Here is a 71,689-nt window from a genome sequence, read left to right as displayed (position 1 = left end):
CAACTTCTTCTTGTTCATCTTCCTCCCAGTGCTCTTCTGAGCAATAAAGAGCGTCCAATAAAAGAGTTGGGTTTTCCTCTATCTGTGCATTTGATTCTTCATATTGCTGTTGTTGATGAAGATGAAAATGAGCCATCTTCTTCTGAGAAGAAGAGGTTTGGGTCTGTGTTCATTATAGGCCAAAGAAAATAGAAGAGCCTGAAGACACAGTCTCAGGCATCTCTCTCTCTCTCTCTCTCTCTCTGTGCGAAAGACTGAAAGTCTTTAGCTTGAAACACTGAGAAAACACAAAGGCTATACAAATTTTTTATTTGTGGGGTTTTTCTCAGTGTGGTGGTTTTTTGAGTTTATTTATTGGGAGAGTCTCGTCGCTAATACAACCAGACTTGAATTATGGGCCACACTACAAAATTACTCGAAACGTGACATTTTTGTACCTATGCAGTACCAAGGCCCACCAAACTAGTGGGCCCCATAAGGATTGGAATTTCATAATTACATTTTGTGGAATTGTGGGAAACATCAACTGTTAAAATTGAAGACCAATTTCAGAGTGTGTAAAAAGTTATACTATCATTTACGATTACGAGGTCTTATCTCTTACGAGAGAATGTTTAGAGCCATTGTTGATTGGTACGAGTGGGTCAGATTTGAATTTGTCTTTTTTTTTTTTTGGTAAAAGAGTTGAATTTGGTACCAATGATTTTAATTTGCATTGCATCAAATTGTTGGGTTTGGTTTTTTTTTTATTAGCCCTTTAATTCCAGATTTGAATTTGTTTGGTAAAAGATTTGAATTTGATACTATTGATTTTAATTTGCATTGCATCAAATTGTTGGGTTTGGTTTTTTTCTTTTTTTTGCCCTTTAATTCCATATTTGAATTTGATACTATTGATTTTAATTTGCATTGCACCAAATTGTTGGTTTTGGGTTTTTTTTTTTTTAATTTGCCCTTTAATTCTGTCCTTCTTCTTTTTTTTCTTTCTTTTTGGTTTTTAATTTTAACTTCTTTTTTTTTTTTTTTTCTGAACTTTGACATTAGGTTCATAAAAGGGAGAGGGAAGGTGAAATGGGAAGGGCGGGAGCAGATACACAGAGCCCAATACATGAAAATAACCTGTGATGACAGAGCTGAAAGACAGAAAGCAAAAGAATTCATTTTTCCAAAATTTTTAGTATTTTTTTTTAAATCTATAAATATCAATGAGCTGTCAAGGCTCTGTTTGGGCTTCCTGCTACCCTGGTCCACAGTAGCCTGTTAGGGAGCTTTTTTTTTTTTTTTTTTTTTGAGGAACACCTGTTAGGGAGCTTAATAGTTTAGATTTTTCTTTTTTTAGCTGAATAATAGTTTAGGTCTTTAGGAATTAGAAGCATGGGTCAACTTGAAAAAACGAAATAGGAAATATATATATATATATATATATATGTGTGTGTGTGTTTATATTTATAAAGTAAAACTTTTTTTTGAATAATTTAATTACCAAAATAAAATATAAGTGATCATAATTGCATTATACATATAACTTAAATAAAATATAAATTATATAATGTTAGTGAAAGAAAGTCCTTTTGATTTGGTTTATGAGTAATGCTAGACAATTAGAGATACAAATTTTTTTACAAAAAAATTACAAACTACTAATGTAGTGAATAGTTATTGGTCAATAATAAAATGATATTGATAGTGGTTCTAGATGAAAACTAATAAAAAGTTGACCACATCAATTGACCAACAGTTTGTATGTAAAATAGTTTATAATTATAGTATTACTTTTGATTTATATCTTATGCTAGACACAAACGCTACACATGTCCACGTGTCAATCATGAGGCTTGTCCAGTGCAACAGAAACTAGGGGTCCGTTTGGATTGAACTTATTGTTGTTGAAACTGAAAATTGAAAACACTGTAGCAAAATAATTTTTAAATGTGTGAATAATGTCGTGGGATCCATGAATAGTGCGTGAACAGTGCATGAATAGTGTTTTTTGTCCCCTGAACAGTGATTTTACTGTTCACGTGCAGAGGAAAAGAAAAAAAAAAGGCATGAAAACACAGGAGTGAAATGCAACTTTCAGCTCTCCCCAAACGCTCACCAGATAGTAGCATTTCCCAAGTCTCATTAGATGGTATATTATGTGATCATAATAGTGAAAGGAGTTGATTTATTAAAACCAAATTTTGTTATAATTGTAAATTTCAACTAATAAAATCTTTATTTTTGAATAAGAAATTGAGAGTTTAAACATTGTCTACACACCATAAACTAGTTAGTATCTTAACCTAATGATAAAAAGTAATCACTATAAAATAAATGTCATACATTGAAATTCTATAATATGTATAAAAAAAAAGTTTGGATAGAGAGAAAACATAATTAAGTGTTGCTATACTTATTAAAAAAAATGCAATTGATATTACAAATCGTAATACATAAACATTACACATTGGTTTGTTACTAATTACAAAAAGTTATTTGAGCATTTATTTATATTGTATTAGTTATACTTTAATTCTTTTATTTGAGAGAGTGAGAAAGGAATTGGATAAGTTTTCACTTGACCATTAACATGCAATTTCAATAAATAAATCATTTTATCAGATTTTTAGAATTAAACACTTTAGTAAGTGTGAAAACTGAAAATGAACAGAATTATACTGTTAAAAACTAATTATTAAGAGCCTGTTTGGTTTAAGTGTTTCCGTAACTCAATTCTCAGTTTCCATAACTCGTAACTCAAAAATGGTGGGACCCATAGCAAAAAGGTTGTTTGGCCAAACGATAACTCTGTTTCCATAACTCTGTTTCCATCACTCAATTCTCTGATTTTTAAGTTATGAGTTATGGAAACTGAAAACAACAAAAGGCTGTTTTCAGTTTCCATAACTCATAATTCAATGGCATTTCTGTAAATAAACACACATGAGGGACCCACAGCCGCAACTTTTGACCACCTTTTGACTTTTTTTTTTTTTTTTTCTGGGTTGGCGTTGGCTGTTATTTTTTTTTTTTTTCCTTTTTCTTTTCTTTTCTGGTTGGCGTTGGCTGTTATTTTTTTTTTTATTTTTTTTTTTCTGGGTTGGCGTTGGCTTTTTTTTTTGGTTGGCGTTGGCTGTCTTTTTTTTTTTTTTCTTTTTCTTTTCTGGGTTGGCGTTGGCCTCTTTTTTTTTTTTTTTTTTCTGGGTTGGCGTTGGCTTTTTTTTTTTTTTTTTTTTTTTAAGTACCTAGACTCACCAAACTTAGTGAAAAAAAAAAAAAAAAAAAAAAAACCCAGACCGAACAGCCAACCCAGGAGGGAAAAAAAAAAAAAAAAAGAAGAAGCTGCTAGTGAAAAAAAAAAAAAACACTGTACTGTGACAGGTGTGGGCCCTTCAAATAGTGTGAAAAATAGTGAGTGATGAAAACTGAGTGATGAAGGCAAACGGATGTGAAAAATTGAGTGATGAGTGATGAGTGATGAGTGATGAGTTATGAGTGATGAGTGATGAGTGATGGAAATTGAGTGACGGAAATTGAGTGACGAAAATTCCTCACCCAAACAGGCCCTAAGGTTTGAATGAAAAAGGTTATGATGGGATTGAAAAAACTAATTATTACGGTTACATTAAACTGGTTGTGCACTGCGCAAGATCACTGACAGGCCCACAAAATCTACCATAAATCTTTATTTTTAAAAATAATTGTTGATCCGCAAAATTTGGGTACTTCAAATCTCAACTTACCGACCAAAAATGAAACATCTTAGTGTGCATTAGATTAGGGTAGGGATAATTTATTTTATTTAACTTAAAAAAATATAATAAGTCTATTATCATAGGAGATTTAAACGAACACTTCTTAAGTTTTTAATTTTTTTACAATAAAATCAAAGTAAAACGTTTTCCATGGAAAGAATTGAATGACATTTTTTTTTTTTTTTTAAATTTTAACTGCCCAAGGAAGAAGGCCTTTGAAACGTAAAAGGAAAAGCAAAGCTTTTTATTTATGCATATACGGATCATTTCAATGTCACAGAGCTCACAGGCAACACAGCATAAAAAAAGGTGCGCCGTAGCTCTCGTAGTAGCTGAGAAATATGCAGAAATGTAGTACTACTTCTTTTTCTAGGAGTGATGATAATAATACCTCATACTCCACTCTCCCTTTCACACGCGTGGACTAGTCCACTCACAAAAAGAAAAAGCTTCTTAGTTAAAAATCTACTATAAATCTCTCTCTCTCTTGAATATTTTAATAAATTTAGATATATAAAGGGTTCATTTGTAATATTATTCTATTAACGTTATTTGTATTTTTTTAAAAATATATATAGATAAAAAAATATGTAAAAATATATGAAATATTGTTTAAATGTTACAAATTATTGTTCAAAACATCCTACCAAACCGCCCCAAAATATTTCCACACGTAAAATATTGTCATTAGAATAGGATTACTTTTATATGAATTTTTCATTCATATCATTTCACTCAGCAATTTGTTTTATTCAGATTCTTTTTGTAAATGAGATAGGTTTATAAATACTAACTATTTATGTAGTTTTTTTTTTTTTATTCAAGTTGTGATTAAAGTAATATCACTTTTACATGTGTCCAAATAATCAAATTTTCTTTGAAGGATGTAGCTGACCATGTTTTATAAATGTACAATTCTGTATAGACATAAGATATTGTATTTAAACATATGTTCCTCCAATATTTTTTTATTTAGATATATATTTCTACGTAAAAGAAAATTATATTAGTGAATATATTTTCCGCCAATTACATATAATGTGCTCAATCATTTATAGCCAATGTCTTCAACAATTTGTTCACAACATATTACCCGAATGTTGTATTTAAATAAACTCTAAATCATAGAGACAAAAATTTAGAGATGCATCATCATAGTTTACATGAAAGCTCTCCATACTAAACTTATAATCTATTACATGGATAGCCCCAAACAGTTTTGGTGGTTTCACACCATAAAATTTGGGTTTAAGTGAGTTAGGACAATGTTTAAGTGAGTTAGGACAATGAAAAAAAAAAAAAAAAAAAAACTATTACTATATTTATATTTTTCTCTCTCTCTCTCTCTCTCTCTCTCTCTCACACACACACACATATATATATATATATATATTATCACTTGCCATATATTTTTGAGAGGATTGTAACGTAATTTGCGTGGGTACTGTCTATAGATATAATGTTATTATCAAACTAGCACTAGTAGAGTACAAGAGTAGTTGTTTTTTATTTAGCCAAAAAAAAAAAAGAGTAGTTTTTTAAATTGGTATTTCACTAACAAAGTCCAAAGAAGATTTGAGCGAGGCTGCAACGTATATACCATATATATGGTGTTACCTTTCGGGTACATTCCTTTTATGAGCAAATTTGGAAGTAAAGTACTGTAAGATCGAAATTAATCTTTAGTACGAAAAGCTGTCACTCTCTCTGCGCACTCACCGATAAATTATAATGCTACAACTATTTCTTCAACTAAAGTTTTTTCCTTTGCCATGCAAGAATTTAAAGAGGGTATAAAGCTACATGCAATAGAATTATAGAATATTGATTGCTGTACGTATTAGTCTACCAACAATGTCGCGTGTGAATGGATTCTGCTCTGATAAGTTGCTTTCTCTCTTTCTTTCTTTTTTTCTTTCTTTTATATATATTTTTCTTCATGCTCTTTATTGGGCTCGAGCTTCAAGAAATGAGATAGAAAGAAAGTAGTGAGTGAGTGGACAAACAATGGCTAGTGCAAGCAGGTGAGACAGAATCAATGGAGGGAGGTTAAAGAATTGTAGTGGTAGATATTGTGGTGGTTGTGGTAATCGTGCATTCCAACTCACCCACAACACACACGAAGTACATTTCACCTCTGAACTCAACCAGAACCCAGCATTGTTGCCACAGTGTTTATATAGTTAACCATTGGGTTAAACTCAGAGTCATGATTACTTTATGGGAAATATTAATTGGTTTAGTAACTATTTTTTTTAAAAATTATGAAAAATAAATAATTAATTAATTTAAGTTTTTTTTTTAAAAGAGTCACGTCCTTAGAAAATTATTAATAAATTATAATAGGAAAATTTTGATATTACTTTAATAAAAAATATAAAAAATTGTTAACAACACTTAATATTTTACCTTTAAGGCATTAGTTAACATTTTTCTTCCTGAAATGGATTATTAACAATGAGTACTTTTTTTTTTTTTTTTTACATCACTCATTGTTATTTATAAAAAAAAAAAAAAAAAAGTACTTCTTAAATATTTCAAGAGCACAAAAAATGATGTTTATTCTTCTCACATTTATAGTGGAATCAACTTATTAAAAAATATGATAGAGTTCATCATGAATGTAAGAGGAGGGAGCACAATTTCTTCGTATTCTAGGAGTACTTCAGAATTTCTCATTAATAATTATTTTAAGGACACCCGTTGACGAAACCCTTACTTAATTAGTTTGAACAATTTTTAAAAAATTACAAATTTGATTACTTTATATGAATTAATATATCACAAACCATAAAAGTATATTCGAATATTTATTTTTTGATAGGCCAAAAACGAACTGACCCCTTATGATAAATTAATTGATTAATTAGTCAAGTTTATTAATTAATCAAATTAACATGCAAACGCATGGTGGCACAAACAAATCACCAATTAAACTAAGTATACAGCGGAAAATAAATTGACACGGTGATTTGTTTACGAATTGGGAAAACCAACACGGCAAAAACCCCACCGGGTGATTTTAAAGTCACTACTCCCGAAATTCAATTATTATCAAAACAAACGGTTTCAAGTAAATGAATCTCAGTACCTTATACCAACCTACAATTGAACCCTTATCTCAATACCCAATTGGACTTATTCTGTAATATCAATTTCTCCTTTTAATGCACGGCTCCTAGTACGTGACTAACTAATTATGCGAATCTCAGTACACGACTTCAATCACCAATTAGAGAAGATTATTGGTTACAAAGTTCTTCAGTTCATCCATGATGAAAATTAAGAAGATACTTAATCACAAAACCCTACTGTGCACAAACACAGCAACTTCTTCACAAGAATGATGAACTATGACAAATTCTGTCTCCAGTCACAATTTGCTTAAACAAACTTTACTCAATACTTGTGCAACTTGTGAACCTTTTGACGGCCCTTAAAATAATCATTTTATATGTCTAGGGTTATGAGAAAAGAAAGTTCAAACACATAATCACTGATTGAAGTCAAAACGGAACTGAAATTCTATTTTTCATAAACCTCAACAGATATCTTATCTGTCGAGCTGTTGTCGAGCCACGGGTTTCAACAGCTCTACAGGTCTCAATAGATAGTTAGCTGTCGTGTTTTAATGAACAACACTTCTTCAACTTGTTTCTTGGACAGACTTGCATGACTTTAACACTTGATCTTAAAACACAGTTTCTTGAAGTATTAAACACATCCTAGATCTACCAAATTACAAGTAAAGTGCGTTTTGTCAAAAGATTAGTCAATTACATAAAATAGTGACATATGTTTATAACAAGTGAATCACATATATCCTAACAATTTTGATGAATTATGGGTGGTTCCAAAAATAGGTGTGAAACATAGGATCACTTATATGATAAATTATAAGTTGGGAAAATTTCAAAAAGCTTTTTTTTTTACCAGAAAGCTTAAATTATCAAGAAAATATGAATTTAATATTTAACCACATTTATTATTATGTTAGTTTGTAAATTTATTGTAAAATAAATTCATAATTTTCCTAACTAGTTATAAGTTGTTCAAAAAGCTTAAATTATCAAGAAAATGTGAATTTAATATTTAACTGCATTTATTATTATGTTAGTTTGTAAATTTGAATTTTCCCAATTAGTTAGTTGTTGTGCCTAAAAATTTCTCATATGATGTAGTTTGTAAATTTATTGTAAGATAAATTCGGAATTTAATTGATTAGTTAGTTATGGTGCCTTAAATTTTCTCATATATTGTAGCCTATAAATTTATTGTAAGATAAATTCAGACATTTTCTAATTTGTTAGTTATGGTGCCTTAAATTTATTCATATATTGTAGTTTGTAAATTTATTGTAAGAAAAATTCAGAATTTTCTTGATTAGTTGGTTATGGAGCCTTAAATTTTCTCATGTATTGTAGTTTGTAAATTTATTGTAAGATAAATTCAGAATTTTCTTGATTAGTTGGTTATGGTGCCTTAAATTTTCTCATGTATTGTAGTTTGTAAATTTATTGTAAGATAAATTCAGAATTTTCCTGATTAGTTAGTTATTGTGCCTTAAATTTTCTTATATGTTTTAATTGCATGGACAAAGTAATCCTTCGAATTGACTTAGAAAAATTGCAGTCAACCACGTTATTCTTAAAATCATTCTAAACAGACTGTGTGACTATTATGTAGTCTAGAAACACACATAATTGGAGGGATTCTCCTACTAAGAGTGTGCATAAATTGTGTTGAATTATGTTAGATGGTCTTTTCAATCTAACTCAGACTTTGTCAAATTGAGAAATTTTCAAATAATTATATGCTTAGAATTCACATAATATGTCTAAATTATATTTCAAAACTGATTCTCAAAATACCCAAAAAAGTAAAAGTAATAAAATGAACTTATATAAATAAGATAGATTAGATTTTTTTTTTTTTTAAAGAGATTTTCAACCTATAGCATCCGTTCCTAACAATAGATTAGATTGTGTTAGATCATATAAATGAAAAATCTATCAACTCAAGTTAGACCAAACTCAAGTCTCAAAATAAAATTACAACCCAACATAGCCCCCAACTCGTTAAAAACTAACTTGGACATCATGCTGGTTGATTTTTTCAGATTAAGAGGGTAAAAAAAAAAAAATTCTATTGTAAACTAATTTGAAGAAAAATTTAGTGCACACTATGGTATAAAGCCTATGATCAATAAACTATGCAATTAAAATTTTATTTTCTTTATATTGTTTTCCTTTGTCTTTTACATCAACATTTTATAAATATTTTTATCCCTAGTTCCAAAATGACAGCTGTTTCATCATTCTGGTCAAAGTCAGACAAGCCCACTCTCTGAAGAATCAGAAAGTGGATCATTTTCTTGCTTGCATTTCAAAAATCAGACCAGCAGAAAGCAAAAACTCTCTTTATTGGGACTCATCAACCATCCCAATGGACCGTACAGTGTAGCTGATGGGACCAAAACACAATAATCACAGCCCTTCATTTCATTGTGTTAAAAAAATAAAAGATCTTTGATCAGCTTCTGCCATTCACAAAACAAATTGTTTTGCCATGCATGTTGTATGAGTATGACTCATCATTAAAAATGTGGGTTGTGGTGTGAGGGCCCACATGGATCTTCTTCCCAGCTGGGTTAGTGGGACCCTCTCAGTTGTGTGGTGGGTCCCACTTACAAATAGTCTGAGCTTAATGATAATCGTTTTCCCGTAATTATAGCATAACGTAGGAGGAGAAAAAAAAAATTCTCATTATTGATTGTATGTTGTAACTACAAGAGTCTTGGGAGGCTGTAAAATAAAACATGATAATGAGGAAGGAGTTGACCTTTCCTTATTATTCATGACTTGCAGCTTTTTTTCCCCTCTTATTTTACTTTTTGATTCTAAAAAATTAATATTAGGTTTTTTTTTTGGTAATTGTTTATTACTAGGATAGAATCCTGTGCCAACGGTTTCTAGAGGAATCGGATATCATTAGGCTACAAGATCCGATGGTAAGAATAATATTAGGTTTTGAAAGTTATTCATTTTACAAAATCAATAAAATTAAGAGATATATGTTACGGATACTAGAGGAACCAGGTACCACTAGGCTATAAAGCCTGATTGTAAGAATAATATTAGGTTTTGAAAGTTATTCATTTTACAAAATCAATAAAATTAAGAAATGTATGTTTATTAACATAGTTGACTTGATTTGTGAATTAGTGTATCATGACTATCATCATTCATAACTTTTATATAGAATTATCATTAATTATAAATTTTGAGATTTTTTTTTTAAGATATTGAATTTATATCTGTGGGGCCAGAGAACTTGTAACTCCAGCCCACTTTACGTTAGGGCCCAAGGCCCGAGCCGAGGAGGGACATTGCCGAGGATATACAACGAAAGTCCAAATAGCCTAAAGATATAGCCGAAGACAATTTTGCCATCGGCATCCCAAAGCGCTCTTGGAAGAAATGGCAAGTACGGTATAGGAACAGTTCATGGAAAAACTAAACACCTCTGCATTGATGGAGAAAGGACCCCTGAACAATGTGGCAACAAAGGACAAGGGAAGGGCTACCATTACTGCGATTAAGTACTCTGCGCCTAACAGGGCAATACTTTTCAACTTTTACAACCATCCCCAACCACTTTGGGTATGAGCTGATAGGACAAGTATCAACCCTAGAAAGCTAAACCTACACGTGGACATTGGAGGGAGGCTAAAGGCTAGTATAAAAGGAGAAGGAAGCAAGCCAAAAGGAGGGGGGCGGACGATGGTCAAGAACCAGAGCCACCCAGGTCGTGCCGAGGAGAAAATCTTCTTGGGCAAGTACAGCTCATCTCTGTGCGATTATCATGAACACTATGACCAACCATTGTCCGGTAACCAAGGTCTAGCCTTTTAGCCCACTCTCTACAAATTTTATTGTTTAGGCCTTTAACGTACGAACCCAATACCAATTTGGGATCGTTACAAATTGACCCCTTACAATATCATTTAACATATTATCCTGAAATAGTATAATTTTTTTGATTAATTTTCTTTATTTAACTTTACAAATATTTAATCTATGGATTTGACCTTTAGAATGAAATAAATAATAAATTTAAAAAGTTCTCACGGCTGTGTATATTGACATTTTTAAATTAACAAATTCTAAAATAAAATAGATAACTACAAATTTTAGGTAATGGAACAAATATTGACATTTATCATGGGTAACTTTCATGGATGGATTTTTATGTATGCACTCTTTATCTGAAGTGCTTCACGAGGTACATGACCTTTTGTTATAATTATTTAGTATGTGTGAAATGAAAAGATTACATACGTTTAAAAGATAAGTTTAATGATAAAAAAGCTAAGGCATCGTTTGAGAGGAGGGAATTGAATTAAATGGAAATAAATGAAAAAAATCATTTTAGAATATTCTTCCCGTCCCTTATTTGAGAGTTTTAATAGAGGGAATGAAAAACTCATTCCCTTGTTTGAGAGTTTAAGTAGGAGGGAATGGAATGGATAGGAGAGAACACTCATTCCTCTCTATTCCCTTAAAACCTCAAATTTTCATTCTTTTCGAAATTGGGAGAAATTGGGGGAATGAAATTAGATTTAATAATTTTTTTACTAAAACTCCCAAAACACTCCTGTATATTCAATTCTTTATTTTAAAATGGGGGTCTAATAGTAATATTGTCATAAAATGATTCTATTTCATTCCCTCCATGTTGTTCCCAAACAAGATTACTTACATTCCATTCATTTTCATTCTTTTTTATTCCTTTATTTTAAAACATCTAATCAAGGTTACTTAATTCTATTTCATCCCATTCTTTTCCATTCCTTTCCCTTACTTAAATACATTCTATTCCATTCCATTCCCTTATGATCATTTCATTCACCTCCCTTATGAACTCCCAAACGGAGCCTTAGGAATACATTGTTGGGGGAAAAAAAATTCCATTTGTCTGTATTTTGTGAATATTTAATATATTATTTTTCAAATAAAAATATTTAACTTTCCAAAACAACCCTACCTAAAATGTAAATTCAAAGAGAAGAATGATCTTGGACTGTAATTGCACTGGTAGACTGAATAATATGTTAGAGGGAGTATCATTTTGCATTTTAAATTTACTGGAGCATGCTTATTAAAACGAAAGGGGGTGTTAAAAAGTCTTGTTTCATTTTCTCTCCTTTATGTGTGTTTATTTCGTTAAAAATAAAAAGGTCTTTATATGTTTTGAATATTTGCTTCCTTTCTGTCAAACTATCACACTTGAAATAGGGAGGGAATTAAAGATTTAGCCAAAAAGAAAAAAGACAGGAAAAAAATTTTGAGCTGTAAATATTATCTCAAATATCATTTAGAAAAAAAAAAAAAAAAAAAAGATTCTCAAAATACTCAATGACCTTATCAATTAGCCTCTGGATAAATGCCCTATCAATTGTTGCTTGTATAAGCTTCAAGAAGTACAATATGTACTCCCAATTAAAGTTCCATATTCTGAATCATTGACCCCTTAAACCCATCATGATTCATGCATGGGGTCACTGTGTACATGAACATAGGTATTGAGTGTTTCATTTCCCATGTAACTCGGTAAGGTTTTCCCATAAGAATTAAAAAACTAATGGATCCAACCTGTTTTTCGGTGCTTTCATATAGTAGGTTAAAGAACTAAAGACACAAGGACACAAACAAAAACCAAGCTTGACCAACAAGACTCGAATAGGTTTAAAACTCCAGTTTCGATGCTGCTTTGTCCACAACTTAAAAGAAAAATCACAAAAATGAAGTACATAAACCATAGGATATGAATACCAAGGTCAATTATTTTTTCTTTCTTTAATGGTGGAAGTATTCGAAGAGATGAGATGATATGATGGTTGCTACTTGCTACTCTAAAAAGTGGCTCCTATAAGAAGATTACAATTTTTATTTCCTTCTATGCTGACCAATTTGTATTTTTCTTCTTTTTTTTTTTCTTTTTTTTTAAATCTTACTTTGTTCCAATGTCAAGTAAGGGTTAGGGTCGATGAACTTTGTAGTTGAGACTTGAGAATGTTCTGGCAGTTGACTAAAATAGCATAATGTTAAAAAGCCTAATGTGGTTGGGATGTCACTGTTTTAGATCTTCCTAATCTAGTAATGCTTCTCCTTTTTCACTGTTTGATAATCTTGCATGGTTATTATATTCATTTTAAAGGATATGATTCCACAAAATGACAATGATTATAGTAATATTATTGGCCAGTTATTTTTTTGTTGGTTTTTGTAGACACTCTGGTTAAATAGTCCACGGTCGGGCACTAACTTTTCTTCCGTGTGCATCTATTGCCAACTAATTCACAGACAGCAATGCACCAAGATTGAAAATTCAAACTTTTGAGAATTCACAATTTGAACAACATGAAAATACTAGCGGCCCTTTACATAAAAGCCACCATTGATTGTAGTCCAAACTGTCGTATAAGTTACGACGCTCGACGGACAACAGAGCATGCAATTAGTTGAGTAGAATTACTAGCTACATAAAAGTCACCTACGTTTGTAGTCAAAAAGCTGTCATATTCGAAAATATCTTAGGGATCTACATAGAACAAGCAATTACTAGACTAGACTTTCTAGCCACAAATGGGCATATTGCAACTCATCAATGAGAGAAAGAGAGCATGAAACTACGACTGGAGTGAAGTATTTAGGCTCTTCTCTAGCAAAGCCCCCATCTATAAACAATAGAGTAATTAATGTATTATACCAAGTTAGATTGACAAGGTGAGCGCCATTAATTACAGCTATAATGCTTATCAAAAGATCAATGAATTACTATTATTTGATTTACAAATCAAACACCCAACAAACTCAAAATTAAACAATAGTAAGTCGCGTCAGTCATCAAGGCTTCTTGAGTTGAAATTGCAAGCCCTTTCTTAAACAAATTTGGCACGGACATTTTGTGTTTCGTATCCAATGCCCTGGCTTCTTGGGTTGAAAATACAAGCCCTTTTTTAAACAGATTTGGCACGGACATTTTGTATTTCGTATCCAATGCACTAGTTTCTTGGGTTGAAAATACAAGCCCTTTTTTTAAACAGATTTGGCATGGACATTTTGTATTTCGTATCCAATGCACTAGCTTCTTGGGTTGAAAATGCAAACCCACACTTAAACGGATTTGGCACGGACATTTTGTGTTTCGTATCTAATGCATTGGAATAATGGATTGAAACTTAACACTGGATGGAAGCTTAACCCTAACATTAGATATTTCTGAATTTTTGTTTTCCTTTTTCCGGATTAGTTACTTTTGGACAGTATTTTCTACTCACAGAAAATACATTGACCACTACAAACCAACATTCAGAAAGGAAAGATGTTTTAATGTCTTGAAAACTAAGCACATATATTCGGACATTTCAGATTCAACTAAAGATACTTTTCACTCTTTCAGACTTTCCCACCGCATTTGACTTATCAATGCCTACTATAGGAATCCCTACTGGACAGCACAACCAGCTGCGCTTTACTCTTTTGACCACACCAGCCCACACACACAACCACTCTCAGAATTTTTGCTTTTCTAGGACCACTCTGTAGCTCGAAAAAATTAACTAATCAGTATAGCTAACCTTGTCCAAATCATGAATTTCAATTCCTTTTCAATTCAATTTGAAGACTCATTGGCCAAGACCATTTCCCTAGTGGTCCAAGCAATTCTTTAGCTATTAAACAAGATAAAGTGGTTTGCTATCGTTTCCATGCGTCCCATCTTTAAAGAGAAAATTTTCAACTAACACCGATTGTCAAAATTTGATGTGGCCCATATTAATAAGTCAGTTAAGAGGCTTAAGACACAAGATCACATGAGCACAGGGAAATGAGAAGCCAAGACTTAGATTATAGACTGTCACATGAAAATCTAAAAAAATCTACCTGATTTACCCGGAAATTTCTTTAGTGTGAGGGCCCATAATCCTTGTTAACTGCAAAAATAACTTATAAATGGTACCCATATCACTAAATCACCACTATCAGTATCCTCTGATTAAGCTCCAAACAATGAAAAATCATTTACCTGTGAGAGAGCCATAATGTTATGAAACATGCTCCAAAGTCTTAGCCAAAAAGAGAGAAAAGCAACAAAATATTTATAAAAAAAAAAAAACAAGCTTTAAGGACATAATTTGGTTCTGACAATAAAAAAATTAAACAATACTTGCTACAACTTAACACGCGGGGTCCTAGGACTCTTACAGAAAGCTTATTCCTACAATAAATCAAACTGCAAAAGCCAAAAAGAGATGCAAGTCAAAAAAGTGAACTTCACCTCAATCATTTTTTCTGTCTTCATTTGAAAACAAACTTTAAGTGCCAATCAAGGATTATCTACCGCATTGACAATTAGCAACTCTAGGCTATATATATATATAGGTAAACTGAAACCAATGTGAAAGTTCTTATGCCCCATAAGAAGAAGAAGAAAATTAAATAAACATATCAAGATCATCTCTAGTGATACCAAAATTGTAAAAAAAGCCTCAAGACTAATACAAATTAACCACTACCACGCTTGAAATGTTCCTTAATGAACCTCTCCGAATGGGATGGGTACTTATCTCGAATGTATGCTCGAAGACACTTTTGATATGAGAAGTCTATCCATCCACCATCAGTTCTTACGACAAAGAGGCATCTTGACCGTTTAAATTGGGGATGCCGGTCAACCTTCAACAACATTAGCCAATACCCAGTTAGTTTGATCTCATAGTATAACATAAAAGCTACATTAAAGATAATAATATGATAATTATAAGCTACAGAATCAGCTCATGCACATATTAAACAGTAATAAATTCTGTTAATATCAAATCAAAAATCAAATGTTAGAAAAAGTTTGGATGGAAAATAAAGAAAAATGATAAGAGGTTTCCATGTGACAAAGAAATGGGAGGTAAAAAAGTGGCGCCAGTCAAAGGTAATATACATTTATCTACACGCCAACTATGTGCGGGCCAAACATCCTATCCCCAAGGCAAAACGTAAATATGAAGATAAAACCCAACAAGAGCCCATTAGACAGGACGTAACATCAATTGCTTTCTTTTGGTTATTCATTTCAAATGAAAGGGACAAAGAATAAAAGTTTTTTTTTCAAGGATTCAAAGTAAACCCCCAAAAGTCAAGGATGAAGAACCATGCTGAGATATAAACAAAACAACCTACCTGTTCCTCAATTGCTTGAGAAATGTGAACTTGAGAAAATTATACAGCCCATTCAACTTTCTCAATCATTTTCAGTCTCATTGATGTGTTGATAACGCTAAACACACCATGAATTGTGTTTTCAAAGTTTTGGGACCCCAAATGAAGAAATGACAGGCAAGAATCAAAACATAGACTGCTTGAAATATCATTGCAAAAATCATACTTCACCATTTAACTAGACTAGGAAAAACCCCAAATTTTTTGATGTTTCAACAATAATGCTTTGGCAGCCTTTGAGGCATCAGATATTAAACAAATGCAATCATAAGCACCTACTTCTTAGCTTCCAGCCTCTAATCACTTTTTGTTGCAACTTCTGGCATGCATATCCTAAAAATGTTATATGAACTTGTTGACAAGGAACATCACTTGTTACTCAAGCCTTGATGAGTCACTCCACAACTCAAGGGGCAAAAAGACAGGAAATTTACTAACAAAATAAGTACTAAAAAAATCCAAAAACATAGGTGAATCACTCCAATTTTTTCCAGGAGCCTTGTAGCTCAGTGATATTGTTTAGTATTCTTTATAAGGAGAACTAAGGCTCAAATCCCCATTCCCCACTTGTAAAAGTTGAATTATTATTATTATTATTTATTTAAAAATTTCCTTGTTGGGAAAAGTACAAAAAAGGCGTATCTTTCCTACAAGAACCAATTAAGTTTATTATAGTTTTATGTGAAAACTTGGTCTGCCAATGAGTTTTAGCCCAAATGGCACCTGGCACTTATAAAAATCAAATTCTATAAAAAATAAAAAGTTCCTCATTGGGAAAAGTACCAAAAAGGCCTATTTTTCCTATAAGAACCAAATAAAATTTGTTATAATTTTATGTGAAATTAGTCTGCCAATGAGTTTTAGCCCATATAGCACCTCCTCTCCTTGTAAGGACAAGTAGAGAGTGAAGCATTGGTTTCAAAAGATCCATCAAGTGCATGTGTATCTTACCAATAATTAGCCCAAGAGCTTTTATAGCTTAGTGGCATTGCCCAATTCTCCTAATGAGGAGAATCTGAGTTCAAACTCCCCTCCACACTTATTGTAAGGGGAAAAAGTGAAAAACATTACTCTTTGCTTTAAAAATTCTTTTTCTTAAGAAGTTAAAACATTAGGGAAATCACATAAAAACTCCAGAGTTTGAGTTTACAACATGTTTCATATTAGGTCCCAGGTTTTTAATTTTGTCAATCAAAAATCCAAATTTAAGAAATTGTTTCAATTTGAAGCTTCCATCCATTCCATATTTGTCTCCGTAGTTCTAACTTCTAAGTAATAAAAGAGCAAAGAAAAGTGGGAAACCATTAATAAAACACTACATTTCACCGAGGGCCTGTTCATAAACCATTTCAGCAACCACTGAACAGAGGATAGAGAAAGAAAGCTTCCCCTAGAGTGAGAAAGCGAAAATGAATCCTTTATGCAAGAAAATAAAAGCTGGTTATCTGGGCAAAACATAAAGTTTTATCAACGATTTCATGTTTTTCTCTGATTCATTACAGTCCAGAAGAATGGAAATGAATAACTGAGATAGAAAGAGGCTTCAAATTGAAACTCCATAAGTTGGGGACTTCAGTTGAAAAAATTAAAACCCTGGGACCTAATTGAAATAGGATACAAACTTTGTTCCATTCTAAGTGATTTCCCCTAAAAACTGTGTGCTTCCCAGTTCCCATATTACCCTCTAGAGTATTTTGTTTTAATTGTAGAAATCTGACCAATTCTGCTTCCTCCTTTTTTTAGAAATTTAAATGCATTAAAACAATAAAGCTGTGAAGTAAATATATGGATGGAACTCCAAATATCAAATCCATTACGGAAAGTTTTGCTTTCATAATTGTATTAGGTTTAAGGGATCTTATGTTGTCATTAGTTCCAGTTATTAAAAATACTAACTAATTATATTGGTAATGAATAAAAATTAATTAACGTACAATACATTCAATGGAAAAGGCATTTTCAAATTAATGCTATACATTTGAGACAAAAAACTGTATCGTAAATAAATTTCCCATCAATATCCTAAAAATACACCCATGGAGGATGGTGTTATTAGAGGCTACTATATTACCAAATATGCATGTGCAAAGAGACAATAATGCATATATTGTTCCTCTGTTGCAAGTTATTCATCAAAACATTCTGAAACTCTGTATCAATATGGGGTGGATTTCACAATATTAATGATGCTAAAAAGTTGAAAGCCTATTTCGTCAAAGAAATGTGTACATCATAGGATGGTTACAACGCAAATGCCTACAATCCCATGCAATTTGGGCACAGCCTCAACTCAAGTAAGCCTTAATCCCAATTAATTGGGGAAGGCTCTTAGATCCTCATCAACCAATTAGGGTTGGCCACATGTATTCTTTTGTGCCATTCTATCCAACCAGTTTGTGCACAGTATTGTACAGGTAATATTTAGATTTACAACATGTGAAATTAAAGCAAGTTGTGGAGCTTGGGAGAATCAATATAGTCTATCTGAGAGTGATACTACCACTGAATCAAACAGCGTTATCAGCACAATTATAGATTGATATATTGTTACACAAATGTTTTATCACTTGGACCACTTCACAACAAGAAGAGAGAAACAACTAAGATGGATAGATCAAAAATGACAAAAACCAACATTAGCAGTAGCTCAAGTGAAAGTTGCTATAAGGATTAAGGAAAATTGAGTCCAAAATGTGGGATGAAATTCAGCAAATAGCCATGTAGCACTTGGCATATGATATAAAAAAAAGAATATAGTCCAATGAGAAAACTAAGAGAGATACACATTTTAGTGCTCTCTTGATGGATTTTGTTCCTTTTTTTTAAAAGATAAGTTTCTTTCTGCAATTCAGTTTGTAAGTTGGTCAAGAAGAAGTTAAAAATAATGATGTGAGTGACTAGGTAAAGTTGCAAATTTCGATAGCAAATCAACTAAGCGAATAACAGAAGTTAGACCAAAACAATTAGAATTGGTTAGCTACATAAACCTAAAAATTCTATGAAAAACTACGCACAAAAAAACTTACCATAATAGAATCAAGTCCACATCCAATTTTATCTTCAGAATGTGGATGATAAGCAAGAAGCTTCTCCACCACAGCTTTCTCGTCTTCAGCTGTTAGACGTTCCCCATCCAAATACCTAGCAAAAACTAAATCAGTCAGATAGAGAAGAGTTTTATGATCCACGGAAATTGCATAAACAGACTTAGAATTGGAAAAAGTTTCAATAGTATATAAGAAGTAATATTTTCTATTGTTATATAAAAAGTTTCAAAAAGAATTGTCATTTCAAAAAAATAAATTTTTCAATAGTATATAAGAAGTAATATTTTCTATTGTTACATAAGAAAAAAATTATCAATTAAATTAATCGTAAATATGACATTTAATAAAAGTAAACACATCACTCTTACTTTATGATTTTATTTTTATCCATGCATTTATATAAAAATGAATAATTATTGATTTTAAATAATTTCTCTATATATTTTATTTTATATATCACAAAAAAAGAGATTAAATAAATTAGTTAAAATGGCACCTTATTAAAGTGAACACATCACAATTATTATTTTATTGTCTTTCTACATCAATCCATTTTATATAGAAAAACAATAACATTATTTATTGAGCTATTTAAAATGACACCTTATAAAAATGAAGGCATTACAATTATTATATTATTCATTTTACTTTTTGTCCCAGATAAAAGAAAACCATCATCTAGAACTTATTCTAAGTTGATATCAACTTGAATTTGTAAAGTGTGCATTGTCACCCTCACAATTCAGGATAGCTGACTGCAAGAGATGTTTCACCACACCAACAATAATCTAATAATATGAAGTGTGTGCAAGGTTGCAAGTGTCAAGCCATGAAAGCATCAGTCCTACTGGTTCAAAGGGTGTAGCTATAGGCAGGGAGCAGAACTTGTGACCGTTGATTCTCCCTAGGTTTTGAATAAACCCTTCCATGCTCTTACTTAGAAGAAGGTCCCTTTTCAAAAATAATATCATGTCCCCCCAACCCAAGGTTTTGAGGACAACTTGCAAAGTCTCTAAATATATAAACATTGTTAACTACTTAGTCAACTGTTTGTGACAGAAGTATCACCCTTTATTCAATGAAATTAGAAAAATATAGATCAACACAACTGTGTCAAAAAAGGATCAAAGGCTCAATTTTATGTTCCTACTTTCTAAAGAAAGGGTAGCTAGGATTTTAAACTTGGGGGGGTCCAAATGGGGAACAACTGAACAGTAGACAACAAACTCCAAGATGAGACTTCTTTAAGGGAGTCTCTTCTTGCAAGCACAATCTTTTCCAGTGATAGGAATGTGATTACAATTTGACAGTATATAGAACCATAACCTCATCTCATTGGCCCACATGACTCCATAGGGTTGGTCCTCTATTTCCCATGTGCTTATAGGAATTTAGCATGCGTTTAATAGAAATTCAAAATGTGTTTAATGTGATTAACATGCTAGGCCTAACTAACCAACTCAATCTTATTCACATCCAACTGCCGAAGTTCGACCAATCAATGTTGATTCATGTGCATAGGATTAAAAGGGAGCTACCATGCAAATTTCAGCTAAATCTGACAAAGGAGTGCCAATTGGCACTTGACGAAGGAATCAAACGCCAAGATACAAGCTTTTACTGTTGTTCGGCAGTCTAGGTTCTGATCTAAAGTGCTGTTCGGCAGTCTAGGCCCTCCGATCTCATGGGCCATGGCTGGATGATGTAGACCCGCTGCCAGTTTGGCCTCAATTGATTTATTGGAACTTACTTAATTTCTATGATTTAATTTTTATTTGATTTTATGTAGTAGGTTAAAAGTTATTTCCTTTCCTAGTTGGTTTACAAATTTATTTCCATGAAAGTTACCATTCTTCCCTATTTAAAGGCCCTTAAATTCATTAGTGTTATGGTTTGCTTGAATAATAAAATTAATTATTTGAATTTATCAAAAGGTTTGGTGTTTACTAAGCAATCATAGGTGTTGAATCCTAGGATTTCTATCTAGGAAGCACTGACATGGACATGGATACGGGTACAGACACGGGTACAACATGGTGACACAAGCAATTTTTGAAAAATTACAACATGAAATGGCTGATACGACACCAATATGACACAGATATAACACTAATAAAACACGGGTGCAACACCCTAAATGAAGTGTCCATGCTTCCTAACTTTCTATCTTTTCCCATGCTTGGTGTTATCTCCACACAATCTTAGGTGCCTTACCTTGAGGAGCCACTATGTGGTTCCACCCCTTTGCAATAGCTTATTAGTTATTTGGCAATAAATCCAAGAGGCAAACAATCTTTTCATCATCCTGATCCATGAGGCAAACTCTGCACAGACAAGAAGGGCAGTACCAAAAGGGACCATATGATTTTAATTGCTTATTTGCCAAGCACCTTGCATGGTAGTATTCATTTGGGTGTACAGAGTGGCTAAAAATCTTCAACTTTTCACCATCTACTATATTGCTTCCACAAATTTTACAGGGATAGTTTTTGCCACTTTTTGATAATTGAAGTCCATCATCAATACTACAATTTGAATTCTCTTCCAATTCAATAGGTGTTTCTTCATTTCTAGGTGAAATTCCATCATCATTTCCATTACTTGGGGTATTGGGGGCATTCAACCTCTCAACCACCACACAATTTATATTGGGTGATCTAAAACCCCAAGCAGTGCAACTGGCACAATAGCAGCTTCTGGGGGGGAATCTCTATCACAGCAGGCTCACTGCAGGACACGTGGTACATCTCCTCACATGAATCACTTACTAAACAATCCCTTCCATCTGCCTTACCTCCAGAATGCCTGCAAGTGCATTCTTGTGTTTATGGTACTTAAGTAAAAAAGGTCAGCTTTGATGCCTTGGAAATTCTCAAATACTAGCTTGCAGAGTGAGCTGAACTTGTCTGAAATTAAAACATTCAGAAAAACATGCTGACACTAACCGGTTATAGTATAATGATTTGATTCGTTTAAATATCCACTAGATATAATGCCAGCATGGCCATTAGCTGCTTTCTGAGATCCATCAGACATCCACCCAGTTTGTGAATATTTGCACCTATCTTCACTATAATGGTCAGGTTCTGTCATCATACAATCAATTTCAGGATTAATAACAAGCGCCTCCCGAATGCACCCCTGTATACCACCTTCATCATCACTTAATGACCGATATATCTGCTCTGATACAGCATTTCTCCAGTGCCTCAGTGAACAATCATCTGAGCCATTCATCGAATTGCTCGCTAGAATTAATTGGTGACCTTATTCTTAGAGAAGTGTATTTCTAGCCTCAAACCAAATTTGCTCATTTCTCACGGCACATTTATTACTATTTATTAGCAATCCCAATAATATTGTATCTATAATTCTAGTAGACAGCCTCTATAAAGTAAATTCCTCAACTCTCTATCAAGGTCTCCGGCTAGTCCTCAGTACCCAGTGATACCACAAAAACCCTCCGCTTAACTTTCCTTCATTAGTAGGAAAGCGAGAAAGCAAATGCCACCCCATGAACTAGTAAACATACATATTGAAAACTAGAGGCGTTTCTCGCTAACTTGGGACTATTCTACTAATTTCTCAATTCTTGATGATAGGACTGCAAAAGGAAACATAAATGAATGTATCTGTATCTATGAAGGCACTAAGAATAGTCCCTCTCTCTTTACTTGAAAGTTACAAACTCATGCCTTATGTTCCGGCAACTAAGTTAGATAAACACTCACTCTCTCCCACTACCAAGGCAATCACAAATTCACAATTCACGAGTCCAAGTTCTACCCCTAGCTAAATACAAGGGAAACTAGTGAAACCTGTTGATAAACTATAACTTGTCCCAAAAGCAAAACGGTAAATTCACCATTTAACCATTATTTTAACACTTCTCTAATACCATGATAAACTACGGCTCGTCTCAAAAGCTTAAACCATTAGAAAATTAAAAATTTATTCAATTGATTTATTTCAACAACTATAATTTTTTTTTCTCAATTATATCAATTATCATATGGCAGTATCATTTTCACTTGAAGCAAGTCTCACTTTCTTTTCCTACATTTTCTCGGCAGCCAAACGCAGTAATAACAAAAAATTAGGGCATAGACTGAGAGTGACTAAGACTAACCTGTTAGAGTGAAGAATCTCTTTGGTAAGAGAAGAGATGGGCTCGATATCACTGAGAATCTCGTTCTCTTTATCTTTCCACTTGCGATACTCAGCGTCGTCCCACCGATGGTGGTACATGGAACTTTGTGAATCCCTGGCTTTCCGCGCGGCGGTGGTGTTGTCCGCAGAGGATAAATTCTCTTCGCTCCGACTCGGCTCGGCGGCGCTGCACCATGGCCGCCGCGTCGGCGCGAAAATAGAAGCGGCTAGGCGGTGGTGGTGCAGCCGGAGGCTGAGAAGTGGAATGGCTCTGAAAAGCAAAGGTGCGGCCATTTAGGTATAGGGGAGTGTTTTATTGTTATTGATCATGGTAGTGAAGTGAGTGAGCGTGTCTGTGTGTTAGTGTAAGCGTGAGTTTGAGAGTGAGGTCAGAGGTGGGAATTTTTTTTGCCGGATAGGGTATATGGGGCAAAATTTGTAGAACAGCGCCCTTTTGGAAAAATATTAGCAAAAAAACACATGGAGGAAACATTTTAGTAAATTAGACTGTTTTATTTCTATTTTTAATAAAGTGGAACTCGAGTTCCAAGGAACTCGACTTTTCTACAAATGGAATTTGAGTTTCCTAAACTCGAGTTCCATGTTTTTTTTTTTTTGGTCCATGTCAGACTTCATCTAAGAGGGAATGGGTTGGAACTCGAGTTTATTAATCTTGAGTTCAAAAATAATCCAATTTACTAAAATATTTCATCTAGATGCTATGTACCAAAAGTTTTTCTAAAAAGCTACTATTTGGCAAATTTTGCTGGTATATGGAGAAGCCACCGTTGTTTTGGTTTTCCAAAATTACCATGGCCTACTTTTGAGTTTTGACTTGTTTTTATTTTCCTTCTCATAACTATGTCTATTTTCCTTTCTTCTTTTTTCTTTTTCATTTTTTTTTTTAGAAAATTTCATCTTGGTGTCCACTCCTGATAATAATTGGAATTCACTAAGGGGCTGTTTGGTTTTTTTTTATCACTTCTCACTCAATTTTCGCTACTCATTACTCGTCACTTAAAATACCCCAATTTCTTATACCCACCTGTTTGGCACACTTCACTCAGCTTCTTATTACTCAAATTTTTCTACTTTTTTGTGGGACCCATACCTATAAATTGGTCAGACCCTTCTGTTAAGCCTACCCACAGAACTCATTCCCCATCATTTTCTCTTTTCCCATTTCCCCTTCACCCCTTTACTCCCCCAAAACACAAACCCAAACCCATAAAAATTTCAAAAGCTTGAAACCCATTCATGTTTGTATCCTGAAGCTTGAAAAGTTTGTTTCTTGATTTTTTTTTTTAAAGGGTCTGAGACATCCTTACTCGGTCATGGAGTGTAGCGAAGACCAAAAATATTCTATGATGAAGACCCCAAAAAAAAAAAAAAAGAAGAAGAAGAAGAAGAAAGAAAGAACTGAATGGAATGCAGCGAAGGCCAGAGAAAGAAGAGAGAAAAAAGAAAGAAAATGGAGAAGAAATTCGTTGAAGAGACCATCAAAAGCAACGCCTCACGTGTGTTGCTCTGATCGTGGGTCCCAGGTATGTGGGTTTAATTATAGAAATGCCATTGAAACTAAGTTTTGAAAAATTAAAAACACCATGCGTTTTCAATTTTCATAACTCATCACTCAAAAATCAGAGAATTAAGTGATGGAAACAAAAACTAGAAACAATGCCAAACAGACTTCTCAATCGTGGAACCCACATATTTTGAGTTATAAGTGACCATGCGTTTTCAATTTTCATAACTCATCACTCAAAAATCAGAGAATTGAGTGATGGAAACAAAAACTAGAAACAATGCCAAACAGACTTCTCAATCGTGGAACCCACATATTTTGAGTTATAAGTGATGGAAACAGAGTTATGGGCGATGGAAACACAAAAACCAAACAGCCCCTAACTATGTCTATTTTCTTTTTCTTTTTTCAAGTATCTATGTTTATTATTATTATTATTATTTCTCTCTCTCTCTCTCTCTCTCTCTCTCTCTATGTTTATTTTCAATGTAGTCTTTCTATCCATTTTCGTTTATATTATGTTAAACTCCATTAGCTTCCAATGGCAAAGCTACGTCGTTTTATAAATCTAACTACATAACAACATATTGTATAGATCTAATGACACAACAGAGACGAAATTAAAACAAATATATGTTAAATGATTGAATTGATGAAACTATAGGGATGGAAATGAAAATAACTATAAATAAAAAATAAAAATAAAAATAAAAAACTTTTATTCAACTATTTAAACTCATTACTTAAAAATGATTAGTGATTACAATTAACAAAATGTGATCGGATTTTCCAACTTAATCGAAATAAATTTCTTTTATCAAGTTTTAAAATCCAAAAAACTTGTACTTATCTTCAAATCATAAATAGTATAGATTTCATTCTCAAAAAAAAAAATAGTATAGATTTGGGTTAACTGGGTTGGAAGTTTTGCCAACACAAACACAAACACAAACAGAGCCCAATTTAATGGGCTAAAACATTGGACATAATACAAAACTTACACAGTCAATTTTGAATACATGTGATACTTGAGTTACATCCAATGCACAAAAGCTAAACCCATCAACCTACCATGGCACGTTGCATGGGTTGGATTGATTTTACTATAGGTCGGTGGGCAAAATGCACAGCCTAAAAGCTCATATTTCTTATTTCTTATAAATGGTCTATTTAAAACTCTTTGACTAAGGTTATACAATATAAGGTAGTCTTCTCCCTTCTTCTAACCCATTTTTTGTAAAATAAGTGAGGTTCAATCTCAAGTTTATTTCTGTTAACAATAGAATTTAGTAATAGATTGATGACTTGGAACCCAACATAATTGAATCAAACCTGCTAGTTGCCATAGTGTTTGTGGAAGCAACCAAAATATCTTCCCAACGTCTCCCTCAAAATAATTGAGAACTCGTTTGGGGGGGAAATTGGTAATTTGCTCAAATAACAGAGCTGCACATAAAGTTTTGGGCAAATTACGATATTTGCAGCATAAAGGAACAGGGTACTAAGTAAACAGTCACCTTCAAATTCCTTGAAGGTGCATTACAGTCTACTGATGCTCTTCTTTGGAAGGCTTCCCATGGCCTTAGCCTTTTCCCTTAAAACAAATTTCTGTGTCTTCCCAGTTGAAGTCTTTGGCAGATCATCCTCGAAAACAACAGTTTGAGGAGCCATGTAATGGGGCAATCTATCCCGACAGAACTTAATGATCTCCTCTGCACTGGTATTAGACCCATTCTTCAACTTCACAAATGCACAAGGAGTCTCCCCCCAGTGATCATCAGGTCTTCCCACAACAGCTGCCTCAAGAACTGCTGGATGACTAGAAAGTGCAGCTTCCACCTCAATTGTGCTAATATTTTCTCCCCCAGAAATGATAATGTCCTTTGAACGATCCTTTAGTTCTATGTAGCCATCAGAGTGTTTCACTCCCAAGTCCCCACTCCGAAACCATCCACCATTAAATGCATCCTGTGTTGCTTTCAAATTTTTCAAGTATCCATTCATCACAATGTTGCCTCTAAACATAACTTCACCCATGGTTTTTGCATCAGGGGGTACACTCTTCATGGTAACAGGATCTTTAATGTCAATTTCCTCAAGGCCGAGATGGTGAACCCCTTGACGAGCCTTAAGCTTTGCCTGAGTATCTCGAGGAAGAGAATTCCATTCAGGTTTCCAAGTGCAAACTGTTGCAGGACCATAAGTTTCTGTCAGACCATATGAGTGGGTAACAATAAATCCTAGTTCCTCCATCTTAAATAGCACATGTGGAGGTGGAGGTGCAGCACCTGTCATGACTGCCACCTTCCCTGGAAGTGTCCTCCGCTCACTAGCTGCCGCATTTATTATCATGTTCAGAACTGTGGGTGCACCACCCAAGTGGGTCACTTTGTGCTGAGAAATATTCTCAAAAATTCCTCTTGCAGTCACATTCCTTTGGCAGACATTTGTGCCACCCTGAGCAGCCACAGCCCATGTGAGACACCACCCATTACAGTGAAACATAGGAACACACCATAAATATACAGGCATTGAGCTCATCTCATTGAAAAGTGCCACTGCAAGTGAATTGAGATAGGCACCTCTATGGCTATAAATAACACCTTTTGGGCTTGATGTGGTACCTGAAGTGTAATTTAGCGAGATTGGATCACATTCATCATTTGGCCACCTGACCTCAAAATCAAGTCTTCCGGTTAGTAAAAGACTCTCATATTCCAGATTCTTTGATGTGGAAATGGTGTTGCTAATGTTGGAGGATGATTGATCAGACTCTGGAATTAAGATTAGCAGGGGCAGCTTGGTCCTCGTCTTGGATAGAATATCAATCGCTCCTTGAGCAATATGAAGAAATTGGTAGTCTACAAAAATTATTTTGGCTTCTGAATGTCTCAATAATACTGATACCATTGCCGAATCATGACGTGTATTTAGTGTACAAAGAACTGCACCTACCATTGGAACACCAAAGTGTAGCTCATACATTGCTGGAATATTTGGGGCCAATGCAGCAACCTGCTCAAGTGAGTAAAAAGTTTATCAAAAACACAAATAAAGATTAAGGATGTTGTGATCTTAGCTAATTGTAGTAGAGTTCTTTCATGCTTCTGAGAGGGTAAAAAAGAAATAAATAAATTTTAGGAAATAAAGTAATATAGTTAATACTTAAAAATAATTGATGCCTCAAGCACTTTAGATAACTAAAGAAATTGTGATGGAAAAGGTATAGAAAATTGGAAAAAGAAAACTAACTGAGTAGGATTTAGAGAGACAGACAGAAGCAAGCTTTAAAAGCCAATATATCTTGAAGCAAGCAATGCTGGTTAAAAGAAAACATATTCTAGGTGCCTTTTGGCCACTTAAACATCAGGTATCGAGTTGCAAACTATATAGATTCATGACCAGCTATGAGCTACTCACTTTATTCATTTTCAACTTAAGAGTCTCTTATTCATTTTAAGATATCAATTTTGAAAAGTTAGATATAAAAACTTTAATTTTTGTAATCTATCTTTCAGATGAAAAAGTTGAACTACTATTATAAACTTTGAGGAAATATGAATTAAAGGTCAGGTTCTTTCAAATGAGTACTGTCACTTTTAGAGGGATGGAGTGCATGGAAATCTTTATACACAACAAAGCTTACGTTTTCCGACAAGAGCATTATGGTTCAGTGGCATTGTCCGATCTCCCTATGGGAAGAATCAAGTTTTGATTCATCCTCCCCCACTTGTTACAAGCATAGAAAACACATATTTGATACCTTTTAAAGTGAAACGCAAGGTCTCAAAAGCCTAAATACGTTTTTAAGCTTCCATCAAGATGTTGTTCAAAATGTACTGAAATCTGATGATAATCATCCAATCATTTCGTCATAAATTAATATCAGTGGTGAAGTCGGCAATTTTTTTCCAAGGAGGGCCAAGCTTTAGATAATAAACCCTTAATTTTTTCAATTTATACATAATTGAGGGAGGGAGTGCAAAAGTCAATGCCCCCCTCACTAAAACTACCTCTTTTGTAATGGCATTGAATGAAAAGAAGCAACATTTTTAATTATATCCCCAAAAATCCTCAATAAATGAAAGACATTGTTGAATTAGTTAAAAAAAGAGCTTAGAGGGGCCCCTAATTTTCAATTAATTGAAGATTCATGCATTATAGATGTTAGTCATTTCAGTGTTTTTTTTAGGTCTATGCAACCAAATTATAGTACTTTTATAATAATATATTAATTAGTATTTATTTTAAAATCTTTTTTCCTGATAAATTTTTTTTTTTATGGGTTTCTACCTGATAATTAAGTTTTCTACAACCTATAAAAGTTGAACTCTAAATTGTAACAAAGAAAAATTAAAGCCCAAAAACATACTAATAGAACTTCTCTTCAAATTTCTTTCATGCAATGATAAATTAAACAAAAGACACCAAGCCCAGAAATAAACAAAGTAAAAGGTGACAACAACATAGAATCAAGTGCTGCGAAAATTAAGAATAAAACTGAGAAAGCCAGTACTTAGTACTTACCACATCTCCACGAGAAATTCCGAGCTGGGCAAGAGCAGAAGCGAGTTTAGTACAGCGTTCAAGGGTGTCTTTCCAGGTGTACCGAACATCACCGTACACAACAGAGGTTCTGTCCCTGTAGACCAAAGCTGATCTCTTCAAGAAACTGATGGGAGAGAGAGGGACGTAATTTGCAGAGCTCCGGATTAGACCCTCCATTGGAATTTGACTTCGGAGTTCAGAGACCCAAAAAAATAAAAATTATTGCTGCTGGTGGAAGAGAAAGCCAAGAAGAGCTACTCTTTGGACTATTTTTTTTTTTTTTTTTTTTTGTCTTACGTACATGTACTGTCAACCTCCAACTAATGTGGCAGATAAGAGCTGGGGTGGCTTAGGTCCCGTTGATGTAACCACGTGGCAATTGATACACATGGCAGGATCCTATCAAATTGGGTTTAATACTTGTCTCCTTCGCGCGCGCGCGTATATATTATATATATATATATATATTTTAATGAGTCATGTTAAGGAATTTCCTTCCTGTAATTATTAATAAATTATTTTAAATTATTTTTGAAAAATTTTAATATTACTTTTATAGAGAAAAAAAAAATTAAAACATTAATTAATTTTTTCTTTTTTTATAAAAATTTCTTAAAATAGTTTACTAAAAAAAATCTTTAGGGTATTTGTTATCTTTTTCCTTTCTTTATTACTCATAGGGCTCCAATCACTCATATTTTGTTTTCATTTTCATTTTTGTGTTTATCTTTTAATCCATTTTTTAATTTATTTTTGTTTCTGTTTTTTTTTTTTTTTTTTTATCACTTTCCGGAACCTGAGAACCAAAAATAGTGGATATTCTATTTGGCACTTGACTCTTACCTATGGAAAAAAAAAAAAAAATATATATATATATATATATATATGTATATATACTTTTCTCATTTATATGCTCACAATATTTTCCCATAATTTTTGCCCATAGGGCGTGCTAGAACTCTCAGACAAGATCACACTTGCGTGTATAGAAGTTGTCTAGTTCGAGTTGTACAATTTGCAAAAATGCTTTGTTACAACATGGATAGCCCTAATACACCTAGGGTGTCCCATGCCATGAGTACTATGGGTTCAAGTAGGTCAGGTCAATTATCACATGCATGAGACCCTCCTTTTTTTTATCATCAAAAAAAATATTTTTTTCCACAATTTTCAAAATTTTTTTTTATGAAAATGCCAATAAACTCTTCTTTAAAAAAAAAAAAAAAAAATTTCAAAATTTTGTTTTCATTCTCACATTTTTTTTTGGGTATAAAAAAAATTAGAACAAAAAATAAACCCAAATTTTTTTTTTCCCTAGTTAGTCTTACAAAAACAATAAATAAAAGGCAAATAGCATTTTGGTCCCTACATTTTTGGGCCACAGTCAATTTAGTCCCTATGTTTTGTTAGCAATCAATTTGGTCTATATTATTTTCAACTTGAGGTCAATAAAAATGCCTACATGACAAACGGTTTGCACACGTGACTAATAAAACAATAAAAAAAATGTTTAATTACTTTTTTAAAAAGCCATGTCAATGATTTAAAAAAATAACAAAATCCACATAAGGTTTTAAAAAATGAAATGGCGAATTCAAACTATTTCTCCAGCTTTTCTTAGACATTCTTGGCAACCAAACGCAACCCAAATATAATACCAAAACACACCCCAAAAATCGACCCAAATATAATGCCAAACACAACTAGAAATCATCTAAAATACCTAAAATGGCTGAAACCCTCTTGTTTAATTTCTTTTTTTAATTTTTCTCTCTTGTTTTTCTCATCTATGACCGGTACCCATTTTGTATTTCAAATTTTCAATTTTCTTTTTTGATCTAACATGCCTCTTTTTGTTTGATTCAATGATTGGGTTTTGTTTTAGTAGGGAGAAATCGCTAATTTTTGCTTGGGTTTATGAAGTGGAGTTTTGGTCATGAAAGTTTGTGGATCTATAGGTTTGGTTTAGAGAGAATTGAGGATGAAGCAATTATGGAGGCTGTGATGAATGACTGGAATTAAATGAGCATAGAGGAGCAGATTTATGTGGAGCATGCTGTGCCAAAGGAGTTGGAAAATGAGTGGCTCAGGAACTTTGACTTTGAGACAGAGTTGGAGTTTATGATCAAGTGTTATAGTTCTGGTGCAAGTGGCAATGGTAGGTAGTGTAACAGTCCGCCCAACTATGTAGATATTGTCCGCTTTGGGGACTATGTCCCTCACGGTTTTGTTCTCCTTCAAAGCACACAGCAGTGGGGGAAAAGACCTCTACACATTAAAGGAAGGTCACTCCTTATAAGCACATCCCCATGTGCTTTCCTAGGCGATGTGAGATTCCATGGATTGCAAAACCCCCTTTTGGATCACTACAAGTAGATGCCTTGTTTAGTTGATTCAAGGCATTAGGGGATCATCAGTTCCACTTATGCATATGTAATTTTCCAGTTCCACATGCTGGATTTTGGGCTAATTTGTAAAAGTGAAGTTGTCGTTTTTGGGTTCATTGTGGGACTGATTTTGATTTGGAGTGATAGTGTGTGATGGGTGATTTGATTTTTGTGTTTATGTGTTGTGTTTGGTTGCTAAGAAAATGCAAGGAAAATAGGAGATTTTTTTTTTTTAATTCACCCTTTCATTTTATTATTTTTTTCCTAATGTGGATTTTGTTATTTTTAAAAATTGTTGACATGGCTATTTTTTTTAAGTAATTAAACATTATTAGCCATGTGTGTGTCACGTGTGCAAACCGTTTGTCACATAGGCATTTTCCGTTAGTGAGTTAATGGCAATGACCAAATTGACCACAAGTTGAAAATAACAGAGACCAAATTGACTGCTACCAAAATGTAGAAATCAAATTAACTATAACTCTAAAATATAAGAACCAAAATGATATTTAGGCCTAAATAAAAACAAAATAATGAGCACCCAGCTTAGGCCCACCAATTTTTTTTCTTTCATAGAAGACCTGCCCACTAAATTTGATCATGCTAATTTTTTTTTTTTTTTTTTGGCTAAAATATGATAATGCTAAATCAGTATAATAACAGATACTAATTAGTAATTACTACACAAGAATTTTCATACTTTTGATAGTTACTATCAATTTTAATATTAAAAGCACATTTTTACGGTTATTATATATTTATTACTATAATAAGTTTTTATAATGAAATAATAAGGAATGTAATTTTTTAATAAATAATCAATGTAATTGATATCACATCAATATCATAATTTTTATAAGTATGTAAGGACTCAATTTGTAACGACCCCAAATTGGTGTATTGGGTTCGAACGTTGAAGGTCCAAACAATAAATTTGTAGAGAGTGGGCTAAAAGGCTAGGCCTTGGTTATCGGACAGTAGTTAGTCATGGTGTTCATGATGATCGCACGGAGGTGAACTTAGCGTATCTAAGAAGAGTTTCTCCTCGGCACGGCCTAAGTGGCTCCGGTCCTTGGACCTCGTCTGAGGAGCTTAATGTTCTTGTAAAGATTCAATTTGTAATGACCCCAAATTGGTGTATTGGGTTCGAACGTTAAAGGCCCAAACAATAAATTTGTAGAGAGTGGGCTAAAAGGTTAGGCCTTGGTTATCGGACAGTAGTTAGTCATGGTGTTCATGATGATTGCATAGAGGTGAACTGAGCTTGTCCAAGAAGACTTTCTCTCCGGCACGGCCTGAGTGGCTCCGGTCATTGGACCTCGCCCGAGGAGCTTAATGTTCTTATTATTCCTTTTACACTAGGTTACAATGGTCCAAGAGACGATACATAATGCTCTTGGTTTTTCCTCCCACCCGCTTGGCGTGGATGAATTATTACATTATATAGCCCCTCTCAGTTGATCCTGACCTTCCATCTGTTGATTAGGTAGGTAACTACTCGAGTGCTTGTCCCATCAACCGCCTTACTCCACTTTCTGTTAGTTGCAATAACCGAAGCCACACTGTTCAGGGGTCTTTTCCCATCAATGTGGCCAGGACGTTTGTTGGCGCATTCAATGCGAAGGTGACAGCTTTTCCTTGAACCGCTCCCACACTGTACCCCAGTGCGAGTTCTATTGTACTCGTCTTTCCTTCTGGGAGCGCTTTGGGGGCTGCCTTTGATGGCGTGTCGTTCTTCCCTTCTAGGTTTTGGGATGCCAAGGACAGGATCGTCCTCAGCTGCATTTATAGGTCATTTGGACTTTCTTTGCATGTCCTCGGCAACGTTTCTCCTTGGCATGGACCTTGGGCCCTAATGTATAGTGGGCCGGGATCACGAATTCTCTGACCCCACAATAGCCCCTCAAAATCCTATTGTCCGGCTCCTCGGACGGAGAGGAGGGTTTTGATGACATCAGGACTCTGTCATGGCTTGTCAATCCTTGTCATCTATAAGTACCAGAGCCTCTTCGTCTACCCAAGACACGTTCCTAGCGCCTTGGCATGTGAAGCGCGTCTTTATAAAATGCGGGCGGCTCTATGCTCCCTACGTTCAACGGTGCGATGGTAATCCAACGGTGGAGATTTTCCTACCTTTATGGGCGGGAAAATCCGCACAGTTACTTTTGATGGGAGGTATAAATAATTTTTAGAACCGATGTGTCTCTTCACTTTCACACTTAAGTGTTCTGGCGCACATATCCTGGGTTCAATCAAACTTCCATCCAAACTCAAGTCTCTCTCCAGCATAAAAAGCCCGTTCGAGGAACTTTTCCTCCTTTCTGTAAGTTTTCTGCTCTCACTAACTCGTCATTTCTCTCTTCTGGGTTTATTTTTCTCTTGTTCCTCTCCTTCTCCCGTCATCCCTTGAGTCTATTTAGCAGTTTCTAGAGATGGTTAAATTAAAAGAGTTGGTTGAGATCGAAGAGGCGATGTAAAAATTCATTGCCGACTATAGGATACCTCCCAACGTGCGTTTGAGGTACTGCAAGGAGGGGGAGTGGCATCTTAAGAAAAGAACGGGCGAGGTGGTGATTCCCTATCTCGCCTTTATAGAAAGGGGTGTGAGAATCCCCATTGGGTCGGTAATGAGGAGTTACCTTAGGCATTTCTGATTAGCTTCCACCCAGTGTGCTGCTAATGTGTTTAAGATCCTGGGTTGTGTGGACGCCTTAAACGAAAAAATGGGGCTAAGACTAACCCATCATAACGTAAACTGGTGCTACAACCTCCAACATCTGAGGGGCAAATCTTACTACATGAAGACGAGAGACGACAGGGTTCGGCTAATCCAGTGCCTCCTCGAGTCCAGCAAAGGATTGAACAAGGACTTTTTTATTGTATCTGGGGAGTGGCACGATGGCCTTCCTTGCTCAATTGTGGAGGGAGAACCAGGTGGGGTGTAGAGAGTAGGAAGGGGCCAATCTTTTGCGCCGTCTTAATTTTGTGTGGTTTGGTTACTAACTATGAACGTGCCTTCTTTTTGCAGATCCACACGCCTTTCATCGACACTTTCATCTGATCAACCGGGAGGATTTGGAGACCGTTCTCAAGGCGGCGATTTTTGTAAACGAAGAGGATGGTCAAGTCAGAGCCGCTCATAAAATCTTAGGGTACAATCCCATCTAGAAGTCATTTGCCTCCCCGAAGCACGTGATCAGAGCTAACGATCCTCGGCTTCAGAAAATCACTGTAGTCGAGCACGGGTTTTTGATCTCTGAAGGATCTCCTGTCCCAGAGGGCATCCCGTTGGCGGGCTCTTCTCCGTCCTACCAAGCAGTGGAGGACGAGGTTGATTTGGGTCTATCCGAATAGGGGTTCGGTGTATTTGACTAGGCTGATCCATCCGAGAATCCTTCCGGTGACCTGGGTAACCCTGACTTGTCCGAGGCGGAACTGTTGTCAGTGGGAACATCTTCTCTGGCGGAGATGGGTGTTAAGAGAAAGCCCCCGACCAGTTTGTTCGACCTGCTTGAGGGCCAGCCGGGGAAGGGTGTACAGGGAAGGTCGCAATCTAGTGTTCCAACTCCCCCACCACAGCCCTAGCCTGTCCAGATTAGATCTTCTCCTTCCCGGTCGCAGTCACAATCTCCCTGACCCAAACTTCCTGCCCCTCCCCCATCCACTCTGCCTCCTCGGCCTGAGCCCACCGACCCAAAGAGGAAGAGGAGTTCTAAGGGTAAAGAGCCAATGGACGGGGGGAAATCCCACTCCTCTCGGAAGGAGGATGAAGCCCCGCGAGCTCAAAAACAGTTAAAGATTGGGCATCAAGGTCAGGGGAAAGGGGTCCATGTCCAATCCGCGCCCAATACTTGGCTTCCTACCCCAATGCTCCACGGGGAGCCTCTGATGGAAGATGCATCCATGAGGAGCTTCCGAGATGGCGAAGGTGCTTATGTGGCTGACGCGTTGGAGAGGACCCTGTTGCTCCCCACTGACATGACTGAGTTGAAGAATATGAGGATGCAGGAGGTTTTCCTCAACATGAAGAGGTACCTGGACATGGTAAGGCTCCTAATACCTATGACTCCGTTGGCCTTTGCTCCGAGATTTTCATTCATAATGTGTTTGTTTCAATTGGCAGGCTGTTCAGGCCACCTATAGGCTGGAGAATGAGGCTAAAGGGCAGAGTAAGTCCGCAAAACTTGAGCGTAATAAGCATATAGAGGCTGCGCGAACCCTTAAAAATTTCGAGGCTGACCTCGTGAAGGCCAGGGAGAAATTGAAGGAGATGATCAAGGCTAGGGATAGCGCTGAGGCAGGCCTGGACGGTGCCCAAAAACAGGCCGAGGACCAGAGGAGGTGCCTGCTTGCTGCCGAGGAGCAATTAGAGATAGCCAAGGAGCAGATCGGTGATTTAAAGAAGAAACTGACCAAGATAGAGAGGGATAAGGGCGTTGCGAAATAGGCCAGGGACGAAGCCGTGAGGGCCAAGACAGAGGCTGAGTTTGCCAAGACGGAGGCCGAGACCTCCAAGGACAAGGTCGAGGATGAGGCTTACGATGCGGGGGTGGCCGATACCCAGGCCACCCTTAAAGCTTAAATCCCTGGTGTATGCAGGCTATACTGCTCCCAGGTTTGGAATGAATCCCTCAAACGAGCTGGGGTGGAGGCTTCGTCCGACCTGTGGAAGGCAGAGAAGGTGTACTATCCTCCGGCCATCCATGAGACCGCCTCCGCCAGCTCCGAGGCTGTGAGCGCTCCATAGGAGACTGAGGCTGCTCAGCTCATTCTCACTCGTGACGAGTTGACTAAGGGAGGAGAGTTTCATGGGGCGACAGAAACACCTGGAGGTCTGAATCTTGAGATGCCTCAGGAAGCTGCCAAGTCCACAGTCAGTGCTCAGATCTTTGATACCGAGGAGCCGGCCCTCTTGGTTCAGCCCCTTCAGGCCATTCCCCTTGCTGATGTCTCCGAGAGCCTTGAGGCTAATCCTGCTCGGCCTCCCCAAGAAGGGGATGTCTCTCAGGGTCTCGAGGCTAATCCTGCTCAGCCTCCCTAGGAAGTGGCCAAAACAAAATTGAAGAAGTAGGAGCCCTGGCCAATTTTTGTATTTGTTTCTAGTTTAGCTGTTAATTAGTTTAAATTTTGTTTTGAGGACCTTGGAATTTGCTTGTAATTAAACTCTTTGACCATATGTATGAAATTCATTTCTTCCTTTTTCCTTTAAATTATATGTTCATTGCCCTTGCAGATATTTACTATTGCTGCGAATCTCATGGAATTTGAACTAGTTATCTTAACATGTATGAATGGTTGTGCATATGATATATTTGGGATCACATCCCAGAATTCTAACTTACCTGCGCCCATGGAGCGTTGAATTTGTGTCTAGACATACTTCTAGGGAGCTAAAGGCGTCATCCGAGGTGCCGAGTGTGTTCTTGGGCCGTGTCTGGTACTTAGATTTTCTTGGAGTATCTAGTTTTCCCATAGGTTTGAGTCCGAGGACCATGCAAGACCTTGATTCTGTCTAGCACTTTCTTTTTGTAGTAGTTGGTTTCCCCATAGGTTTGAGTCCGAAGACCATGCAAGACCTTGATTCTGTCCAATACTTATATTTTCTTAAAGTAGTTGGTTTCCCCATAGGTTTGAGTCCGAGGACCATGCAAGACCTTGGTTCTGTCCAAAACTTATATTTTCTTAAAGAAGTTGGTTTCCCCATAGGTTTGAGTCCGAGGACCATGCAAGACCTTAATTCTGTCCAAAACTTATATTTTCTTAAAGTAGTTGATTTCTCTATAGGTTTGAGTCCGAGGACCATGCAAGACCTTGGTTCTGTCCAAAACTTATATTTTCTTAAAGAAGTTGGTTTCCCCATAGGTTTGAGTCCGAGAACCATGCAAGACCTTGGTTCTGTCCAAAACTTATATTTTCTTAAAGAAGTTGGTTTCCCCATAGGTTTGAGTCCGAGGACCATGCAAGACCTTGGTTCTGTCCAAAACTTATATTTTCTTAAAGTAATTGGTTTCCCCATAGGTTTGAGTCCGAGGACCATGCAAGACCATGGTTCTGTCCAAAACTTATATTTTCTTAAAGTAGTTGGTTTCCCTATAGATTTGAGTTCGAGGACCATGCAAGACCTTGGTTCTGTCCAAAACTTATATTTTCTTAAAGAAGTTGGTTTCACCATAGGTTTGAGTCCAAGAACCATGCAAGACCTTTGTTCTGTCCAAAACTTATTTTTTCTTAAAGAAGTTGGTTTCCCCATAGGTTTGAGTCCGAGGACCATACAAGACCTTTGTTCTGTCCAAAACTTATATTTTCTTAAAGTAGTTGGTTTCCCCATAGGTTTGAGTCCGAGGACCATGCAAGACCTTGGTTCTGTCCAAAACTTATATTTTCTTAAAGAAGTTGGTTTCCCCACAGGTTTGAGTCCGAGAACCATGCAAGACCTTGGTTCTGTCCAAAACTTATATTTTCTTAAAATAGTTGGTTTCCCCATAGGTTTGAGTCTGAGGACCATGCAAGACCTTGGTTCTATCCAAAACTTATATTTTCTTAAAGAAGTTGGTTTCCCCATAAGTTTGAGTCCGAGGACCATGCAAGACCTTGGTTCTGTCCAAAACTTATATTTTCTTAAAGAAGTTGGTTTCCCCATAGGTTTGAGTCCGAGGACCATGCAAGACCTTGGTTCTGTCCAAAACTTATATTTTCTTAAAGTAGTTGGTTTCCCCATAGGTTTGAGTCTGAGTACCATGCAAGACTTTGGTTCTGTCCAAAACTTATATTTTCTTAAAAAAGTTGGTTTCCCCATAGGTTTGAGTTCGAGGACCATGCAAGACCTTGGTTCTGTCCAAAACTTATATTTTCTTAAAGTAATTGGTTTCCCCATAGGTTTGAGTCCGAGGACCATGCAAGACCATTGTTCTGTCCAAAACTTATATTTTCTTAAAGTAGTTGGTTTCCCTATAGGTTTGAGTTCGAGGACCATGCAAGACTTTGGTTCTGTCCAAAACTTATATTTTCTTAAAGAAGTTGGTTTCACCATAGGTTTAAGTCCGAGGACCATGCAAGACCTTTGTTCTGTCAAAAACTTATTTTTTCTTAAAGAAGTTGGTTTCCCCATAGGTTTGAATCCGAGGACCATGCAAGACCTTTGTTCTGTCCAAAACTTATATTTTCTTAAAGTAGTTGGTTTCCCCATAGGTTTGAGTCCGAGAACCATGCAAGACCTTGGTTCTGTTACAAACTTATATTTTCTTAAAGTAGTTGGTTTCCCCATAGGTTTGAGTCCGAGGACCATGCAAGACCTTGGTTCTGTTCAAAACTTATATTTTCTTAAAGAAGTTGGTTTCCCTGCAGGTTTGAGTCCGAGGACCATGCAAGACTTTGGTTCTGTCCAAAACTTATATTTTCTTAAAATAGTTGGTTTCCCCATAGGTTTGAGTCTGAGGACCATGCAAGACCTTGGTTCTGTCCAAAACTTATATTTTCTTAAAGAAGTTGGTTTCCCCATAGGTTTGAGTCCGAGGACCATGCAAGACCTTGATTCTGTCCAAAACTTATATTTTCTTAAAGTAGTTGGTTTCCCCATAAGTTTGAGTCCGAGGACCATGCAAGACCTTAGTTCTGTCCAAAACTTATATTTTCTTAAAGTAGTTAGTTTCCCCATAGGTTTGAGTCCGAGGACTATGCAACACCTTGGTTATGTTCAAAACTTATATTTTCTGGTCCCTCGGGGATTAGCTCCTTTGCATGTGTGTGAGACATAAACTTGATGTTAGAAGCCCCTAGAACTGCCTGCGCCACTGGCACTTTGAAGTGTAGCCTTGAGTGGGAGTTGAGTTAGGGCAACAACCGCGTGTTGCTGGAAATGATGGAGTGGCTTTCGCATAGCTTGCACCACTTCCAAAATTATTTCTTTCGAGGGGCCCTCGTTGACAGGGGCTTGATCATTCCATGACTAACCGCCGCCTGTGCCAATGCACAAGCCTTCCCACAGACAGCGCCAATAGTAAGGACTCAATTTGTAACGACCCCAAATTGGTGTACTGGGCTCGAACGTTAAAGGCCCAAACAATAAATTTGTAGAGAGTGGGCTAAAAGGCTAGGCCTTGGTTATCGGACAGTAGTTAGTCATGGTGTTCATGATGATTGCATAGAGGTGAACTGAGTTTGTCCAAGAAGACTTTCTCTCTGGCACGGCCTGAGTGGCTCTGGTCATTGGACCTCGCCCGAGGAGCTTAATGTTCTTATTATTCCTTTTACACTAGGTTACAATAGTCCAAGAGACGATACATAATGCTCTTGTTTTTTCCTCCCACCCGCTTGGCGTGGATGAATTCTTACATTATATAGTCATTCTCAGTTGATCCTGACCTTCCATCTGTTGATCAGGTAGGTAACTACTCGAGTGCTTGTCCCATTAGCCGCCTTCCCCCACTTTCTGTTAGTTGCAATAACCGAAGCCACACTGTTCAGGGGTCTTTTCCCATCAATGTGGCCAGGACATTTGTTGGCGCATTTAATGCGAAGGTGACAGTTTTTCCTTGAACCGCTCCCACACTGTACCCCCGTGCGAGTTCTATTGTACTCATCTTTTCTTCTGGGAGCGCTTTGGGGGCTGCCTTTGATGGCGTGTCGTTCTTCCCTTCTAGGTTTTGGGATGCCGAGGACAGGATCGTCCTCGGCTGCATTTCTAGGCCATTTGGACTTTCGCTGCATGTCCTCGGCAACATCTCTCCTCGGCGCGGACCTTGGGTCCTAATGTATAGTGGGCCGGGGTCACGAATTCTCTAGCCCCACAGTTCTTATTATTCCTTTTACGTTAGGGTTCAATGGCCCTGGAGACGATTTGCCTCCCCCATTTTTGGCCTGCTTCCTCCTCCTTTTATACTAGCTTTCTCCCCTTTTGAACGTCTACGTGTAGGTTCAGATTTATAGGGCTGATACTGGTCTTATTAGCCCATACCAAAAGTGGTTGGGGTTGGTTGTAAAAGATGAAGAGCATGGCTCTGTCAGGCGCAGAGTACTTAATTGCAGTAATGGCAGTATTTCCTTTGTTCTTTGTCGCCACCCTGTTCAGAGGTCCTTTCCCCATTAATGCGGCCAAAACGTTTGTTGGCGCATTTAATGCGGAAGTGACAGCTTATACTTGAAACGCTCCTTCACTGTACTCGCCTTTTCTTCTGGGAGCGCTCTGGGGCTGCTTTTGATGACATGTCGTTCCTTCCTTATAGATTTTGGGATGCCGAGGACAGGATCGTCCTCGGCTATATCTCTAGGCCATTTGGACTTTCGATGCATGTCCTCGGCAACATTTATCCTCGGCGCGGGCCTTATTCTCTAATGGAAAGTGGGCCAGGATCACAAATTCTCTGGCCCCACAATAGCCCCTCAAAACCCTATTGTCCGGCTCCTCGGACGGAGAGGAGGGTTTTGGTGACGTCGGGCCTATGTCATGGCTTGCCAAGTCTTTTCCTTCATCAATGCCAGAACCTCTTCATTTGCCTGGGACACGCTCCTAGTTGTGAGACATTCTTTTAGTTTACCCACGCCGCGTTCCTGCCGTTTTGGTACACGAGGCGCGCCTTTAATAAGGTCTCTTTACGAGGCGACGCAAATCCAATGGCTGAAGACTGCTTTGGGAATTGAGCGAGACTTATCTCGTTTGTAGTTTTTCTTGGAGATTTGTACAGATTAAAGACCTTGGTTATGTCCAAAACTTATATTTTCTTAAAATAGTTGGTTTCCCCATAGGTTTGAGTCCGAGGACCATGCAAGACCTTAGTTCTATCAAAAACTTATATTTTCTTAAAGAACTTGGTTTCCCCATAGGTTTAAGTCCGAGGACTATACAAGACCTTGATTCTGTCCAGAACTTATATTTTCTTAGAGTGTCTAGTTTCCCCATAGGTTTGAGTTCGAGGACCATGCAAGACCTTGGTTCTATCTAGCACTTTCTTTTTGAAGTAGCTGGTTTCCCCATAGGTTTGAGTCCGAGGACCATACAAGACCTTGATTCTGTCCAAAACTTATATTTTCTTAGAGTGTCTAATTTCCCCATAGGTTTGAGTCCGAGGACCATGCAAGACCTTGGTTTTGTCTAGCACTTTCTTTTTGAAGTAGCTGGTTTCCCCATAGGTTTGAGTGCGAGGATCATACAAAACCTTGATTCTGTCCAGAACTTATATTTTCTTAAAGTGTCTAGTTTCCCCATAGGTTTGAGTCCGAGGACCATGCAAGACCTTGGTTCTGTCTAGCACTTTCTTTTTGAAGTAGCTGGTTTCCCTATAGGTTTGAGTCCGAGGACCATACAAGACTTTGGTTCTGTCCAGAACTTATATTTTCTAGTCTCGTGAGGATTAGCCCCTTGGCCTATGTGTGGGGCATAAATTTTATGTTAGAAGTCCCTAGAACCGCCCATGCCACTGGCGCTTCGAAGTGTAGTCCTGAGTGGAAGCTGTGTTAGGGTAACAACCACGTGCTGCTGGAAATGATGGAGGGGTTTTCGCATAGCTTGCACCACTGCCAAAGTTATTTCTTTCGAGGGACCCTTGTTGACAAGGGCTTGATCCTACCATGACTAACCGCCGTCTGTGCCAACGCACAAGCCTTCCCACAGACGACGCCAATTGTAAGGACTCAATTTGTAACGATCCCAAATTGGTGTATTGGGTTCGAATGTTAAAGGCCCAAACAATAAATTTGTAGAGAATGGGTTAAAAGTCTAGGCCTTGGCTATCAGACAGTAGTTAGTCATGGTGTTCATGATGATCGCACGGAGGTGAACTTAGCGTATCTAAGAAGACTTTCTCCTCGGCACGGCCTAAGTGGCTCCGGTTCTTGGACCTCATCCGAGGAGCTTAATGTTCTTATTATTCTTTTTACGTTAGGGTTCAATGGCCTTGGAGACGATCTGCCTCCCCCTTTTTTGGCCTGCTTCCTCCTCCTTTTATACTAGCTTTCTCCCCTTTCGAACGTCCACGTGTAGATTCAGCTTTATAGGGTTGATATTGGTCTTATTAGTCCATACCCAAAGTGGTTGAGGGTGGTTGTAAAAGATAAGGAGCATGGCTCTGTCAGGCACAGAGTACTTAATTGCAGTAATGACAGCCTTTCCTTTGTTCTTTGTCGCCACATTGTTCAGGGGTCCTTTCCCCATTAATGCGGCCAGGACGTTTGTTGGTGCATTTAATGCGGAGGTGACAGCTTATGCTTGAAACGCTCCTTCACTGTACTCGCCCTTTCTTCTGGGAGCGCTCTGGGGCTGCTTTTGATGACGTGCCGTTCCTTCCTTCTAGATTTTGGGATGCTGAGGACGATCTCTCTAGGCCATTTGGACTTTCGGTGCATGTCCTCGACAACATTTGTCCTCGGCGCGGGTCTTGGGCCTTAATGGAAAGTGGGCCGGGATCACAAATTCTCTGGCCCCACAAAGTATTATCAATTTTATTATTAAAAGAAAAATTTTTACGGTTATTATATATTTTACCATAAAAAGGTTTACATAATAAAATAATAAAATGATAATCCATGTATTTTTTTTTTTTTGAGAAAAACAATTAATGTAATTTTTTTTTGGAGAATCAACAATCAATGTAATTGATATTACATCAATACCACAATTTTTATAGGTACTAGCCTCATCACACGCGCTTCGCGCTTGCGATTAGTCTTTTTTTTTTTGTTAGTGGTCCTATTTTGTAAAAAAAAAACTGTGTTTTTTATTTTATTTTATATATATAATTTTTATTTTGAAAATCTAATTTATAAGTGAATAAATCAATTTGAAAATTAATAGGAGAGTGGTCATATTTTTTAGGCAATGTTTTAGTGGGAGTTAGAGTTGCATTTTTACCGAATTGTCCTTTAGTTTTGTCTCTATTTAAACATAGAGGTGTAAGAGCATTTTTGAACTAAAAAAATGAGGAATCCAAACAAGGGAATCCCCTTAAATAATAGTATAGATAATCAATATTACCATAAAAACTTTTTCGTTGGTAATAGAAAAATGTGTAGAGAAGAGGGTGACAATTCCTACACCCCCAGGGCAATACGGAAGGAGATAAGCACTAACATTACTTTATAACACTTCTATAATATAATTTGCAATATCCTTAATTAATATTACTTGATAAGTTGTGTAAGTATTGATTGAACGATATTATTTTTGTTAGGTTCTATAGAGTTTATTAGACAATGCTTAAGGTGTTACAAGTCAAAACACAAGAAAATACAAGCTATAGAAAGAATAATTCAAATTCTGTGAAATTCAACTGATTGAAAAATTAGATCCAATTGATCGAAAATCGCAGACATGAAATTTCTGTAGAATTCTATTTCAGCCCAAACTCTGCTTAAACGTTTTGGGTTTCAAGTGAAACACTTCTAGTATGTAAAGAAAACCTCTAACTACACTTTCATAGATTTTTAGAGATTTTGGAGGTGCTCTTATGAGATCTAAAAGGTATTGTGCCTTCCTCTATCAAAGTCACTGTCGGAAATCATTCTCATATCATTAGATCCGGTAGGTTTGAAGTTGTTGCATCAAAATCATTATTGATGGTGATCTGAAACTTTTGAGTGGGATCTCAAAGTCACAAGCAAGGCGGCTTGTGTTGGTGTAAATCCAAGAAGAGAAAGAGTCCGTGGATTCGGAGCTTGTACCTGGTCGTGTCAGTAAGTTACTACTAGAGGTAGCAATAGATTTAGGGTTAAATCTAATTGTAAAAATTTCAATTCTCTTATAGTGAATATGTTTACCTTGAGGATAGATAAGTCGAATTTTCTCCAAGTTTTTACCTTGAAACGGTTCATTTCATTGGTTTTCCTAGGTCATCATATCGTGGTGTTATTTATTTTTCCACATCTTTGCATGATATGATTTATTTGTGTTTAACCTAAATCTGAATAATTAATCTAAGTAATCACTTGGTTAATATATTAGGTTAAATAATATGATTTAAGGGATCTAAACGAACAAACAATTTTCACATGCATCCACTTATTAACGTTAATCACATGTCATGTCACCTCAATAATTAAATAGTACCATGTCAAATGATAGGGGTTAAAATCAATATTTTTAGACATCAACCCACCAAAATCAAAATTACACCAAATTAGAAAATATAATTTATGTTTTAGTCTAAATAATAAATTTAACCGCTCTAACATGGAATAAAGCAAAGAAAACGGAGGATTAAAAAAAAAATAGAATGCTACTTCCTACCATTCTAAATTAGCTAAACGATAAGGCACTTAATTAAATAAAATTACCAAATTGAGCTAATCTACTAGTATTAGCTAGAATAAACAAAGATAAATTAAATGATTGAAATGGAAAAAAAAATTGAAATTATAGATGTAGGGACACGATTTGGGACCCAAGCCCAAAATGTATGGAGTCTTGGTCCAATGAGCCCAATACAATGAATTTGTAGAGTATGGGTCAAAGAACTAGGTCTTAATGAATTGGGCAACGGCTAATGTTGAATTAAAAGACAATCAAGCACAAATAAGAGATATTGGTGTCAATGGATTTTTAGTCCAAGAAGGCCAAAGTTATTGTATACTGATCATAGTTGGATATTAAGATAGTTTAGTATGCTACAGTGTTCTCTCTCTGTTTTTCACGACCCCCTTCTCATGGGGGTTCTTCCACATTATATATCTCCTTTCTGATCATCTAGACCCTACACTTGTTGATCATCTGGATCCCTACTTGAGTACCCATCCCATTAGACACCATTTTCAACCTTTTGTGAGTTGTGGCAGCCAAGGCAGCACTGTTCAAAGGTCCTTTCCACATTAATGCGGCCAGAAAAGTAGCTACAACGCATTTAATGCGGTGGTAGTAGCTTTTCCATAGATATTTCGAGTTCCCTTCCCTCTCACATGTTCCTGGGGCGCATTTCAATTGCTATAGTACATACTTGGACTGCATTCGTCGTGTCCGAGGAGGAATTCCTCCTCGGATCTCCTTCTTTTCATCTCCCGCTGATGAGACTTTTACTGGGAATCATTTAATAGTTATCTCCTCCTTCTCGGACTTGTTAGTGTCATCGGACAAGGCCCAAGGCCCAATACATTATTTTGGACCCTAGTCCCTACAAAAGCCCCTTAAAATTCCGATTTTTCCCTCCCATTCGAGGAGAAAAAGTGGGGTTTTGATTTTTAAGAGATAAGATCAACTGATTTTTGATTCACACGTATGGGAGTGCGGTTTTATATGCTTCATGATTGTTTCTGACGCTTCGTAGTCTACAAGGCACTATTAATTACTCCAAGCGGCTTTGTGTCCCCCGCATCCAACGGCGAAACGCAGATCCAATGGCTGACGTTTCTCCTAGTATTTTGAGCAGGGGTACTCCCTTCCATCTTCTCCTTCTATATAAAGCCTTGAAGGAACCCCCTTTTCCTTTCTTTTTTACGAATCTTCAAGAACTTCAGCGCTTTATCTTCATAAAACGCACCAAACTCTAGAGTTTCCGTAGTCATTTCCTATAAGGAGTTTTCTTTCGAAAAAATCTCTGAAAGTTTCAGAGATTGTCATACGAGTACTCATAAGTTTTCATTTCTTTATATTACCCTTTTTCCTCTCGGCCTTTCTCCTCGACCTCCCAGTTCATCTAGATGGGTAGATTCAAGCGTTTAGTAGACACACTAGCCGGTATGGAGAGCTTTAGAGCTAGGTACCGTATTCCACAAGGGGTGGTTTTAGAATATTGCCCCTCGGACAGAGTACTGACCGATAGAGATGTGGGTCAAGTCGTCATTCCCATGATCGCTTTCATAGAGGGAGGAATGATGCTTTCCATAGGTAGGATAACCCGAGACTACTTGATTAACCATAGATTGACCCCCTACCAATGCGCCCCCAATCTATTTAGGGTCGTGGGCTGTGTAGATGCCCTGAACGAGTAGTTGGGCTTAGGGCTCACGTGGCACGATGTGGTTCACATGTACGAGTGCCATAAGCTTGTTAGTGCAGGTTACTACCTTAAATCCCAGTCCGAGGTTGTTAGGCTAATATCTTGTCTCCCCAAGTCCAATAAAGGTATGAAGGATGACTACCTAATTTCCTCAAGGGAATGGAGTGACAGTCTTCATTGTCCAACTCAGGCATGAGATCCAGGTGTGGTACCTTTAGGATCAGTCCCTTTGAAAGGGGACTTAACCTTTTAGCTTTATTCTTTTTACTTGACACTTCATCTTCGTTTGGTAGAAAATATTCTTTTGGCGATCTGACCATGATTTCCTTCTCAGTTGTTTTGCAGATAAGGCTCACGTTACTCTGCAGCTCAGCCATACCAACGTTCAGGCCCTTAATTACCTTCTAAGGTCGGAGATTTTTGTAAGCAAGGATGAAAAATTACGAGCCGCTCACCTGATCTTGGATTACGAGCCTCTGTCCTGCATCTTTCAGGACATAGGCCAATCGATAAGGGCCGGGAGTTCAAGGTTAGCTCGGATCGACGTCTCTAAGCCAGGATTTTTGGCTTGAAGGGATCTTCCCCCGATTACCTTACCAGTTCCACAAAACCTTCCACCAGCTGCATAGCCACCTCCACAAGACCATCCCGAAGCAGCAGCATTTATTAAAGAAGAGATTGCCTCATCTCGCCTTTCATTAGAGGAGGAGATAGACGAGTTCAACTTCGAAGAAAACAATCCAAAGGCTCCTTTTATTAACCTCTCGGACGCTGAGGGTGAGTCAGACAGAAACTCCGACATTCGCACCCCTCTTCTTGTGATCGCCTGCCCGGATAACTCCTCCGACGAAGAGGAAGATAATATGGCCTTGAACAAAGGCAATAAGAGCCTAAAGAAGCTCATGGCTGCTAGGGGCAAAGGGTCAACCTCGAAGGCACCCACTAAGTCCCAAGCTCCCTCCAACCTTCCTCCTGCTCCTCCACAAGTCCTTGCCGACCCCGGCCTAAAGCCTAACCCTGACCTGAAGAAGAAAAGGCCAGCCGAGTCGCTCAAGGAAGGCGAGGTGGGTCCTCGGCAAGGGACAAAGAATCAAAAGGTGGCAGGAGCCTCGGGACAAGAGGTCCCAGTCCGTGGAAAGCCGCGAGGAGCAAGATAGAGCTGAAGTGTGCATAGCATAGCGTACTTGGAGCCCTCGGCTCGAGGTGGATGGGGCACCAATTCCTTGGAACGCCTCTGTCCGAGAATATCAGAGGGGCCGAGCAGAATACATTGCTGAAGCCCTATAGCAGCCCATACTCCTTCCCAAGGACATGGATGCTTACAGGCATTTATCACAAAATGACCTCTTCCTGTCCTTGAAGAGGGACCTTGCAATGGTAAGGGAACTTATCCCTTTACACACATAAATGCTGAATCGTATTTTGTTCTAACTCATGTTGTTTTGTGATCTTTGGGCAGATTATTTAGCAAATTTTTATGGCCGAGGAGTAGTATCGTAACGCTCGCAAGTGGGCCAATGCTGAAGCTCTTTCTCACACCAAGACTAAGAAAACACTAGGGGCTATCAAGTAGGAGCAATATAAGCTAACTGAGAAGCTGAAAGAGGCACAATCAGCTCGTTTGAGAGCCGAGGCTGGTTTGAAAACCGCAAAGAAGCAAGCTGAGGATTAGCGCCAGAAGCTGCGCGTGACTCAGATCAATCTAGCCACTGAGAAACAGACGGTCTTAGATCTCAAAGCCGTGTTGCAGAAGGCCAAGGAGGAAACCCAGCTAGCCAAGGAAGCAGTCGAGGTTGAGAAGAGAGCTGCAGGAGGAGACGCAAATAAGGCTTACTGAGGAGCTATCAAAGGTATGCAGGGATTACTACAGCGTTACATGGGACAAGGCCCTCAACATTGCGGGTGTCCCTGCAGACTCTGTTTGGAGGCTGCCTGAAAGCGTCTTCTATCCCCCAGAGATTCGGGAAGTCCTTGCTGATGCCTCAGAATCTTCCGAGCAACCTACGGCTATCCCAGATGCTATCCCGTTAACTGAAACAACGAAGGGGTCTAGCCAAGCCATCAACCAAGGCCAGGGAGCCGAAGGGTAGAAGGGCAAAGGGAAGAAACTCTCTGCCAAGTCAAAGGATGCCGCTAAAGAGAAGGTAGCAGAGGCCGAGAATCATGGAGCTGACCCCCAAGCCAAGGATGTTCCTCCTTCTCAGTCAGGCCAAAATGAAGACCCTTCTGCTGAAGCTTAGCCCCTAGGGTTTCTCTTGTAATACCATTTGTAGTAGAAGTGTATTTTTGTTTTTGTTTTAAAGACATCATGCCCAAGCGTAATGTACTATCTTTATTACTTAATGAGAATGCTCTTCCTTTCATCTTTTGTTCCTTTGCCTGATGTGATTTGAATTTTATTGCATAGCTCTGAGTTGATGTAACTATGCCTTCAATTAGAGTTTACAATAATATTTTGTTTGCCAATATGACTAAGTGTCAAAGGTAAAGTTGTGAATTGAATCTTAGGTAATGAAGACTGACATGCATAGACTTATATCATGCGGAAAAGAACAAAAAAGGGGTAGACAGTTTGTATATTGCGCATAAATATAAGTTTAAATTTGCCTTGGGTCTATTTTGGCTTCAAGTCCTGTTTAAACATCTACATATATGTATTTTAAGATCACAGAATGCATAGTTTCATCCCCATATGTAATTCGAAAGACCTGACCCATTTTAAGATCCGTTTGTTATTTGAGAAATCAATAGAAGTGGTTAATTTCCCCTAAGCCTATGGTCCGAGGAGCCATGCAGGATTTAGATTTTATTTAACACTTGAATAGATGTCATAAGTTATTAATTTCTCCTAAGCCTGTGGTCCGAGGAGCCATGCAGGACTTAGGTTCTGTTTAATACTTGAATACATACCATAAGTTATTAATTTCCTCTAAGCCTGTGGTCCAAAGAGCCATGCAGGACTTAGGTTCTGTTTAATACTTGAATAGATGACATAAGTTATTAATTTCTCCTAAACCTGGGGTTCGAGGAACCATGCAGAATTTAGGTTCTGTTTAATACTTAAATAGATGCATAAGTTATTAATTTCCCCTAAGCCTGGGGTCCGAGGAGCCATGCAGGACTTAGGTTCTGTTTAATACTTGAATAGATGTCATAAGTTATTAATTTCCCCTAAGCCCGTGGTTTGAGGAGCCATGCAGGACTTAGGTTCTATTTAATACTTGAATAGATGCCATAAGTTATTAATTTCCCTTAAGCCCATGGTCCGAGGAGCCATACAAGACTTAGGTTCTATTTACTACTTGAATAGATGCCATAAGTTATTAATTTCCCCTAAACCCGTGGTTTGAGGAGCCATGTAGGATTTAGGTTTTGTTTAACATTTGAATAGAAGTGAACCGCATGACACGCACTAACAATAAATTAGAGTGCAAACAAAACTGCTTTAATTAATAATAATACCTTCTTAGGTTATTTACATTCCATGGGCAGAGTACAACTTTCTCATCTAAGTCTTCTAAATGATATGCACCTATTCCTGCTACTGAAGTGATGCGATACGGACCTTCCCAGTTGGGTCCTAGCTTTCCCCAGGACGGGTTCTTGGCATTACCTAAAACTTTTCTCAGCACCAAGTCTCCTGGTGCTAGTGGCCGCAGTTTTACATTGGCATCATACCCCTGCTTTAGTTTCTGGTGATAATAGGCTAGTTGGATCATTGCCTTTTCTCTTTTTTCTTCAATTGAATGCAAACTTTTTCCTAGCAGTTCATCGTTGTTGCTTGGAGTGAAGGTACTTGTTCTTAGCGTTGGGAAGTTAGTCTCTAAGGGGATGACGGCCTCGACCCCATAAGTCATGGAAAAGGGAGTCTCTCCTGTTGACCGACGTGGGGTAGTCTGATACGTCCATAGGACGTGTGGCAGCTCTTTCACCCATCTTCCCTTCGCATCATCCAATCTCTTTTTCAGCCCATTGACTATGTTGATCATCTGGATCCCCACTTGAGTACCCATCCTATCAGACACCCCTTTCAGTCTTTTATGAGTTGTGGTAGTCAAGGCAGCACTGTTCAGAGGTCCTCTCCTCATTAATACGGCCAAAAAAGTAGCTGCAGCGCATTTAATGCGGTGGTAGCAACTTTTCCTTAGATATTTCGAGTTCCCTTCCCTCTCACATGTTCCTGGGGCACATTTCAATTGCTAGAGTATATACTTGGACTGCATTCGTCGTGTCAGAGGAGGAATTCCTCCTCAGATCTCCTTCCCTTCATCTTCCGCTGATGAGACTTTTACTGTGAATCATTTAATAGTTATCTCCTCCTTCTCGGACTTGTTAGTGTCCTCGGACAAGGCCCAAGGCCCAATACATTATTTTGGGCCCTAGTCCCTACAATAGATATGGTCCATATGGAAATGAAAATAACTCAAAAAAAAAAAATATTGAACTTAATTCTTTTAAGTCTTAAAATCCAAAAAATACATTTTTGTTTTCAAATCAAGAATATTATGATTAATTGGGTTGAAAACTTTGCCAACAGAAACATAGCCCAATTTAATGGGCTAGAAAATTGAACGTGATACTAGACAAATCGTCTTAACACTTACCAAATACCTATCCTTTCATGTCCAAAATCTCACTGTTTTATCAGTGAGTAGAGAGCCAGTGAGAGAGAACAAATTGACAAGATAGAGAGAAACCAGCTTCTACCTAATTACCAACAACGTATGAGTTGATGAGATTTTAGCATCTTAAATATTATAGATTTTAACATCTTAAAACACTACTTTATCTATTTTAACACCTCACTTTATAATACACTCTTCAGCAAAAGTTTTATATTTTTTACCGCTTCATTAAAAAAATTTTCTTTATTATTTTTTAATTCTTTTCTATTATCAATATCATCTCTTCCTCTTTCTTTCTTACCCTCTCTTTCTCTTTCTCTATGTATTTCTCTTTGTCCAAACAAAAAATAACCAAAACCCACTCTCACCGCAATAGACACCGCCAACCACCACCACCACCACCATCAAACATCGGTGAGCCACCACCCATCATCAGAAAGCCACTGTAAAAACCAAAACCCACTTCACACCCACTGCCATCAGCCACCATCGCCAAGCCAACACCACCATCAGAAACGCACTGCCAAACCCACTCTCACCATAACAAACACCATCAGACACTGCCAAGCCACCATTGCCAAGCCAACACTGCCACACCCATTGCCACACCCACTACTACAGCATCACCACCCACAACCTCAACCCAAATCAAAACTCAATCACAAACACAAAACCCACCAAATCAACCAAAACCGGACCAAATCTTAGCCGCGATCCACGATCATCCACCACCATGATCCATCGGTGAAAAAGAAAGAGAACCAGTGAGAAAAGAGAAGAAAAAAAGAGAAAAAAAAAAAGGAAAAAAGAAAAAGAAAAAAGAAAGAAACAGCTCAGAGGAGAGGAGAAGAAAAGAGAGAAGAAGAAGAGAGAGAAAAAAAAGTTGAGAGGGAGAAACGGCAGACCAGAGAGAGAAGAAAGAGATAAAAAAGGAAAATATTTTTTTTAAGTAAAAGATGAGAGAGAATAAGATATTAGTTTTATTTATAAGTTTGGAACTACAGCAGGTTGTTAGAGCATCCATACTATGGTGTGAAAAAGCTATATTACTATTTTTAGCGGCGCTCAGAATGCTTATTAATATAGAAAGCTTCACATGCCCATGGAAAGGTTGTAGGTTCAATGAGGCCTTCTGAAAGGAGGGTGGTTAGTTCTTGCTTGGCCAAGGCTAAATGGTCTAGATTCATTCCTCTGTGACTGGCTTTTATGGGGTTGACATCTTCATTTTTCTTGAAGGGAAGGTTTATGAAAAATTTTGGGTTTTTCGACAAAGGATTTGGATTTTTAAGAAGAAATTTAGAATGGCTATTTGCACAATAATCACTAATAATTTGGTGTCTCAAAGAGTCAAAGGGGTCAACCTTGAATAGATGAGATACTTGGGTCCAAGTGAGAAGGTGTTGTTTGTGCAATGGTCCTTTTGAAGACCATCTGAGGTTAGGTATTTGATGAAAAAGATCAAACCCTATGAGAAGATCTCTACCTGTGAGAGGGGATCCAAGGACTTGGTGTTTAATGGTAAGGGTTGGAAAGATTTTGATGAAAAGAGACTTACTTTTCAGAGTGATGAGGAATGTTTCTCCATTTGCCGCTCTAAACATCTAGTTATGGGGTAGCCAAAATTCTGTAGGTAAAATCTTGGGATGGAGAATTGTTACTGCTGCTTCTGTGTCAAATAAGGCTATTACCGGAATGGGTCTGGAGTAAGTGTCTAGGAGGATATGTACCTGGGCTATGGGGGTAAGGTTGGTTAAAGGGGCTATAATAGGCTGGGATGTATAGATGGTTTGAATTTCTGGTTCTGACTCATCTTCATTGTCTGAGTCTGAATCTTCTTCCAAAGTGGAATAGGCCATAACTACCAAAGCTTGAGGAGAGTAGTCATCATCCAGTGAAACGAGTGATTCCACATCTGAAAAAGGAGTGTCATCTGTATGGATCTGGGCCTGTTCAAGAAGCTTTGCTGCTTTCTCCTTTTTTGGGCAATTTTTTGCAAAATGTCTTGGTTGTCTGCATACAAAACAGACCTTTGAAGTTTTTCCTTTAAACTGCTTTCTTCTAAGAAACTTCCAATTTTTCTTCTTTAAGGATCTTTTCTTGTGACCTGCATAATGCCTTTTCTTCCAAGAATATTTCTTGAAATGATTTCTTCTTTTTGTTGGACAAGCACAATTCTTATCATAACACTTTATCTGCAGATCTTTCCTTTTGCAATTGTCTTTAAGTTTGCTTTGAATCTTGTCAATCTCTGAAAGAAATTTTCTCTGATTGCAGAGTTTTTCCAAGGCAATGAGCACATGCTGATAAATTTCTCCCAATGAGGCTTGCTGCATAGTTATTTTTTGGAGATTCATCATACAGAGGGTTTCATCTCCCAATGGTTCTAGAAGGGAGTTGAGAAAGGTATGCTTGGCATTAACATCATCCATACCATTAAAAGAGTAGTATCTCCTTGATATTTTGTCAAAATGCTTCTCTAAATCTCTCCTTTCAAATGAGCAACACTTCATCAGCAAGAATTCTTCTTGTGCTACTTCTGTATAATGGGTTGCCGAGCCAAGAAATTCATTATGGACAATCGTGAAGAAGTCTTCTAGTGTGTTGCATTGAGCTGCCTGTCTTTGCCTGTATTCTCCTAAATTGATCCACCATTCTCGTCATTTTCTTGTGATCCTTGCAATAAACTTAGCAATAATTTGGGAAATAGTGGCATTTGGAGCCTGAAATTCAGCTATGCACCAAGAATACATGTTAAAGAACTCATCATGCCATTTGGATGGAGGAACATTATCGAGAGTGAATAAATGTTTTGAATCTGTAGTTGGTGAATAAGTCAACCTTGTTTGATATTCTGGAACAAAGGGTGGTGGAGGAAAGATTGGTGGTGGTGGAGATGGAGGTTTTTTAGGGTGAAGAACATCATCTTCTTCTTCTACCTTTGGTTCAGTATTTGTCATAAACACTTCTTCTATACCAAGATCAAACAAGTCTAGGTCTGTGTCATCAATTATTAGGAGCACAAAAGGTTCGCTTGAATCTTCAAGGGTGAGGGTTTTGAGAAATGATGAAATTGGGTTTGGAGGGTTAAGATCTACAGCCAGCATGTTCATGTCTGGGGGTCTTGATAAAGCACCTACAGTTGGATCTTGGGGTTGGTATAATGGTTCTTTGTCTCTCTTTATAAGAGAAGGTTCCTTTTGTGGTCTGGCTTAGGACTTTGGTTGAGGTGGAGTTGAGTATGTTATAGCAGGAAAAATTCCACTTGGTTTGAAAGGGTTATGGTCAGGATGTGTTATGGCTGATGGTTGAAAGTTTTGATAGGGAGAAATTGGTGAAAATTGGGAGGTCATTGGTATAGACAAGTCTTTGTATAAGGATTGGCGAGGTTGAAAAGGCACATGAACATGTATTGGAGCGGTCTGAGTGGCTTCTTTCTGTGATCCTTCCATAGATTGGAGTTGTAACAACAACTATTTCCTTTCTTTTTCTTTTTGCCCAATAAAAGGGAAAAAGATAGATAGATCTTTAACTGTGGAGGCTATGGTTACCAGTTCCTGTTCAATTGCTTTGATTTTCTTCTTTAGGTCTTCAATAAGGGAATTTGAAGATGACAAAGTATGAGTAACCGCCTCAGCCATCCTTTGTTGGTTATCCAGAATTTTTGAAAGGACACGGTTTTGTGCAACAACATTTTCTGCTTGCTAGTTTAAAGCTGCTTCTACCGAAGAGACCTGTTTCTTGGTTCCATCTGGATTGTTTCCTATAGGATTTTTGATTTTCCAGACATGTTTGGTGTTGGTTTAGGGATGATCAAAACTTTCTAATGGGGGAAAATTCTGTGAATAGGAAGATAAAGCTTGGTCAAACATGTAGCAAGGTAAGGGTTTTTGGAAGTGGGTTTGGCCAGTAGGAAGGGGTTGACATTTTGATATTTGGGGAAGGACTTTCTGATAGTATGGGATTATTGGAGGTTTTTGGGTTTGATCATGGTTTTCTTTGCATGGAGAGAGAAAATGAAGGGTCTGCTTTCTGGTTCTAGGATAGAGGATATAATAATCAAACTTTCTAGAGGGTTCTCTAAGTAGGTCAACTTCTGGATCTCCTGCTGGCTGCTGCATATCTTTTTCTGAGAATCTTTCATATACTTTTTCATCCACACGTATTTCAAAAAAATATAAACAACATTACTAGAACAACGTTATCAAACAGCTCCTATCAAACAGATCCTATATTCTAAAGAAAAAAAATTAAATTTTATTCATTCTCCCCTCCCTTATTTAATTAAATAATATTTTCTCTCCCCCTTTTTCTTTTTTCTATTTCCTCTTCACAGGTCTCACCATGTCCATTATTCTCTACCCCTTTCATTTTTTTTTCTTTCTTCCTCGTTCTTCTTACTACTCCACGCCGACACCATGGATCACGTTGTTGTGGTGGTGGTGGTTCATGCCATTGATCACGCTAGTAACATGGATAAATACTTATAATTCATACCCTTGGTATAGTGGTGAGTTTGGCCTTGGAGCTGTATGTCTTGGTGTGAGTTTTTTTTACTAGGCAGTTTTCAGTGTGAGTTTAGGTGGGTGTTGTATTGTGCAAATGGGTGGTCTAGGTGGTGTTTGATATGAGTTTGTGGGTTTCGTATGGTTTTCCGTTTTATGGTGGTGGTGATTTTTTTTTCCTTTCCTACTGTGGGTTGTGGTTGCCATGGTGGTGGTGGTGGTTTTGGTTTTGGTTGTGGTTGTGGCTGGTGGTGGAGGTGGTTGTGGTTGGTTCCTAATTTTGTGGGGATGTTTTTATTATTATTCTAATGAGTTTTTTATATTATTTTAATCAAATAGCTAAAAATATAGATCCATTGATGTTGGGTGTATAGTTAAATGAAGAGGTAAAATAGATAAAGTAACTTTTGTAGGTGCTTAATAGCCAAATTTTTGCTTCCACCACTGTGAATGCTCTTAAAGATGACAACCTACTGTAGCTCCAGAGCTTTTTTTTTTTTTTTTTTTTTTTTTTTTTTTTTTTTTTAAATTATTTAAGTATAGCTCCTTTGTTGTAGCTTGCATTTTGGTATTTTAGTTGCTAAAATAGCATTATAACATTATACCACCCTTACTATGAGTGCTCTGAGAAGAGGGGGAGATAGGGAGTTAGTGAGCGGTGAGGTGAAGGATAGATCGAAATGATGGGTATCCTAATATATATATATATATATATATATATGGTTGGGTTCAAGTTACACCTGGTGTAACTCTAAGTAATATTACATCACCCAATAACTTGTTATAGAATTCATATTTTGAAAATCCTACCATTGAATTATATGTTCTAAATGTTTTTAACATTCATGTCAATTTTCATGTTAATTGGATGTTATTTACCATTTGATCCATAAACTCATCTTTTATACATTATTTTAAACTACAAAAATCTAAATTTAAATAATTGATTGATGACATAATTATTAATCTTTGATCACCTCAAAATTTTGCAAGTATAAAGAATATACGAGGATAATATAATCTAACGATGGATTTGTCAAAATTCGAATTCAATTAAAAATATTGAGTGGTGTAACATTATTTAGAGTTACACCAGGTGTAACTTGAACCTAACCCTATATATATAAATATATATATATATATAACTCATCAACCCAAAAAAAAAAAAAAAAAAAAAAAAACCTAAGGTCGGTGAGCACAATACACACCTTGAAAACGCCATATTTCTTTAAAATGGTCTATTTAAAGGTCCATTTGACTTAAGGTAATACACTGTAAGTTAGTCTTCTCCCTTTTTCTAACCCATTTTTCCTAATATAAGAGAGGTTCAATCTCAAGTTTAATTCCGTTAACAATAGATTTTAATAATTTTATGGCTTGGAACCCATCATAATTGAATCAAACACCTGCTAGTTTCCATAATCTTTGTGGAAGCAAGCAAAATATCTTCCAAACTTCTCCCTTAGAATAATTGAGAATTCACACTAAGTTGCTAGAGCTAACATAATATGGAAGATCTCTCCCATATTATTTGACAGTTGCAGCCTCCTTCCCTAAATATCTTCCAAACTTCTCCCTTAAAATAATTGAGAATTCACACTAAGTTGCTAGAGCTAACGTAATATTCGGAGTGTCAAATGGGTGGGTTTGGGGTAGGCATAATTGGATTGGATATATAAAACTCATTTACCCATTAAAACCCATTTAATTAATTGCTTCTAACCCAAATCCAACCCAACTCAATTATTATGGGTAAACCCTAACTCACCCAATTATCAAAATTACTAAAATGCCATTAAAGTGAAAACCCCAACACTTTCTTAGATTCCCTTTTCCACTCTTTAGAGTCTCCACTCTACTTTCCTGGGAAAAAGAAAAAACTTTTCTTGGATTTAAAATTTCTTTTTCTTCTTCAGCAAAATCAAAAGATTAGAATTCTTTTTTTCTTCTTCAGCAAAATCAATAGTTGAATTTAGCTAAGAACCCAAATAGGATTCATGGATTTGTCCCTAAACGAATAAAAATTATGATTTTCCTTCGTTTTCTCAATAACCAAACACAGCCTAAGACCTCTAATTATTAACCAAAAAAAAACGCTAATCAAAGCCAGAAATTTTGATCTCAAAGCCAACCCACAACCACAAAAATAAAACCCACAACAACCCAAGCCAAGAAAATCAACCCATAGCCATAAAAGAAAAACTCAGGCGAGATTGGCGAAAGAAAGAAAAAACTTAGGCGAGATTGGTGAGGAGTGGAGGAAGAAAGAAAGAAAAAATGAAAGGGAAAAGAGAGATCGGGGCTAGGCAGGCGAGATCGGCGCTGGGTAGGCAAGATCGGCGAGGTGGGCACTCGACTCCATAGCCTCTGACCCCATTCTCTCTGCCTTCCTCTCCCCATCCTTCTCCACCACTTCGTTCTCCTCGGCCGCCCTCTCCTCCATAGCGTCGTGGTGGTTTCGAATGGAAAAGGCAGATATGGTTCCTAAGAAGCGAGACTCGGTGGTCTCAGTGTTGTGTTTGTTGTGCCTCATTGTTCTCTGTGAGAGTTAGAGAGAGAAAGCAAGTGAGAGAAAGAAGTGTTTGGAGGCCGAGAAAATGAAGGAAAATGACACGTTTGAGGGCTTTTTTTTTTTAATGTTATGGGAAGGGCTGGATTGAATTTGGGTTTTTTTTTTTTTTTTTTTTTTTTTTTGGTTAAATGAGGCTCAATGGGTTTTTAGTTAAAATACAATAATCACTAGGTTTAATTGGGTTGATACCCATTTAACCCAACTAATAATTGGGTGAGTTTGAGTTCAATTATAGTGGGTAGGTTTAGGCTTATTTTGCCACCCCTAGGTTAAATAGTCCACGGTTGAGCACTAAATTTTCTTCTATATGCATCAATTGCCAACTAATTCATAGATAGCAATGCACCTAGATTGAAAATTCAAACTTTGAGAATTCACAATTTGAACAACATGAAAATACTAGCGGCCCTTTACATAAAAGCCACCATATTACGGTAATATAGGAGAGATCTTCCATATTACGGTAATGTGGAAGATCTCTCCCATATTATTTGACTGCTGCAACCTCCTTCCCTGTTTCTTGATTGTAAAATTCAATTTTTGAGATTGCTCATTTGTTGGCCCGTTGGGCTTCCTTTTCCTCAACTTAAGGAACTCATCCTATCTCTTCCATCTCTTAGTGGGTCTTTTGTAAGAATGTTGATGGGTTGGTTTTCTCTGATGTCTTTGCCCTCTTTGAGGATTGGGCCTCCCCTTTCTTTTAATATTATTTTACTTAACCAAAAAAAAAAGCTAATGTTATATGATTAGGGGAAAATGGTAATTTGCTCAAATAAAATAATTGAATACAAAGTTTTTGGACTTATTATATCTTGGTCTGATGATAAAGAATTATTATCAGAAATGGATGTCATAGGTTAAAACACCCTAAAAAAAAATACAAAGTTTTTGGCAAATTATGATTATTACAATTTACAACATAAGAGGAACAGGGTACTAAGTAAACGTACACCTTCAAATTCCTTAAAGTTGCTTTACAATCTACTTATGCTCTTCTTTGGAAGGCTTCCCATGGTCTTAGCCTTTTCCCTTAAAACAAATTTCTGTGTCTTCCCAGTTGAAGTCTTTGGCAGATCATCCAAAAAAACAACAGTTCGAGGAGCCATGTAATGGGGTAATCGATCGCGACAAAACTTAATAATCTCCTCTGCAGTGGCATTACACCCATTCTTCAACTTCACAAATGCACAAGGTGTCTCCCCCCAGTAATCATCAGGTTTTCCCACAACAACTGCCTCGAGAACTGCTGGATGACTAAAAAGTGCAGCTTCCACCTCAATTGTGCTAATATTTTCTCCCCCAGAAATGATAATGTCCTTTGAACGATCCTTTAGTTCTATGTAGCCATCAGAGTGTTTCACTCCCAAGTCCCCACTCCGAAACCATCCACCATTAAATGCATCCTGTGTTGCTTTCAAATTTTTCAAGTATCCATTCATCACAATGTTGCCTCTAAGCATAACTTCACCCAGGGTTTTTGCATCAGGGGGTACACTCTTCATGGTAACAGGATCTTTAATGTCAATTTCCTCAAGGCCAAGATGGTGAACCCCTTGACGAGCCTTAAGCTTTGCCTGAGTATCTCGAGGAAGAGAATTCCATTCAGGTTTCCAAGTGCAAACTGTTGCAGGACCATAAGTTTCTGTCAGACCATATGAGTGGGTAACAATAAATCCTAGTTCCTCCATCTTGAATAGCACATGTGGAGGTGGAGGTGCAGCACCTGTCATGACTGCCACCTTCCCTGGAAGTGTCCTCCGCTCACTAGCTGCCGCATTTATTATCATGTTCAGAACTGTGGGTGCACCACCCAAGTGGGTCACTTTGTGCTGAGAAATATTCTCAAAAATTCCTCTTGCAGTCACATTCCTTTGGCAGACATTTGTGCCACCCTGAGCAGCCACAGCCCATGTGAGACACCACCCATTACAGTGAAACATAGGAACACACCATAAATATACAGGCATTGAGCTCATCTCATTGAAAAGTGCCACTGCAAGTGAATTGAGATAGGCACCTCTATGGCTATAAATAACACCTTTTGGGCTTGATGTGGTACCTGAAGTGTAATTTACCGAGATTGGATCACATTCATCATTTGGCCACCTGACCTCAAAATCAAGTCTTCCGGTCAGTAAAAGACCCTCATATTCCAGATAGTTCGACGTGGAAATAGTGCTGCTGATGTTAGAGGATGATTGATCGGACTCTGGAATTAAGATTAGAAGGGGTAGCTTGGTCCTCGTCTTGGAAAGAATATCAATTGCTCCTTGAGCAATATGAAGAAATTCATAGTCTACGAAAATGATTTTGGCCTCTGAATGTCTCAATAATACTGACAACATTGCCGAATCATGACGGACATTTAGTGTACAAAGAACACCACCTACCATTGGAACACCAAAGTGTAGCTCATACATTGCTGGAATATTAGGGGCCAATGCAGCAACCTGCTCAAGTGAGTAAAAGTTTATCATAAACACAAATCAAAATTAAGGAGAGTGCTTTCACGCTTTTGAGAGAGGGGAAAAATAAAAAGAAATTTTAGGAAATAAAGTAATATAGTTAGTACTTTTAAAGAATTGATGCCTCAAGCACTTAGATAACTAAAGAAATTGTATAGATCCATGAGTAGCCACTCACTCTATTCATTTTAAGATGTCCATTTTGAAAAGTTAGATATAAAAATTTTAATTTTCTTAATCTATCTTTCCGAGGAAAAAGTTGAAATGCACTTATAAACTTCAACGAAATATAAATTAAAACTTGGATTCTTTCAATGGGTACTCTCACTTTAAGGGGGATGGAGTATAAGGAAATCTTTATCGGCAACAAAGCTTACATTTTCCAAGAAGAGCATAGCAGTTCAGTGGGATTGCCCGATCTCCTTAGGGGAAGAATCAGATTTTGAATCCTCCTCCCCCACTTGTTACAAGCAAAGAAAATAAAAACAAGCAAACAGGCAAACTTATTTCTAATCATTGCCAGAAATGGGCGTCAAGGATAGAACAAGAGTAAAAATAAAAACAAACCAAGAAAGAAATGATATGACTCATATTTGATACTTGTTAAAGTGAAACGCAAGGTCTCAAAGCCTAAATAGTTTATTAAGCTTCCATCAAGATGTTGTTCAAAATGTACCGAAATCTGGTGATAATGATCCAATTATTTCATCATAAATTACTTGCGAAGACTATGACACTATGAAAAGAATTACACTCAAACTATTACAAAAAGTTATTTTTAAAACTAAAGGATAACACACAAACAATGTCAATTTTATACGTGGAACAAAACTCATCCAACAAATGCTACTGCCTCTATTTTTAGCCAAGTGAAGTAACGGGGGATCAAACCCCAAACATAGCGCCATATTTTTAAGGGTAGGTGTCATTATGCCAAAAGGCCATATGCAATTTTTAAAAAAAAATTATAAGTTATACATGTAACTGATGAGTCTTTCTGTCAATTGGCATGGTTCACTGGAAATTTTTAGCATGACTATATGCATAGTATTCATATTCATACATAATTGATTGTTATTGTTAAAACCAATGGTAAAGTCAGGAATTTTTTTCAAGCACGGGAAAATTTATATAATAAACCCTTTAGTTTTTCAATTTATACACAATACGAGGGAGGGAGTCCAAAAGTCAATGGCTCCTCTCTCTCTCTGCCACAGCTTAAAACTAACTCTTATGTAATGGCATTGAATGAAGAGAAGCAACATTTTTTGCTATATCCCCAAAATTCCTCAATAAATGAAAGACACTGTTGAATTACTTAGAAAAGAGCTTAGAGTAGTCCCTAATTTTCAATTAATTGAAGACTCTTGTTAGCTTAACATGACTCAGTAGCTACAATAAAACAAATGATACTATACTATCAAAACAAGAAAAAGGAAGGGGGGTGGGGGGGGGGAGTCAAACTCCATTGAAAGAACTTAAAAGGCCCCTTACAAAGCGGAAAATGGGGATGGAGAATTTGAACCCATGTTCTTTCCAATGGAAAGAAGTAGACAATGCCAATAAATCACACCACTACTCTAGACTACAATAGAGGAATATAATTGTAGTTAAAAAAAAGATACATTAATTAAAGAAGTAATAGAGGCTATGACTTCAGATAGAATGTAAGGGAGGAAAAAAATACATTTAGCCAATCATGACTAATCTTATCAAGGATTCATAGCCGACACCAAAAAATTTTGGACTAAGGCCTTATTATTGTAGAATATAATTTATGCATTACAAATATTAGGACTTTATTCCCTTATTTTTAATGTTTTCTTAGGTCTATGCAACCAAATTGAAGTCCTTTTATAATAATATAGTAATTAGGATTTATTTTTAAACCTTTTTACATTATAATTAAGTTTTCTACAATAATCTATAAAAATTGGCCCCTAAATTGTAACCAAAAATTAAAGTCCAAAACATATTATTAAAAATTCTCTTCAAATTTCTTTCATGCAAGGAAAATTAAACAAAGAAAAGGTTTCTCCCCTTTCAAACTTCTCTATCTTTTTTTGGTTTTATTTTGAAAATCTAACTATTAAATTACATGTTCTTATTAAATCCTCCATGATTGCAAAATTTCAAGAATATCAAAAATCAATTGCTATGTCATCAATCAAAAGTTTAAATTTCAAGTTTTTGTGGTATGAAATTATACATAAAAAATAAGTTTATTGATTGAATAATAGAAAATGTCCAATTTGAAAGAAATTTGATATGCATGTTACAAACATGAAGAAAGTGAAAAAATTTTAAAATTCAAACCCAATAAAAAAAATATATGAAAAGTTTGAAGGGTTTTAACATTGTTTACAAAGGTGACAACATAAAATCAAATGTTGCAAAAATTCTGAATATAAGTGAGAAAGTCAGTACTTACCACATCTCCACGAGAAATTCCAAGCTGGGCAAGAGCAGAAGCAAGTTTAGTGCAACGTTCAAAGGTGTCTTTCCAGGTGTACCGGACATTACCATACACAATAGAGAATTTATCATTGTAGACCAACGCTGACCGCTTCAAGAAGCTGATGGGAGAGAGTGGGGTGTAATTTGCAGAGCTTCGAATCATACCCTCCATTGGATTTAACTTCAGAGACAACAACAACAACAACAACAGCAACAACAAAAATTTGTAAAGTGGAGATGGAAGAGCTACTCTTTGGAGTTTGGACTATTTTTAAGGCTATTTAAAAATAAAAATAAAAACTTACGTACATATCTTGCCAAGTGCCAACTCATGTGGCAAATGAGAGAGGCTTAAGTTCAGTGTTTCATGGACATTAGACTCGTTCTGTTAAGCGGTAATTTTTAGACATATGACAACATCCTATTGGGTTTAGTGCACAAAATACTGAAAACCTATTTTAAAACAATTTTTTTTCCTTGAGCTTTGTCACGATATGGTAGATTTTGAGTGGTGCTTATCACTTTCAAATAAATCTCTCTCTCTCTCTCTCTCTCTCTCTCTCTCTTCTTTGTTACTCATATTCCTCCAAATAACTCATATTTTGTTTTTATTTTAATTTTTGTATTTTTTATCCATTTTTTATTCATTTTTGTTTTCATTTTAATTTTTGGTTTTTTTAATCAATTTTCTGAACATGAGAACAGAAAATACTAGTTATCCTATTTGGCATATGATTCTTCTTACTTATTAAAAAAAAAATCTGTATTTCTCACTTATGCTCACAATTTTTTCCACAATTTTCAGTTTTTTATAATAAAATTCCAATTAACTCATCTTGCCGAAAATAAAAATGTCAAAAATTTGTTTTCATTCTCACATTTTTTTTTTTTTTTGGGTATTGAAAATATAAATGAGAACAAAAAATAAATCCAAAAAAACTTTTCCTTAGTGAGTCTTACAAAAGACGGGAAACAAAAACAGAATACTGAGGAACCAAACATGGCCTAGATTTTCTTGGCAGACAAAAATTCGTTAAAAAAAAATATTCGTTTACATTTTTTTGTTTTGTTTTATTTTTCTTAATCTGGCGAACAGATAGAGAGATTCAAAAGGGAGCCGCATGTCGCATCACATGCATTCTTTTGCCGAAATGGTACAAATTATACTATTATAGAATAGAAAAAGGGCCAACTTTTAAAAGCTCCACCCAGCCCAGCCCAGCCCCACCAAATTTTATCATGCTAAATCTTTTTTGCTAAATTTTTTTTTTTTTTTTTTGAGAGAGAATTTTTTGCTAAATTTTTTATCATGCTAAATCAGTATAATAACGGATAAGATACAAAAAATTTCGCACTTTTTATAGTTGTTATCAATTTTACTTTTAAAATAGCAATTTTTTACGGTTATTATATATTTATTACTAAAAAAATGTTTTTATAATGAAATGATAATCAATGTAACTGATATAACAACTGGCATCACTAGTGGGGGAATCGGGATTCGGGAGGACACGAACTCAAAACTTAAGTTTTGTTAACCCAATGCCTGGCCAATAGATCACGTGCCACACTGGTTACGTCTTCTTCTCTTTTTAAATAACATATATTCTTTATAACACCTATATACTATTAGTCCCATCACACGTGTTTTGACTTTTTTTTGTCTTAGTGTTGTAATTTTTTTATTTTTTATTTTATTTTGGAAGTTTGTTTCGAAGATATAGATTAGTAAGAGAGTGTTCTATTTTGTAGGCATTTTAAGTGAAGTTAGAAATATACTTTTATTGGGTTGTTCTCAAATTTTTCCCTATTAAACGTAAGTTTTAAAGATATTTTTGAATCACATAAAAGTCTAGCTCAAAGAGGAGAATCCTCTTATAAATAGTATAGATTATTTGTAATATCCTTAATTAATATTACATGATAAGTTGTGTAAGTAGTGATTGAATGATAGTATTTTCATAAGGGATTTGGATTACCTTTAGTACTTTTTTAATTGGAATTATTTTTATTTTAATGAGAAACTGCCACATCATCAAATAACTAAATAAAATGCAAATATTAAAACCCACTATCATTTGTCATTGTATATTTAAAATAAAATGACATATCCAGTTAAAAAAGAATTGGAAGTAAGCCAAACCTTTTCACAAGCACCCACTTATATTTATTTATTTATAGAAACTCAACAGTAGGGATGACAATTTTTCCCCTCCCTGTTTTGTTCAGTGCGGGTTTTTCCCGTCCTGCAAAGGTGGTAGAGCGGGGATGGGGCGAGATTTTAGACCCGCACCATGGGGCGAGACGGGACGGGAATGGGTTTACCCTTTTTAGACCCACCCCGCCCCACCCTACCCCGCCCCACATTAATAAGGGTTAAATTGTAATTTTATCGTACCCTAAAACCCTACTATTTAAACAAAAATATCATCAGCTTATTTTATTCTACCTAACGTGGCTCTACCTCTTTTTTCTCTCTAGCAAAATTGGAAATAAGGTACCAATTCATCATGAACATAATATAATTTTTTTTAATGAGGTACGGGTCTGTGGCTCTAAATATGTGTCTGTGTCATTGTTTTTGTAATTTTGTGTACGCATTTGGCTGCTTAACAACACTGCTTCTTTATGCTTGTTAAAATCCATATCTATTTTACAAGCTGGGTTTTTGTTTTTTAATTTTTGGAGAACAAGATGATGAGGGTTAGGGATATGTTTCCCTATTGGTTTGATTGCCAATATGATGGCATCAATCATGTACTAGGCTACTAGCTCTAGCTGTTCATTCTCGTTCTCCACGCAAAAAATTATTTATTTAATTTTGTTTTATGTATTTTTATTAAAAAATATAAGGTACAAAGGAGATTTGTTTTAGTGTTTTTTAGGCCAATGAAATATGAATACCCATTTGTGTATGTGCTGTGGGTGCTATGATTTTTAATTTAATTTTTTAACGACGTTGCTAAATATATTTTAATTGTTTAACAACGTTGCCAAGGAGATTTGTTTTATTTTATTTTTTTTCGTTCCCATTATTTTATATTATCTTTGTTGGAGAAATATAGTTTGTCCATTACCAAGTTGCTAAATTAACATCAGGAAAAAAATGACTTCACATGAAAACATTGGTAGCTCCAATCCATTTGGCAACAATCAATTTCCTTTGATAGTAGATGAAGATAATGCAACCCCATCATCACCTCTGTTGAATATGCCAAACGATGTACAGGCAGTCCAACCTAGCAATGAAATAATTCAAGAAGAGGGGAAGTACAAATCAATTGTTTGGAATCATTTTAAAAGAAAGAGAGTTGATGAGAAAGACAAGGCTGAGTGCAATTATTATAAGAAATTGCTAGTAAGGGGATCCAATTATGGCACTAAATATTTGCATGACCTCGTGAAAATATGTCCAAGGAGAAAGTTTCAAGACATTAGGGATATGAATCAAAAAATTTTGGCGAGGGATCAAAATAAAGTGGATTCAATGGCGAGTGTGAATGCTTATAATTTTGATCAAAATGTATCAAGAAATGAACTTGCTCGTATGATCATCTTGCATGAGTATCCCCTCTCTATAGTTGACCACATTGGTTTTAAAAAATATTCAACTTCTCTTCAACCATTGTTCAGGATGGTTTCTAGGAACACAATCAAGAAGGACATTTTGAGCATCTATGAGAAAGAAAGGGAGAAATCAAAGCATGAAATTGATAAGAATCAGGGTAGAATTTCTATTACCACTGATATGTGGACTTCACAAAACAAAAGGCGAGGGTTTATGGTTGTAACAACACACTTCATTGATGGTTTGTGGAGATTACAAAGCCGAGTTATGAGGTACTTTTTTTAAAGTATATATTCATTTTTATGTTTCAATTAAATTCTTTTCAAATGTTTTATGAACTTATATCATTGTTGGTTCTAATTATTTAAATTTCTCATTTAAGGTTTATTTATGTGCCATCTCCACATATGAAAGAAGTGCTTTCTAGTGTCCTTCTAGATACTTTGTTGGAGTGGAATATTGATAGGAAGTTATCTACTGTGACTATGGACAATTGTAGTACCAATGATGCAGTTATAAAAATTATCTTAGATAAGCTTCAACGTGGTGCACTTGTTATGCGTGGATCAATGTTACATATGCATTGTGCAGCACATGTTCTTAATTTGATTGTTCAGGATGGTTTGGATGTAATTGGATCATGCATTGAAAAGGTTCGAGAAAGTGTGGGATTTTGGACTGCATCAACAAAGAGAAGGCAGAATTTTGAAGAGATAGCTCGACAAGCACATGTTGAATGTACCAAAGAACTAGCCCTTGATTGTAAGACTCATTGGAACTCTACCTATCTCATGCTTTCTTTTGCTATAAAGTATCAAAATGTCTTTTATCGATTGAACATATGTGAGTCATCTTATAAGTGCATTCCAACAGAGGAAGAATGGGAGATGGCAAGTAATATATGTGAGAGATTGACAGTGTTTCACAAGATTACAGAGCTATTTTCAAGTACCTCATGCCCTACAGCTAATCTTTTCTTTCCTAAGGTGTGTGAAATAAAAATAGCTTTGAATTCTTGGTTTACAAGCGCAAATGATGTGATTAGGAGTATGGCATTTAAAGTGTTGGGAAAATTTGATTGTTATTGGAATGTGATTCATGGTGTTATGGCTGTGACAACCATTTTAGACCCAAGATATAAGATTGAATTGTTAGAATATTATTTTCCAATAATTTATGGTGATGAAGTTGATAATGAAATTCAAATGGTTAGAGATATTTGTTATGAAATGATTCGTGACTACAGTTTTGGGAGAATGGGTAGGGAAGGTACTCGTGGCCCTTGTGTGGGAGAGGATTTGTAAGTTGATGACTCCCTTATGGACTTTGAAAGATATCTTAGTAAAAAAAAAAGGGGTGGGAATATTAAATTGGAGTTGGACCATTACCTTGAGGATGATTTAATGCCAAGAACTGTGGATTTTGATATTTTGACATGGTGGAAATCTAATGGGCCAAAGTATCCTACTTTGCAACGTATTGCAAGGGATATCCTTGCCATTCCAGTGTCAACTGTTGCCTCAGAGTCATCATTTTGCACAAGTGGTTGATTGTTAAGTCCACATCGCAGTAAACTTCATCAAAAGACTGTGGAGGCATTAATGTGTGCTCAAAATTGGTTATGGGTTGAAATTAATGGTAATTAAATTTACTAGTTTAATTATGCAATGATTTATGTTGCTACATTCTTTATTATATTTTTCAATTGTTTGATTTAATTTATTTTATCTTTTTTTTAGGTTCTTCATCTACCATAGATGGAATTGAAGATACATTCCAAAATATCCTAGATGATTATGATGATGAAGAAGAAAGTGGTGTCACAATGATGAAAGAAAGTGGAGATTTTTTCTGAAGAACTTGGCAATTTTTATTTTGTTATGTATTAGGAGTTTGGATTATTTTATTGTGTCATATCGTGAGATTTTTGTTGAGATAGGATAAATTTATTAGATAATATTATTTAGTATTTGCTAAAAATTAGTTTGATTTGATAGGATAAATTTATTTATAATTTCAAGTATATTTTTAATATTGAAACATGTCATTTTATTTGAAAAAATGGTAATAGTTGTAAGGAAAATTAACAAGAAATAAAGTTTTACAGTATAAGGTGGGGCTTCGCAGGTCTTCGCGGGGCCTTAAAGGGCGGGGATGGGACAAGAAAAATCCATGCGGGGCAGGGACAAAGATCCCATCCTTTAGCCCCGCCCCGCCCCGCCCCATTGCCATCCCTGAGCACTGGAGCTCTCTATCACTATCTGATAGGAAAATTCTAGGTCTTAGATTGAAGAAAGAACAGGCTGTCACTGAACACATTATTGCAACACGATTTCTGACAAAGTGCCCCTTAAACATCGACGCCATTGCTAGAACTTTCACACCCTTATGGAGATCTAAAGCAGGGTTTAAGATAAAGAATAATGGTGACCATATAATTCTATTCTCTTTCGACAATGGGGTAGATGTGGACAAAATTCTATCATCGGAACCGTGGAGTTTCGACAAACATTTAATGGTGCTTTCCAGATATATGAAGGACACATCCTTGGAGGAATGTGACTTCAACAGGGTCTCCTTTTGGGTGCAAGTCTACGACATACCATTGCGTTTCAGAAACAAAGAGGTAGCAGAACAGATTTGCGAGCCTATAGGCTTGATCCAACACCTAAAAGATCCCCCCGACTGTGACAGAGGTAGTTTCATCCGAGTGAGAGTCTCCATTAATATCTCCATGCCTCTCTGTCGAGATTGGCTTATCACCCTAGATGACAATAAAGAACATTGGGTATCTTTTAAGTATGAATGTCTCCCCAACCTATGCTACTAGTGTGGATGCCTCACGCACGACGACAAAGACTATGAGACATGGATAGATAGTGAAGGCTCCCTTTAGCCTGAAGACCAATAGTTTAGGCCGTGGCTTAGAGCTCATCCGTTCGTAGCCTCTCATAAGAACGTAGTTTTAGTTCCGAGGTTCTTTATGAAGAAAAGAATCGAAAACCCAACTCAAAATACAGCAGCTCCGCCACCCTAGCCCCACGAGGCGGTCCATACGATGGTCCTGGAGACATCAACTCCCTCTCCAATGATAATTAATGATTTCAACAAAGTTTTGGCTAGCCATGATCAGCCTAGAGAAAAATCCGCTATTTCGATCATTTTAGAATTTCCAGCTTCAGATCTCCCTTCGAAATCTACTCTCTCAACAGATTTTGAGCGCTTAATCTAGGAGATTGATAAAGGAATTTGCTAGTTTGATAGGATGGACATGCACTCAGTGCTTTCAAAAGAAGTAACTAGCGATACAAAAGAAGGAGTCCAGTCAATGCCATTTGTCAAGCCTAGCCCACTTTCGGATAGAGCTCCTAACAAGCCCACTCAGTCTCTCCCTTTGAGTGACATAACGAATCTGGACTCACCCATCCCGTCCATTCAGGCCCAAGCAGGAAAGAAGTGGGCTCGCATCCAAAGGCCCTCTATCATCTCTAATAATTAGGAGCTTGACCTAGCATTAGGAAAATGAAACTCCCCTCCTCGCTCTGACTTCATCACTCTTCCAAAATGCAAAGTTATTAAATGTCCCTTCACTGATGAACACCTACCACCAACGGTGGTGGTTAATCACCAGCCCCATCGGCAAAAATGAGTTGGCTCTATTGGAACGTGTGCAGGCATAGGAATCGGCACACCGTTCGAGAGCTCGAAACTTTAATTCGAGTGCAAGATCCTGCTGGCCTGTTTTTGGCCAGACTTGGGCAGACGAAGATGGGCTACGAAGACTTTGTGGTGAGTTGAATTTTGATCATTCATGGATTGTTACGCGAGCTAACAAATCTAGGTGCCTAAGCCTTTTTTGGATTAAATCGCTCTACATCGAAGTGCTCTCATTCTCCTCGAACCATGTCGATGCCATTGTCAGAGACAGAGTGGAAGGGAGATGGCAGTTCACGGGAATTTATGGCCTTATTGATACGGCCAAGAAGCACGAAACATGGTCATTGCTCTGCCAACTCCATCGACGACTTTCTCTCCCCTGGTTGTGTGTAGGGGATTTTAATGAAATCCTTTGGTCTCATGAAAAATTGGGGCTTGGTTCGAGACAAGAGAACTTGATGAAGGCTTTCAGAGATGTCTTGGACGAGTATGGACTTATGGACTTGGGCTTGTCGGTGATAAATTTAATTGGAAGGGAAAACGTTCGAGTGGAATGGTCCTTGAGAGACTAGATAGAGCAGTTGCCAACAACAATTGGTTCGCCCGCAATCCAGGCACAAAGGTTCGGCATCTCCATTCCCATTCCTCCGATCATAGACCAATCATCGTTAAGCCAGAGGGGATCATTCCCAAACCGAACAAACCATTCAAATTTGAGAAGATGTGGTTGAGCAATAAAGGGTGTAGTGATACCATCAACTCGGTATGGGGACAAACATCTTTGGTTACCACCATGCCCTAAATTGCAGGTAAAATTAAAACTTGTGGTGATAGACTTTCAATTTGGAGTAAACAATCTTTTGGGTGCATTAAAAAACTAACTGAAATTAAAGGGAGACTGCTTTTTAAGGCCGAACAGGCAGTTGCGAAGGGAGAAGGAGACTATGTAGCGGACAAGGCTTTGCAATTGGAAGTCAATGCTCTCTTAGATAAGGAAAGCCAAATGTGGGAGCAGCGAGTTAGAGCTTTTTTCCTAAGATGTGGTGATCGAAACACAAGCTACTTTCACAGTATAGCCTGCCATAGATATCAAAGGAATCGGATTTTAGGTTTGAGAAACAGTGCCAATGTTTGGTGTACTGAAAAGAGTCAGATTAAAGAGATAGCAGTTGAATACTACAACTCCTTGTTTTCTTTGACGCGCCCATATGACTTCAAAGAAATCCTTGATACAGTCCACCCCTCAGTCGCAGATGA

At 36.7% G+C, this 71,689-nt stretch overlaps 6 protein-coding genes and 1 non-coding gene across 7 annotated transcripts in view; 2 read left to right on the top strand and 5 right to left on the bottom strand.

Moving 5' to 3' along the window:
- The window catches only part of LOC115980499 (cyclin-D3-1-like), a 2,057-nt gene extending 1,645 nt beyond the window's left edge, over positions 1-412 (bottom strand). The window contains exon 1 of the mRNA XM_031102739.1: positions 1-412. This exon is cut by the window's left edge and continues 380 nt beyond it. Within this exon, the coding sequence (XP_030958599.1) occupies positions 1-136 (136 nt within the window). The 5' untranslated portion in view covers positions 137-412.
- A 14,651-nt stretch (positions 413-15,063) lies between these two features.
- On the bottom strand, positions 15,064-23,588 carry LOC115980490 (protein DCL homolog, chloroplastic-like). The gene is made up of 3 exons (XM_031102733.1): positions 23,189-23,588; positions 19,039-19,153; positions 15,064-15,475 (listed from the first exon to the last, which is right to left on the bottom strand). Exons 1-3 carry the CDS (start codon positions 23,500-23,502, stop codon positions 15,305-15,307), a joined length of 600 nt encoding a protein of 199 aa, XP_030958593.1. The 5' UTR covers positions 23,503-23,588; the 3' UTR covers positions 15,064-15,304.
- Positions 23,589-25,963: 2,375 nt separating this feature from the next.
- LOC115980481 (probable acyl-activating enzyme 1, peroxisomal) lies at positions 25,964-29,495 on the bottom strand. The gene is made up of 2 exons (XM_031102724.1): positions 29,261-29,495; positions 25,964-27,748 (listed from the first exon to the last, which is right to left on the bottom strand). The coding sequence occupies exons 1-2, from the start codon at positions 29,456-29,458 to the stop codon at positions 26,273-26,275; spliced, it is 1,674 nt and encodes a 557-aa protein (XP_030958584.1). The 5' UTR covers positions 29,459-29,495; the 3' UTR covers positions 25,964-26,272.
- Positions 29,496-50,035: 20,540 nt separating this feature from the next.
- On the bottom strand, positions 50,036-50,674 carry LOC115949657. Its single transcript, XM_031066950.1, has one exon. It carries the CDS (start codon positions 50,672-50,674, stop codon positions 50,036-50,038), a length of 639 nt encoding a protein of 212 aa, XP_030922810.1.
- Positions 50,675-59,138: 8,464 nt separating this feature from the next.
- On the bottom strand, positions 59,139-63,447 carry LOC115981358 (probable acyl-activating enzyme 1, peroxisomal). Its single transcript, XM_031103530.1, has 2 exons — positions 63,182-63,447; positions 59,139-60,735 (listed from the first exon to the last, which is right to left on the bottom strand). The coding sequence occupies exons 1-2, from the start codon at positions 63,377-63,379 to the stop codon at positions 59,260-59,262; spliced, it is 1,674 nt and encodes a 557-aa protein (XP_030959390.1). The 5' UTR covers positions 63,380-63,447; the 3' UTR covers positions 59,139-59,259.
- A 2,452-nt stretch (positions 63,448-65,899) lies between these two features.
- On the top strand, positions 65,900-65,995 carry LOC115956217. Its single transcript, XR_004084281.1, has one exon. It is a non-coding gene; the product is annotated as a small nucleolar RNA Z102/R77 (small nucleolar RNA).
- Positions 65,996-70,985: 4,990 nt separating this feature from the next.
- Positions 70,986-71,689, top strand: part of LOC115949649 — a 765-nt gene continuing 61 nt past the window's right edge. The window contains exons 1-2 of the mRNA XM_031066939.1: positions 70,986-71,195; positions 71,343-71,689. The exon at positions 71,343-71,689 is cut by the window's right edge and continues 61 nt beyond it. Coding sequence (XP_030922799.1) covers positions 70,986-71,195; positions 71,343-71,689 — 557 coding nt within the window. The remainder of the gene's footprint in view (positions 71,196-71,342) is intronic.

This window comes from Quercus lobata, chromosome 1 (genome assembly GCF_001633185.2).
Source record: "Quercus lobata isolate SW786 chromosome 1, ValleyOak3.0 Primary Assembly, whole genome shotgun sequence".
In the NCBI taxonomy this organism is placed as follows: Eukaryota; Viridiplantae; Streptophyta; class Magnoliopsida; order Fagales; family Fagaceae; genus Quercus; species Quercus lobata.
The sequence above is the reverse complement of the archived record's forward strand: the minus strand, read 5'-3'. Positions and strand labels throughout refer to the sequence as shown.

Excerpts from the sequence above, each read along its gene's own strand:
- LOC115980490 (XM_031102733.1), bottom strand. The coding sequence starts at position 23,502 with ATGGCCGCACCTTTGCTTTTCAGAGCCATTCCACTTCTCAGCCTCCGG. Across the intron at positions 19,154-23,188 it reads GAGATTCTTCACTCTAACAG|GTATTTGGATGGGGAACGTC; the intron begins GTTAGTCTTAGT and ends AGTTTTTGCTAG. Across the intron at positions 15,476-19,038 it reads GTGGACTTGATTCTATTATG|GTTGACCGGCATCCCCAATT; the intron begins GTAAGTTTTTTT and ends ATGTTGTTGAAG.
- LOC115980481 (XM_031102724.1), bottom strand. The coding sequence starts at position 29,458 with ATGGAGGGTCTAATCCGGAGCTCTGCAAATTACGTCCCTCTCTCTCCC. Across the intron at positions 27,749-29,260 it reads GAATTTCTCGTGGAGATGTG|GTTGCTGCATTGGCCCCAAA; the intron begins GTAAGTACTAAG and ends TCACTTGAGCAG.
- LOC115949657 (XM_031066950.1), bottom strand. The coding sequence starts at position 50,674 with ATGAGGAGAGGACCTCTGAACAGTGCTGCCTTGACTACCACAACTCAT.
- LOC115981358 (XM_031103530.1), bottom strand. The coding sequence starts at position 63,379 with ATGGAGGGTATGATTCGAAGCTCTGCAAATTACACCCCACTCTCTCCC. Across the intron at positions 60,736-63,181 it reads GAATTTCTCGTGGAGATGTG|GTTGCTGCATTGGCCCCTAA; the intron begins GTAAGTACTGAC and ends TCACTTGAGCAG.